Genomic DNA, 72,089 nt, shown 5'->3' with positions numbered 1-72,089 from the left:
CTGTTTGCAATAATTTTTGAGATGATCTTATAAAGCACTGTGCACAAACTGATTGGCCTATAATGCATAACAGATAGGGGTGATTCAATCTTTGGGATTAAAGAGATTATGGTTTCATTCACCACTTTAAGCAAACATCCAGAATGGAAAAAGCTATTTATGGCTAGCACTAGGTCCTCTTTTATGATGTGCCAATAGTGCTAGAAAAAAAGATGGGACATACCGCATCCGTTCCTGGAGCTTTGTTTGGATGCATTGAGAACAAAGCTTGTCTAATGTCTTTTTCTTCCACAGGCTTAATCAGCATCTCATTCATCTGTCTAGAGATAGTGCTAGGGATGTCAGGCAGGATCTCCTCAAACTCATCCGGGCGATGCCCTACCCTAGTTATGTTTTTCCAACGATTCGTTACAGGTATTGATTTTTATTTTAAAAAATTAATAACTAGGTTTATATCATACTCATATGTCCAAAAAAAAAAAATCAAACCAAATACTCAACTATAACATCAAATATTAGAAAAACAATAATTAAAGCACAATCTGAAATTCAAAGTATTACAGATCTTTATATCTATACTATATTAAAAGCACGAGTTTGAATTAGAGGATTAGTTACATTACATTTTCTTCCCATAATACCCTCACCATAAAATTGAATGACTACATTAACTTCGCAAATTTGAATGCCTTTTCAATGATTATCGAGGATATTTATGTAATAACAATGATGAGATTTTATTTTAGTAAAGTAGTTTTCATTCAAATCAATGCCGTGCACGTTAGGGCGTAAGGGTTATCTAGATTTTGATGGATTTGACTGAAAATTACAGCACCCCTTGAGTCCTAACGCGCACGCTATTAATTTGAACCCCCGGTACAGTGCAGGTCATTCTATAACATCTTTGCAGATGACCAAAGACTGTAGACAGCTGTTTAATTAGTTGATTAACTTAGCCTTGTTTGGATAGCAATTTTTCTATGTTTTTCGTGAATACTTTTTTCAATCAATTTTTTATCGCACATATATAAAATCATCACAGTAATTTATTTATAAAAGATTCAAAAAAATGCAATCCAAACGAGGCATCTGTGAACTCCTAAGATTCCTCTACATTTGAAAGGCAATCTTGCCAGGTCCCATCCAATCTTGAAAAAATTTCACCCCACAGCCCTGACTGCTACCAGTTTGTTGTTGCAGTTCTTCCCGGGCGTTGACTTTTCTTTGAACTTTAGGGAAGAATCATAATTCTATGACCAAACAAATTTAATGTGGTTGGTTTCCATTCCATGTCCACATCCTAACCTTGAAAAACATCTCCTCCTACTCGAGCTTCCACCCCTGGCCCTTGTTTTCTTGTCATTTTTTGTGGATCCTAATTTTTAATTATATTTTTAAAATAATAACTATAAAGGAGTTATATATAATTTTTGAAATTATAAGAAATTATATGAAAGATTGCTAAATCACAAGGAGTAAAGTGCATTTGGCCTTTTTTTTAATAAATAATAAGTATAATTATGTCATGCTTGTACAACAAAAAAAGAAAAATCAATGTGGCGGGTCCTGTTTCATGTGCACTGCCCCAATTTTGTAAAAGTCTCCCTTTCCCGTGCCCACAGCCTGAGTCTCTGTTTTTCCAGCAGTTCTTCATATGTGTTGATTTTTATTCGTTTTTTTTTTGTTGGGAAAGTAATACCTAAATTCAAGAGGGAAAAATGAATCCAAATATTCAACTATAATATCAAACACTAAGAAAAAAATAGTTAAAGCTCAATCTAAAGTTCAAAGTATCAAAAAAAATTTTCTGCCAAAATTTTTTTATATTTTTCGTGAACTCATTTTTTATTTATTTTTTTATCTCGTATATATCAAATCGCTATAGTAGATTTTCCTACAGAAAATCCTAAAAATAGCAATCCAAACAAGAGGAGAAAAAAAGAATGAAGTGAAGTTCAACAAGCATATATAGGAATGCGGTAGGGGTGTGCCTCCATCCCCACCCCAATACAATCCTCTCCATTTCTTTAGCCGTCAATCCTTCTCCATGCTCCACCACGGCGTCACCAAACAAATTTCTCCCCTTCCCGTCTATCTACGCCGTCAGCCCTGCTCCATGCTCCACCACGGCATCACCATCCTTCTAGAATCCGTGACGTTCTTCCACCCCAATACCAAGTGTTCCTATCTTCCACCCTGCCATAGTGTTTTGAATTTGTATGCTTTGATGTAGCCGAAAACTATACATGACTTTTGGGTTTTAATGGCTTCGCTGATGGTTTTTTTATATATAAACTAGCTAGTATGCTTGATCTGGAACTCACTGACATTACTATGGCAAAGTGATTTGTCAAATTGGAGCAACTGTTGGATATTCAGGGCTGGACCTTTTTTTTTTAGTTTAGCTACTGGGACGTGTAGATTATGGGAAAGGGTTTGGATTTCAAAACTATTGACATTTGCTGACCGTGTATTGCATTAGAGAAATAAAAAGGTTACATTCATGGGGTCCAGAAATTAAATCCATTTTTTATTGTTATATCTGCATATGGGTAACTTGTCATTTAATTAAAAGTTGCTTTGGCTAGAAAATTATAGCTTTAGCAGTATATTGCCAGACTTAAGTCAGAAGTTTTTAGGCACTCTACATGTACGTTTACTCAACCAAATACTAAATAAATAAATAAATAAAATAAGAATAAATACTAGTGGACTATGAGCAAATGCAACATTGCCTGTGATCCCAAAAAAATGTCAGATTCTTTCTCACTTACTTCCATTGTTCTGTAAAAATCTGCATTCTGTTTTGACGATTGTATTGCGTTCTTTCTTCTTTTGGCTATCTGGACTGAATTCCTGTGACGTCATAGTTGCAAAGCTTCTTGATCTTGTTACGAACAATAACATGATTTTTTTTATTCAAGAAACCAACCATTTTGTGCTTAATTTCTTGCTTCTAATTTTGCCATATGTTTATCTTCTGTGATGTTCTCTGTTCTTCTTTTTTTTGGGGGGGGGGGGGGGGGGTGGGGGGTAAAAGCTCCATTTGGCACATTTTGGAAAGATCTTTTCCCCCTACTTCGTTGAGTCATGAATCATTCCATCTCCTGATATTTCCCCTCACAGTTCTAGATTACAAATCCTTTGGAAGTTCTACAAAATTAACCAAAAGAAAAAAGAAAAAGACATAGACAACCTCAATTGTGATAAGACTCAAGTATTTGTGTTCGCTTGTAGTGTTTTTTTTTTTTTAAACAAAACCAATTTAATACTTTTTGACATTGTAGTAATTATTTCAAAATTAAGTTTATGGTGATTTTGTAGTCTGAATCATTCAATTTTGTCATTCTTTTCGATGTTAACGTCTGTAAAAAGGTCAAGTTTCTTTCTATGTATGGTTTAACATTAGATTTGAAAAGTTTGGTAGTAATATTAGACTGTTAATCATGGTTTACTAGTAGAAAGGGTCAAGTTTCTTTTAAATTATAGTTTGATCTGAGATGACCCTACTTTAATTTAGAAATTTAGCACGATTGTTAGCATATGAATCTATTTGTAGTCGATGAATGTATCATAATATTCTGCCACGTCTCACATTGTTCTGCCATATAACAAAATACCTCGGCCAATCCGAGGCTGGGCGTAGCGCAGGATCCAAAGACTAGTAAAACTTAAAAGAATATTTCCACGTTCCATTAAATTATCATTTTAACTAAAATTAACGAAATGTACTGGGACATAATTGTGAATTTAGAGACCCAAAAAAAACCCCTTAAAATTTTAATACTCCCTCCGTCCCACTTTGATAGTCCTGTTTCCCTTTTTTGTCTTTCCCAAATTGCAGTCCACTTTCCAATTGAAGAATGTAGTTGTATTTTCATTTTCCTAAAATACCCTTATTCAATACAAGTTGTTGTTGCTATAAACCCCATTTAATGAGAGTTGATTCTTTTTTTACCATCAATTCAAGTTCCCATAAAGTTGTACTCTATTTAATGTGAGGGTATTTTAGGAAAATAGCAATCTAAATTTATTTTTCCAACAAAGTTAACTACTTTTTCTTAAACTGTGTGAAAAAAGAAACAGGACTATCAAAGTGGGACGGAGGGAGTATTATTCTTTTCTTGCTTTTCTTCTTCTTTCACTCCTCTATTGCCAGACTGAAGGTACCACATTCCCATCAGCACACACTCAATAGCTTAGGCAAGTCTAAAACTAGAACCAACATTATACATCCGCTGCAAATGCACCCAAAAGGAAATCAAAGACCATCTATGCTCCCAACAATGCTTTGATCCCACATTAAACCTCCCTATAAATCCATCAAAATCCCAACTAAAATAATTAATCTCAATGAAAACTAGAATGATGGTACTAAAGTTGAAGAAATGTCAAGAGTGACGGAAAAAGGCTGTCATATGAATAAAATAAAATTGCTCTTACTGGTCTTGACTTTTAGAATTCATCAATTAATTTTTTTAAAACCGGTTTCATGGGTAATCTTTGAAAATTTCAGCAGCCTCAAAATTGTACCCATGATTGTCATTTTTTTTTTTTTTGGTGGTAAAATGAAGCTGAAGACAGAAGGTTGTAGTTTCATGTATATTCGAGACCCTCAATACCCTCGAACTTTAGTGGCAACAACTTTTCATCTCTACAAGTCGAATGTCAAGACACTCGCCCGAAAATCAAAATGCCTCACCTTAAAATCTCGATCTATACCAGTGAATGAGACACCAATTATGGCTTGGATTCCAAAACACTAGAAATTTTTTGTAATATTTTGAACATTAAAAATTCAGTAAGAAAGATGGGAGAGTTAGATTTTTGAGTGGATTGGTGAGGAGTAGAACCAGGGGAAGGGATCTTTCCTTGTAAGTTGAGATGAAGAAGAATCAAATCCAGAAAGAAGAAGATAAGGAATAAAAAACAAAAAGAAAACAAAAAAGGAATGAAAAAGGGTTTGGAATCTTCTGTTCTCAAATTAGTCTCTATCCCCTCTGTTCCTTCTTTGTATAGCTGTCATGTGTTTCTAAATTGTTGTTAACCCAAACTCAAACAATGATAAGTTGCAATTTTGTCATTTATTTTATAATTAATTTCTCCTATTACCTTACCAAATATGAATTAATTATCTGATTCTACTCACTTTTAAAAATTTGTATTGGTTGTAGGGAGTTGGGATAAAATATGGTAAAAAGGCACAAACAAGGCGCAAACAAGGGAATTTGAGTAGCAGTCAATTTTTGGAGACTAATTCAATTCGGTTTCCTTATCTATTGAAGGATATGTGTCAGACTTGGAGAGAAAGAAGGACACTTTCTTTTTCTGTTCTTTTGGTAGTTTCCAGAGGAAGGAAGTCAACAAAGACTAGGACTTTTTTCCCTTTTTCTTTTCTATTAGCTGTATGGTGGGCAGACAATTAGTAATAGGATTTAAATAGCAGAATAGCAGACATTCTTGACTACTTTGGATTTTGACTTTTGCATCTTATTCTTGTGGCTTATTCCATTGGATTGCTCCTCTCAATTAAGAGACGATGTATGCAACAATTAATTCTAGAATTTTGCATGGATTTTTCTCAACGGAAATGAACTAAATCTATACTTCTAGTCAAGGAACAACGGAGGATTTGGTTCGACTTAAATTGTGAGATCTAACTGATTTTAGTTTTCCTATTATTTTCTGGTATTCGTATATTTCTTGATTTATTTTCCTATGGTTGTTGTATTATTCAATTGTCCCGAACCTGAATGTTAGATTAATTCAATAACCTAGAGCCAATTAGAATAATTGGATCTGTAATTGTTTGATTGTTCTAAATTAGTGGCAACTGGCATAATTGGGATTATGTCAAGAGAATATACGGGTTAATTTATAAACAACCCTCATAGTGTGTTGTTTGGTTAGAACAGAATTTCTCTAAATCTTAAACCAATTGTGAAATTTAATTCTATGGTCGTACCTAAAATTATTTTACAAATAGAGTAATAGCTAACGGTCGTACCTTAACTATCAATAATTACGGAGAAATTGATTGTCATCGCTTGTTTGGCAATTATAACTTTTTTATCAGTTTATATGTGGAATTATTCATGCATCGATGATCAATTAGAAGAACCATTTCCGAAGTTGCTTATTCACCAGAGCTGTCCAATACTATTTGAGTTTTTACCTTCTTGTTATTTAATTTTTATTTAGTTTAACTGCAATATTTGATTAGAATAACTTATTGTTAATTTCTCTAAAATCCCCCATTGTCAATTTGAATTTCAAAAAGACAAATATCCCCAGTCCCTGAGGATACGACCTTGCTTGCCTTGTATACAAATTAACAAGTTTTCGTGAATAAATTCCAGTATATCAAATTAAGCAAACTCTTTAGAGTTAGGGTAAATCTAGTAACCCATTATACATCCAAAATCCCTGCTCCAGTACTAGAATTGACTCGACTGCTTTTGTTGGCAACTAGAACTTTCATTATTATTATTGCACAGGCATTCTACTCACTTTTGAAAATTTGTAATTATTGCAGGGAGTGAAACAAAATACCATAAAAATGTGCCAATTTGATGGTAGTCAGCAGAAGAATTTGAGTAGCAGTCAATTTTTAGAGACTAATTCATTTCGGTTTCCTTATCTATTGGAGGATATGCGTTAGACTTGGAAAGAAAGGGGGACACATCCTTTTTCTATTCTTTTGGTAGTTTCCACAGAGGAAGGAAGTCAACAAAGTCTAAGACTCTTTTCCCTTTTTCTTTCCTATTAGCCGTATGGTGGGCAGACAATTAGTAATAGGATTTAGATAGTAGAATAGTAGACATTCTTGACTACTTTGGATTTTGACTTTTGTATTTTATTCTTGTGGCTTATTTCATCGGATTGCTCCTCTCAATTGAGAGACGATGTATGCAACAATTAATTCTAGAATTTTGCGTGAATTTTTCTCAACGGAGATGAACTAAGTCTATAATTCTAATCAAGGAACAACGGAGAATTTGATTCGACTTAAATTGTGACATCTAACTGATTTTAGTTTTCCTATTATTTTCTAGTATTTGTATATTTCTTGCATTATTTTCTTATGGTTGTTGTATTATTCAATTATCCCGGACCGAAATGTTCGATTAATTTAATAACTTAGAGCCAATTAGAATAATTGGATCCGTAATTGTTTAATTGTTCTAAATTAGTGGCAACTGACATAATTGGGATTATGTTAGGGAAATATACGGGCTAATTTTTAAACAACCCTCGTAGTGTATTGTTTGGTTAAAACAGGGTTTCTCTAAATCTTAAAACAATTGTGAAATTTAATTCTACGGTCGTATCTCGGATTATTTTGCAATTAGGGCAATAGCTAACGGTCATACCTTAACTATCGATAATTACGGAGAAATTGATTGTCATCGCTTGTTTGACAATTATAACTTGTTTATCAGTTTATATGTGAAATTATTCTTGCATCGATGATCAACTAGAAGAACCATTTCCAAAGTTACTTTTTGACTCGAGTTGTCCAATACTATTTGAGTTTTTACCTTATTGTTATTTAATTTTTATTTAGTTTTACTACAATATTTGATTAGTATAGTTTATTGCTAATTTTCTTAAAATCACCCATTGTCATTGTGAATTTCAAAGAGACAAATATCCCCAGTTTCTAAGGATACGACCCTACTTGCCCTGTATACAAATTAACAAGTTTTCGTGAATAAATTCTGGTATATCGGATTAAACAAATTTTTTGAAACCAGGATAAATCTAGTAATCCATTGCACATCCATAGTCCCTGCTCCAATAGTAGAATTGACTCGAGACTGCTTTTGTTGGTAACTAGGAGTTTCATTATTATTATTGCACAGGCATCAACAGCCTGTCAATTTTTGGCACCATTGCCGGGGACTGGCATTAGTTAATTTGTTTATTTTTAAATTTACTTTTGTTTTAATCTTCTGGTGTCCTTTCTAGTTTATGCCTCGCTCCTCTTGTGCAGGCGAATTAATTTTTGACCCTGAGATAGAGAAGACCACGCGGAGAATACGAAAAGAGACTAGACAGCTCAGAGAGGAGCAATCTAGTGCTGCATCTCATAGATTTGATGCAGAAGTTGAAACAATAAATTCGCTTAGCGATACTTCGAGTGATTCGGATCGGGAAGAAGTTACTATAACTAATGCACGAATACTAAGGGAGTTAGCTGCCCCTGATTTAAATCAGCAGCGATTATACATCACTTTTTCAAGTTTAATGGATAACACTCCATTTGAGTTAAAATCTAGTCTAATTCATCTCTTGTTATCTTTTCATGGTTTACCAGGTGAGGAGTCTCATAAGCACTTGCAGGAGTTCGATATTGTTTGTAACAGTATGAAGCCCCCGAAAATTACGGAAAAGCAGATAAAAATGAGGGTATTCCCCTTTCTCTCTCAAGGACTCTGCAAACGATTGATTGTACTACTTACCTCTAGGTAGTATCGCCACTTGGGAACAGCTGAAGAAAAAATTCCTGAAAAAATATTTTCTTGCATCTTAAGCTGCAAGTCTGAGGAAGGAGATATACGGTATCAAATAACACCCAGGAAAGTCGTTCTATGATTATCGGGAGCGATTCAAGAAATTATTCATTAAGTGTTCTCAGCACCAAATAAATGAGCAATTGCTCATCCAGTATTTTTACGAAGGGTTACTTTTCAGAAACAGGAGTACTATTGATGCTGCAAGTGGAAGGATGCTGGTAAATAAGACTCCTTGAGAAGCGTGGGATTTGATTGAAGGGATGGCCGAAAACTAGCAACAGTTCGGTACAAGGAAGGATGTCCCGATACGCAAAGTGAATGAGGTAGAGACATCCTCTATCAAACAGCAGTTGACGGAGTTAACGTCCTTTGTTAGGTAATTGGCTGTTGAAAATGTACCATAGGCCAAGGCGTGTGAAATTTGTACTGCTATGGGTCACTCTACAGAGATATACCCAATGATTTAAGAAGAAAATGCGGAGCAAGTAAACATAGCTAGTCACGTGCCCGCCCTAAGAAAGCCATATAATCTGTACTGGAACACGTACAATCCGGATTGGAGAGATCACCCTAATCTCAATTATGGAGGGAATAGGCAATCAAATTTTGCACCGAACAAATAGCAAGAGTATCATCAGCAATACCAACCTCGGCCAGCACCATCACCACCTCCTCCAAGTTCAAACCCGTCTTTGGAAGAAATGATGAAGCAGCTAATTGCTTGCCAACTAAAGATGGAATCTAACTTGCAAAGTTAAATGGGTCAGATACAAGCAATGCAAAATCAGATGAGTTAGATGGCAGTAGCCATCAGCAGCCTATAATCCCAAGTTCACTGAAAATTGCCGTCTTGACCTGAACAGAACCCGAAGAACGTAAGTGCAATGACCTTAAGGAATGGGAAAGAAATTCAGGGACTCGAATTCGTGACTTCAAAGGGCAAGGATGAAGAGAAGATTGAGAAAGAGTTTGAGGCAAAAAACATAAGCAGCAAAAATCCAATGGTACTTCCTGACCCGATCATTGAAGTTAAAATTAATCAACCTCCCTTTCCTAGTAGGTTGAGAAATCAAAAAAACAGGATAAGGAGAAAGAGATTTTAGAGGTATTCCGCAAGGTAGAGATCAATATTCTCCTGCCAGATGCAATCAAATAAGTGCCAAAGTAAGTGAAGTTTTTGAAGGATTTGTGCGTTAACCGAAAAAAAAACTGAGAGGAGACGAAAAAGTTATTATGGGGGAGAACGTGTTAGCGGTTCTGCAGAGAAAACTCCCACCAAAATGCGGGGATCTAGGTCTGTTTACTATCCCCTGTAGGATAGGTAATACTTTGATTAGAAATGCCATACTAGACTTAGGAGCATCGATCAATGTAATGCCTAAATCTATTTATGATTCTTTGAACCTAGGTCCATTAAAAGAAATTGGGATAATAATCCAATTAGCTAACCGAACTAATGCATATCTTGAAGCGTTGGTCGAAGATGTGTTAGTTAAAATTAATGAATTGGCATTCCTAACTGATTTTTATGTACTTGACATGGATGATGATCATTCTCCCGACCCCTCACCTTTGTTGTTAGGTAGGCCCTTTTTTAGTACAGTTCAGACAAAAATTGATGCTAATAAGGGCACTCTCACAATGAAATTTGATGGAGAAGTAGTTTACTTTAATATTTTTGATACAATAAAATATCCTGTTAACTGTCATTCTGTGTTTGGCATTTATGCTACTAATCCCTCTATGCAAGAATTTTCTGAGTTCGATTGTAAGGGTAAATTCAAAATTGTTGCGAATCAGTATCATGAGATGCAATCACTGTATGAGGTGAAAATGAGTAGAAAATTAAAAAAGATGGTTGCACTCAATGACTATTTGGATCTCGAACGAATGTCACTGCATGCGAGAAAATTTGAATTATGTCCAAATTGAGGAGTGATGCTTAATGTCTAGCTAAAGACGTTAAAGAAAGGTGCTTATTGAGAGGCAACCCAATTTCTTTCAGTTGTTTGTTCAGCTTTATTTGATAGTTTTAATATGTTTTCATAGAGTTTTTCCAGATTTCTGGTTTAATTTTTCATTTTTGATAATTAGTAGGTGTCCCTCTGACATGACGCGCCCGCGTCAATAGGGCGTGTGATAATGTGCAACTCCCAAGTTGTTTGTCAGAAGGGTTTCCACCCTCATGACGCGCCCGTGTCGAGTTGCCTGGAGAGCTCTTCCTTCAATCATGGAGCAGACTTACCGTCTTGACGCACCCACGTCAGTAGGGTGCATGGTAACTTTCAATTCAACGACTCTTCATCAGAAGGGTTCTGGCCGTCATGACGCACCCGCATCACCAGGGCACGTGATAATGAACAAATCTCAACGTTTTCGTCAGAAGGGTTTCCACCTTTATGAGGCGTCCACGTCAACAGGGCATGTGGTAACTTTGAACTCAATGGACATTTATCAGAAAGGTTCTTGCCTTTTTGACGTGCCCACATCATATTCGGGAAAAAGGTATGCAAAAAAAAAATTTTAAATGAAATTTTTTTTCATTTAACCTTAAATTCTGATTTTTGAATTTCAAATTTTAAAATTTAAATTAAAAAAAAAAACCAGAAAACTATTTTTTCTTTTTTGTTTTCTTCTTCTTTTCTTTCTTTTTCTTTCTTCCTTCCTTTCTTTTTCTTTCTTTCTCTTTTCTTCCTTGCCTTCTCTCCTACTTCCCCTGGTTCTCTTCTTCGGTGTTTCGCTGCCACCACACCCATTCACCAAACGCCGTGTGCTGCCTCACACGTTCCCGCCTATCCCTTATGACGAATGACGCCGTCTCCTTCGACCCGTGTGAGAGCCAACCATGACCCGTGACCATCCTCATTGAAGCCGAAGCTGTGCGCCACCGCCATCAACTTCAGCCCACCGTTCCCGTCTATCCCTTAGCCACTCGAGAGGGAAGTTTCGTTGTCCTCTTTACTTTATTTGCTTTATTACCTGCATTGCGGACAATGTTGGACTTAGGTATGGGAGGGAGCTGTGGTACAGTTAGTATTTTTAGTTTTGAGTTTTTTAGATGTTTTTTCCCTTTATTTCTTGTTATTTGTTTTGTTTTTCTTTTGTTTTATTTTATTTTTACTTTTATTAGTGATCAACTCTTCTGTGACTACCAAGGTTTGATGATGGTTGTTGACTCTATTTCTACTATTGTCAAGTTTTAGACTAAAAGTATATCGAGTTAATTTGGTTGAATCCAAAAATATCTCTTTGGTGAATATCGAAGATTTTGTGACCTCTATAATTTCTGGTTAACTTTTCTAAGCATAGAGAATAACTATTTGGCATTTTGATGTGAGTTGGTCCAATTATTGACTTTAGTTTTCCATGTTTGATTAATTGAGACTAACTGCTGTTATTTTATGTGACATTTTGAGTTATTTTGTTGCCTGGTCATGAATAAAAATTGGTTGTACTCCGCTAGTTATTACTACTGAGTAACCGGGGATCTTCACTAAAGTATCGATTCTCGCATCAAAAAGTAGTGATTTCTATGAGTACGTGGTCGTATAGCAATAGGAGCTGAGTAATCGGGTTCCTTCATCTGACAAATATTGGAGTTTGCGTCAAAAAACTCTAGTGGTTAGAGACTAAACCTATTATTACTCCAAAAAGAAAAAAAAATAAAAAAGAGAAGAAAACAGATCATAAAAACAAAAAGAAGTGTGAAGGTTGTGCCAACATGTGATTAAAGTCAGCTTGCCGATTTATAGATTTAGTGTTGAGATTTTGGTTAATAGTTGAATCATTTGTTAATAAATATTGAGCGACCATTCCTTTTTCTTAGAATAGGTTGCCTTAAATTAGAGGAGTCCGCAGTTTAGAAGCTAACCGGGATGATATTTCTTAGATCTAGACCATTGATGCTTGATAGGTGTTTTTCTTGGTATCTTAGCAATAAGGTAGATGGAGTGATAGCCCTTGTCAGAAATTGGTGTTTGTTTGTTGTTCTTATGTTTGAGGACAAGCATGGTCTAGGTGTGGGGAGAATTGATAACTTGCAATTTTATCATTTATTTTATAATTAATTTCTCCTATTACCTTACCAAATGTGGATTAATTGTCTGATTCTACTCACTTTTGGGAATTTGTATTGATTGTAGGGAGTTGGGATAAAATATGTTAAAAAGGCACAAACAATGCGCAAACAAGGGAATTTGAGTAGCAGTCAATTTTTGGAGACTAATTCAATATGGTTTCCTTATTTATTGGAGGATATGCGTCTGACTTGGAGAGAAAGAATGACACTTCCTTTTTCTATTCTTTTGGTAGTTTCCACAAAGGAAGGAAGTCAACAAAGACTAGGACTCTTTTCTTTTTTTCTTTCCTATTAGCCATATGGTGGGCAGACAATTAATAATAGAATTTAGATAGTAGAATAGCAAACATTCTTGACTACTTTGGATTTTGACTTTTGCATCTTATTCTTGTGGCTTATTCCATCGGATTGCTCCTCTCAATTGAGAGACGATGTATGCAACAATTAATTCTAGAATTTTGTGTAGATTTTTCTCAACGGAGATGAGCTAACTCTATACTTCTAGTCAAGGAACAACGGAGGATTTGGTTCAACTTAAATTGTGAGATCTAACTGATTTTAGTTTTCCTATTATTTTCTGGTATTATTTTATTTTCTTATGGTTGTTGTATTATTCAATTGTCTCCGGCCCAAATGTTAAATTAATTCAATAAGCTAGAGCCACTTAGAATAATTGGATCCGTAATTGTTTGATTGTTCTAAATTAATGGCAACTGGTATAATCGGGGTTATGTCAGGAGAATATACGAGCTAATTTATAAACAACCCTCGTAGTGTGTTGTTTGGTTAAAACAGAGTTTCTCTAAATCTCTAAATCTTAAAGTAATTGTGAAATTTAATTCTACGGTCGTACTTAAGATTATTTTGCAATTAGGGTAATATCTAACGGTTGTACCTTAACTATCAATAATTACAAAACAATTGATTGTCATCGCTTGTTTGATAATTATAACTTGTTTATCAATTTATATGTGAAACTATTCTTACATCGATGATCAACTAGAAGAGCCATTTCCGAAGTTACTTCTTGACTAGAGCTGTCCAATACTATTTGAATTTTTACCTTATTGTTATTTTTATTTAGTTTAACTGCAATATTTGATTAGTATAGTTTATTGCTAATTTCCCTAAAATCTCCCATTATCAATTTGAACTTCAAAGAGACAAATATCCCCAGTTCCTGAGGATATGACCTTACTTGCTTTGTATAAAAATTAACAAGTTTTCGTGAATAAATTTTGGTATATCGGATTAAGCAAACTCTTCGGAGTCAGGGTGAATCTAGTAATCCATTGTACATCCAGAGTCCCTACTCCAGTACTAGAATTGACTCGAGACTGCTTTTGTTGGCAACTAGGACTTTTTTTATTATTATTGCACAGGCATCGACAACCTGTCAAACAAACCGATAATAATCAGTTGACAGGTTTACTCAGAACCAATTAAAACAGATAACTCAAAACTTTTTTTTTCTCTTTTCGTAAATTCAAATTTACGACCAAATTCAAACAAACTGAAAGTAATTGGTTGTCAAGTTTATTTAAAATTAATTAAAACAGATATCTCAAAACTTTTTTTTTATTTTCTTTTTTAACAAAAAAGAGTCTCGTTGATCGTAAACGTAGAAATCAACTAAAACGCTTCTTTATTTTTTACCCCAATCATCTTTTTCTTAAACCCTAACAAGTACTTTGATTCATTCATTATATCTTTAATCTTGCAAAAAAAAAAAAAACACTCAAAGGATCAAGCAACAAGATTCAATTTCATCTTTATCCAAGTAAAGCAAAGCAGTAGATCATGTATGCCAATTTTACAATATATTTGATTCATGATCTGTCTGATTATATCAGGAATTACCTGTACTCATTGGAACTTGTATGCAATAGGAAAAATATTGTACAATCCCAATCGACATCATTGTTCATATAAGTATTTATATATATTGTGAAGTTAATTTAGTTAATAAACTAGTATCTAATTGTTCAGGCATGAAGTTTCGGTAATACCGTAAAGCGTGCCTTTAGTAGTCATGTTCCAGTAATACCGTAAAGCCTTTAGTAGTCAATGAGGAGTGATTGAAGTAAACTTTTTCAGTGATAACTTTATAGTTAAAAGCTTTTATTTTTTATCAATGCCATTCCATATCTAAGCGGGTTTATTTGTATATAATTACTTCGTAGATATTGAACAATTGTTTACTTTTGTCTTTTTACAATTTTTTGTGGAAAATTCTTGTAATGAGTTAAAAATTAATTTTGTAAACAACAAAACAAGTGCTGATACGAAATCGTAAAATTAAATACTAAAATTTTTTAAAATTGTAGATCATAGAGTGTGATGATTCCCTTGAAAGCAAGTTCCTACCTTGTCGTAAATTTGAATTTATGTAAAGAGAAAATTAAAAAAAAAGTTTTGAGTTATCTGTTTTAATTGGTTTTTAGTAAACTTGTCAACCGGTTATTATCGGTTTATTTGAGTTTGGCTTATCAAAAAATTAGAAACACGTGACAGTTGTACAAAGAAGGGACAGAGGATATAGAGACTAATTTGGGGACAGAACATTTGAAGCCATGAAAAAGAAGATATCGCAAAAGAATCGGATTAAGAGGCTTTCTTTTGTCTCACGAATTTACATTTTTATCCCCATAAAATTTTGTTTATTTTAGTTACACTTGTAAGTTAATGGAATATGCCAATTACTCTGTTAGTGTTGGGAATGCCATCAAAATTGCATTTAAATGGATAACAATTTATAATTTAAGAAGCAAAGTGCCAATTACTCTATTAGTGTTGGGAGTTCGACGCTTTTAACATATAAATGAAATTTATACGTAAAATGTTCAAGTTACTTAAATTCAATTCAATAAAAACTCGTTTAAATTTAATTCAAAAAGTTAATTGAACAAAATTTCAATCTCTTCAAAACAGTCAAACAAATCTTGAACGCTAGGGCATTCAATTTTTTGGATTTTTTTACGCTCCTGATTGTTTCGCATTAGTTCCCTTTTCTTTCCCTAAAGATTCACCGGGGAAAATAAGAAAAGGCACGTGGGGTCAAAGTGTTGTAGTAAATCTCTGAGCGTTCTACAGCATCTCGTGCATGCACGCTCTTTGAAACATCGCTTCGTGAATGTCATAAACTTTTTCAGAACTCTTTGAAACATGACACTCCCGGTCCCAGACTGGGGCAGAGCCATTTTGCACCACTCAGTTTTATAGAATTTTCAGAATAGCCATTTTGCACCTTTTTCTATTGTTGCCTCATTTTTGCCCTCTTGAAATTTGATAATATTCTCTCTAACCCCACAACTGCCCTCCAAAAGTTTTAAAATTTTGTATATATACCACCATCATTTCTATAATGCAACATTAAAATAAAATATATATAATGCTATTTTTACTAACAAATTTTATTCGTATAACATTAAACTTTTCATAGCCTTATGAATTACAAGTTAGCAACATTCATTTGCTAGTTTGACTATCAATACAGTATTTGTCTATATATGAAAATATACATCTACTACTCAATGCATAATTTAAATATTGTGCACTATTATACAATTTTTTATGTATAGTTTTATTCATTATGTTATTTTACACCATTAGATGACCTTATAATAATTGCAATTAAAAAATTTTGTAGATAATTCTTTTTAAATTATTTAATACTGAATAAAGTGGTGTACTCATTGCAAACATTTAGCTATCCCAAAAATCTATAACACATAGGAAACTTATGCTAATATAAGTATTGAGAGATTGTACAATCCTCTTTTGGTATCATACCTCAAGTTAAATTCATGGTTAGATGGTGAAATAAGTTTTTCAGACCATTAGACTATTATATTAACTTGAAAACTTTGAACCACTGCTATTACTAAGAGACAAAAAAAATAAAGGAAACGGCTCCTTAAAGGAAAATAGAATTTTATTCATAATTGCACCATTTGCACAAAGGCGTATTTGGCACCAAGGGTTCACAAGATAATATATTTTTCATTTAAATTAACTAATAAGAATTTTGAAACAGACCAAAATAGAAAAAGTATGATATTTTTAATGAAACTGTGGAGTATATAGAACCACCGCACAATTAAAAAAGACCACTATCGCAGTCAAAGTCTTAGAAAGGAGTCAAAGTCTGTTTGTGATATCGGAAAGGAGTGTGAAGAAATAGCAACGCTAGATAGTATGATATAAGCTACCAAATTAAGAACAATTTGGCAATTAGCATCCAACTCTTTAATCATGTCGTTGAAACCAGTAACAGCAGTCGTAGCCTATTTTTTTGTTCACATCGCAGTTGGTGCAGCAGCTTCTGATGATGTTGGGTTCATCTATCAAGGATTTCAATCATCAAATCTAAGCCAGGATGGATTAGCCACAGTCACCAAAAATGGCCTCCTACGAGTAACCAACAGCACCATATTACAAACTGGGTACGCCTTCTATCCTAATCCCATCAACTTCAAGGCCACATCTAATAGTTCAGCTTTCTCCTTTTCCACCCAATTTGTGTTTGCTATAGTACCCGATGTCCCAGGCGTGACTGGTACGGGAATGGCATTCGCGATTGCACCAAGAAGAAAACTTGCACAAGTGCCTTCCGATCAGTTCCTTGGCCTCTTCGATACAAACACCAATGGAAATCAAACAAATCACATTTTTGCTGTGGAGCTTGACATTTACCAAGACCAAGAAATTGAAGATATCAATGACAACCATGTTGGTATTGATATTAACTCTATGACCTCCAAGGCATCCGCGCCAGCGAGTTACCAAGCTGATAACAAGAGTTCATTTGACAACTTAACTCTCATCAGCGGTCAACCGATGCAGCTTTGGGTGGAATACGACGGGGTGGATAGGAGAATCAATGTAACATTAGCTCCAATAGAGGCTGCTAAACCACACACTCCTCTTTTGTCTTTGAAATATGATCTTTCGCCAATTTTACAGCAGACCATGTATGTTGGCTTTTCGGCAGTCTCTAGTCCACTCAAAACAGGAATAACTAATTTTATACTTGGATGGAGCTTCAGGATGAATGGCGTTGCACAAGCTCTTAATCTCTCTCGGCTCCCCAAGCTACCTCGGATTGGACATAAGAAAGTGTCTAAAATTTTCACCATGGGATTGCCCCTGATTTGTGTACTTGTGTTGATAATACTAACATCTGGAGTAGCTTATTATCTATGGAGAAAGTGGAAGTTTGCAGAAGTGCTGGAAGAATGGGAGCTTGCTTATGGACCTCACAGGTTCAAGTATAAGGATTTATACATTGCCACCAAGGGGTTCAGAGAAAAAGAGCTGTTGGGAGAAGGCGGATTTGGCAGGGTCTACAAAGGCATTTTGACAGCAAACAAGGTTGAGGTTGCTGTCAAGAAGGTCTCTCATCAAGGAAGACAGGGAATGAGAGAATTTGTTGCAGAAATCATCAGTATTGGTCGCTTACGCAATAGAAATTTAGTACCATTCTTGGGTTATTGTCGGCGTAAAGGAGAGTTACTTTTGGTATACGAGTTCATGCCCAATGGTAGTCTAGATAAGTTTTTGTATAACCAGCCCAAGTATATCCTCAACTGGAGCCAAAGATTGCGAGTCATCAAAGGTGTAGCATCAGGATTATTTTATCTACATGAAGAATGGGAGAAAGTTGTGATCCACAGAGATGTAAAAGCCAGTAATGTATTGTTGGATGCTGAACTGAATGGAAGATTAGGAGATTTTGGCCTGGCAAGGCTATACGATCATGGAACTCTCCCTCAAAGCACCCATGTAGCAGGATCTCTTGGCTACCTTGCCCCTGAGCACAACAGGACAGGGAGGGCCACAACAAGCACTGATGTATATGCTTTTGGGGCCTTTTTGCTAGAGGTTGCCTGTGGAAGAAGGCCAATAGAACCACGAGCAGAACCACCAGAGAATATTGTTTTGGTAGATTGGATATTTTTGTGCTGGAAAGCAGGAAATATTCTCCAAGCTGTTGATCGAAAGTTGGGCGCTGAGTATGTGAAAGAGGAAGCAGAATTGGTGTTGAAACTAGGCTTATTGTGCTCTCATTCAGAACCAAAGATTAGGCCAAGTATGAGGCAAGTTCTGTTGTACTTGGAGGGATCACTTGCCCTGCCAAAATTATCATCACTGGCCATGAGCGTTTCTGCTGTTGGTCTTGGCCCCGCGCATCCTGCTGGCTTTAAAGATATTACATCGTCATTTGCAGCTTCCACAGACAAAAGTTTCTCACATGTGGCAGATTCTGTTCTCTCTGGCGGTCGGTAATTAAGATGCTTATCTTTCCGATTTATTAAATTTAGAGAAGAAAAGAAAAAAAAAAAGAAAAAAAGAGAGCGTCTATTCCTTTACTTATTTGTTGACTGCATTTTCTGTCAAATCTTGTCAATTTTTCTTATCTTTCTACCCACTAGAACCCTTGTACTCTTTATTTCTGTAGCTGAGATCTTGGATATGCAAGGTTTCAATATTGCTAGTTTGTTACTTTTCTCCTTTCTGTATGATCTATGATCTAGTCTCGTTATGCCTTGTAAAAAGATTCACTAATAGCAACTGTGCATTAATCATCCCACCATACTTGCGAAAAAGAGCAAAGATAGCCAATAGCACAGGAGCTTCACCCATAAACTGACCAGAGCTAGAAACTATTTAGTTGTTTATTCCAAAAGGACTCACATTATTGTCACATGTTGAAGAACTCAATTGTTAATTTCATTCAATTCTTCCAGCAAACTTCAAAATTAGCTTGATAGCAATTTCCAGGATGCTCATTATATGTCTAAGGAGCTATCCATTCAATTTGCCTGGAACAGATAGATGTAAAAGAGGCACAGCATGTTAATCGTCTTACACATATTTAGTACCATGAATAACACAACTAGATTTATTGCATTGTACCTAGCTAGTTACCTAAAAGGCTTGGCATTTGGACGTTTCTCCAATTGATTGACTCGTTCACTACGCAAGTCTTTGGACTGGCACAATCTGGATTTGAATGCATCCGTACATGCCTAATCAATTGGTTTACTAAGGCTTTGGACTGCAAAGATTCCTCTCCATATGAAAGGCAATCTGGCGGGGACCATCAAAGTTCAATGCGGTGGGTTCCCATCCTACCCAATCTTGAAATGTCTCCTACTCTACCTTGCAATCTTGATCTTGTTTTCAAGTAGTTATTTGTAGGCGTTGATTATTATTCAACTTTTGTTAAAAAATTTAATACAAAAAAATACAATGTGGCTGGTACTACCCCACGTCCACGTCTAATCTTGAAAAAAATCTCCCCATTACTCAAGTCCTTATCCTAGTTCTGTCTTTCCAACTGTTCTTTTGCAAGTGTTGATTTTCATTCAAATTTTCTAATTATATGACAAAAGAAATCGATCAAACTATTGAGCTACAACTTTTAATATTAAGAAAACAATCATTAAAGCTCGATCTAAAATTCAAAGTATTACAAATCTTTACATAAAAAGTAAATAGAGAAAGAAAGAATCCAGTAAGGTCCAACAAGCACACGGGAATGGCATACGGAGGCTCGGGAATGCCATACAATCCTCTACTTTTCTTTAGCCCGAGAATGGCTCATTTGATAAGACTGAAGTCTACAATCTGAATTTTGAAATATAAAAATTAAGTGCTGAGCGTATGAACTTGCTGAATTGATAAAGATATTTTTGTTTAATAATTACCTCAATTATAGCTTTGAGTTGAAATATCACACAAATATTATATTTTTATCTTTAAAAAATTTTCTTTATTTATGTATTTGGAGAGAAAGGAAAGTGCGTGTGTGTATGTGTGAGAAAGAGAGAGAAAATAAAGAAACAAATTAAACATGGTGTGTGAGTATGTGTATTTATGTGTGTGCGTCAAATAGATAGAGAGAAAATGCAATTTTTTTTTTGGTGTGTAAGAGTATGAATGAGAATGTGTTATATATGTGAGAGGTTAGCATGCGAAGTCAATTCAGAAAATTCTGTAAAAAAAAAATTTTTCACTTAAAATTTTGTAGACAAACTAGGCGATCTTTAATATAATAAGTGATACGACAATTAAGATATCAAACATGCTAAATTCAAAATTTCTAAATGGAATATTTTTCGGCATTAAGTACAGTTATCAAATAGGTCTTAACTGAAAAACTATTCACTCATAAGTGAACGGTCTAGTCGTGGACAAGGTAATATGGTAGATTTGATGTATCAATATTATTAGGCATACCACATAAAGGAGAGAAAATGATTAACTAAATTTAGTGCTTACATGTGTGTGTAAGTGTGTATATGTGTGTGTAAGTATATATGTGTGTGTGTGCATGTTTGTGTATATGTATGTGTGATCAACGAATTCTTGCAAGTACATATGGTCAATCGTAGAAATGAATTACCTGGAGTATTTTAGGGTCGAACCCATAGGGTTGACTTAATTTTCTATTTTAACTATTTAATAAATATGACAAAATTTAAACTAAAAGGGTGTTTTAATCACTACTTGAGAAATTAAATAAATAATCAAATCAAATAAGATACAGGTGAGAAAACAATTAGCAAAAAGCAGGGTTTTAGATTTTGATCTGGAGTTTGAGTTAATTATCTAGTTAATTACTTAACATGCTAAAAACGCATCACATGCAAGTGCCTGAGATTATCTCTCGATATATATAAGTTGTGCCTAGTTAAATCTCATGTCTTGCTTGAGATCATAAGTATTTAATTAAACCTTTTAAAATCTTAGGTAATATAGTTATGTCATACAAATCCTAACCTACTCTCGTGATTAGATTATGAATGCTAATTTATCTAGTGTACTGTTGTGTATTCCTTCTTAGTTCAATACAAATCTTAAGAGCATGTCTATGATAGCCAAGCATAAACATGTAATTAAATCAAGGCGAAAGTTGAGAATTTAACTAAGATGAATGATCAAAACTTTTTCACAAAACCCTAACTCCAGATATAATTTAGTTCATCATAATCATAATTAAAGCCAAGAATTCAAGAAACAACAACAACAATTATGGAAATAAAGAAAAGAAAACTTCTCAATTGTCCGGCTTCAATCCCCGTGTTGGTTGCTCCTTGATTCTTCTATAACTTCTTCTTGATGTCTCAAGAAAAATATGTAAAAAGGATGAACAAAGCTTAACCTAGTGTTTTTCTCCCTTAAAAATGACCAAAAGTACTCCTATTTATAGTCTCTCAAAGTTGTATCCCAAATATGGTAGGAATAGGTTTTGAAAAGTTGCCAAAAATTGAGTATGAGTGGGTTTCCCGATGAAGTTTAACCAAAAATCAGCCCTAAGTCCGGCCCCTGACTTGTTTCAAAGCTTATGAACCATCAGAATATGAGAATGTCAGGTGTGAAGTCCCTTGCAATGTCCAGCGTTGAACATGAGATCCACGGGCGGATCTATAAGGATTTGCGCGTAGATCACATTTGAAGCCAAATTACACAATGATGAAGGTTGAATCACCTCTTGCTCAAGCATAAAAGTTGTAGTCCTTTCAATTAACTTTCAAATACCACAAGAATCATGTTATTTGGAGGTCTGGATGCTAAGATATACCCAAAATATTGAGAACTTGTAGGAAGAGCATCGTAGTGCAAATATACTTCAATAATTTGGATTTTTTACTATGAAAACATGAGAAGTGGATTCTAATGTCTTCCTAAAAATTGTAGATCGTCTCTTATTTCAAAATAAATCAAGATTCATCTCAATCCAATTTTGGTAGTTAAAGTTATCGCCAAAAGATTGAAACATATCAATCTTGCTAAACCACCCCTTTCTCTTGACTTTTTTCTCTTCCATTGTTTCTTTGCACCATGTTTTTGGTCTGTTTTCTCTCCGATTGAACTTTTCATTCACATAAGAGCAAAATTAAGTGGTTTTACTTTAATTATAACTCAAATAACATAGTTAACTAACAACCTATACATATAAATGCACATTAATTTATGCCCTATCAAACTCCTTCACACTTAGTCCATACTTGTCCTCAAGTACAAGAACAAAACTCATTAAACACAAACAATGGCTATATATTCAAGACTATTATTATTAAAACAACTATTCTAAACAAGTGTCAAGTGTCGATAGTGAAAATTAAAGGAACACTTTTCCTGCTAGCTTTTAATACTATCAACCCTTTCGACTTAGGCTAACTAAACCAAGCATATAAAATATTTATCAAGAATTTTCAGCAAATGGTCCAACTATTTAGTAAAATCTCAAACATATAACCACATGATCCAGAGGCTATTATTATAATCCATATTTGTGTTTCCTTGCTTTTCTTTATTTATCTCTTTTCTTTTGCAAATTCCCTCACACTTCAAATTTTTTTATGCATTTTAATAAGGGGAATGTACTTAATTCTCAGCCATTCAGGCCTTTTGACATGAACTTCCACATCTCCCAAATGAAAGAGGTTGGTTATACTTAATTTCACCGCTAAAGAATCACATACTCATAATTATCGCCACTTTTTGATGCGAAAGTCGACATTTATTCAATGAAGACTCCCAATTACTAGATAACGGGAACTAGTGGAGTACAACTTAACAGAATAAACTAAGCATATAAGCACAAACAATAACACAAATAACCTATTTCATATCCCAATAATGTGGAGAGCTAAGGTTAATAATTAGGCCAATTTCACAATAAAAATGCTAAAAAAAATTTACAACACATAGAAAAGTTAGCCAAAAATTGAAAAAGTTTCAAACTATCGAATATTCGCCAAAGAAGTGCTTTAAAGTAACATTGTTCAACACTTAATACATTCATGCATACCAAGCCATAATGATAACAAAACATGAAATATAAGCCATTTCCTTTCAGGGAATAACAAAAATTTTGAAATTTTCAACCAAAATTTCACCTCTCCCCCACACTTAAGGCAACATTGTCCCCGATGTTGAGGATAAAATAGATGAATAATATCAAGAAAAGAGATGAAAGTGGAACTCCCTGATAACAAATAGAGTGCCAAAGACCAAGTGGGGTAAGAGAAGTTGCTAATAACCATCTAATAGTCAAGCTCAGGAAGCCAACCTTTCAAAATATAAAAAGACAAGAAAAAACTACAAATAGAAGTTAAATACACCACCAAATAACTCAAACTAGAAAACAACAAAATTGTAAAGAAATAAACACTACCATTAATCCCGAACAAAAGAAAATAATTAAACAAAATTAGAAAGAAGTTGGATTGCCTCCTAAAAAGCGCTAAGTTTTATGTCTTCAACCGGACAAGGCCGATGTGATTATGGCGAATAAAATGGCTTGAACGATTTCACAGCTTTCTTAGCGTGTGCTTGCAATTCTACATAATTTTCCACATTTGCACAGTGTATTCGGACTGTCGAGGAAGAATATGCGCAATGATTTTGCAAGGGGATGACTCCTACATCCTGCTCATTAGGATCAAACCTAATCGATATTAGAGTTTCAGGTCTGGGTTTTGTGACAGTGATGACAATAATAGACTGCCCATTTTGAGATATAATAGAGTTGATTTAATAGTATAGTGAGCAAAGAAAAATTCTGTTAAGGGTTTTCTTAGAGAAAGTGAAGTAAACATTATTATATTCGTGATTTTGACCATTCGGATCTATGGAAACCTTCATGAGTTTCGGTTCTTTGGGATCTATCAAAATTATTACTATTTTGGTCTATTGGGATCTGTTGAGAATTTGTGAGTTTTGATCCATTTTACGAAGAGATCTCTCCTCTTGGTGGTTATAAATATAGTAGAGTTAAGTGAATCCAAGTGTGCCAAAACACCAGTCCAAGAAAGGTTTTTGGGGAACCTGAAAGAGATTTGGTTAAGAGAGGTTTTTGGGGAACCTAAATAAGAGGTTTGGTTAAGCATTAAATCAGGAGAATTAGTTAGTGGGTTATTATGATCTTTGGGTCATCAAGCCTTTGGATATATTTAGGGTTCATTTGGTTTATAGGATGACACGTGATTAGATTAATCATCTTGTATCATCTGATATTTCGTTGCATTTTATATATGGGATGACACATACTATCTAACTGAATTAATCCCTTATTCATGGGATAAAATAATCCCCTTGGGGGAGTTGGTATTAGTCATCCTAGGATGACAAACACAAAAGATGATAAAATTTCAAACTTATTTATTCTTATAAAAAGTATAAATTTATACTATAATTGTATAACCCTACTCCCACACGATAATGTAATATGAATGGACTAATTTGCCCTTACTAATTAATTTTAAAGTTTTTTTTGACTAATTTGTTCCTACTACCAACATAATAATATTTTAACTAATTTGCCCCTATGAATGATTCAAATTTGTACTGACTATTATATAATCATACTCTCACATAATAATATAATAATAAATGGACTAATTGGCCTCTACTAATTATATTAAAATATTTGACTAATTTGCCCTTATTCATTATTTTATAAATTTTGACTTACCCCTATTAATTAGTTTAAAATGTTTGACTAATTTGCCATATTAACATCATAATAGAAGGACTATATTTCCCTTGGACTAAATTACCCTAACTAAGCTTATTTTCTAAACCAAATTTTATATAAATACATAATCTTATCCATTGAGTTTTGTGAATAAGGACTTCAATAAGTTCAAACTTGGTCCAAAGAAAAAACTTCTATATTAGCTTGAGTTTAACTCATTTAAAACTCTTAAATGAGTTAGGTTTTAATTTATTTAACCTTAATTTAGCCAAAATTTGACCCATTATTTAATTGGATTTCAAATTTAGGTTCAAAAATTTGGTCAAAATCTATTTTTAAGGGCCCGAATGGGCTAAATTTGAGTGAATGCAAATTTTTATATATCAGAAGCTTTGATTTACTTTATAATTCTAAAGTTTCAAACTATTCTATTTTAATAAAAGTTATTCAATATAAAAATTTTTATTAAAAATATTAAATTATTTTACTAATATTTTATAAACATTAAATTATTTTATTAAAAAGAATTTACAAATTTAGGGATGCTTTGGTCATTAAATAGTAATCCTACCTCATCGAATCTCCAAGTAAACACAGGATAGAATTATTTTCCAACATATCCTATCCAATTCAAAACCAAACAAACACTAGATAATTTGAATTATTTATCTGGGGATGACTCAATCCAAGATTAATAATCTGAGGATGAGTCATCCCATTTCATCCAATCAAGATAATTTCATCCAATCCATGAACCAAACGGACCCTTAGGGTTTGCTTGTTTTAGTATTAGGTGCTTTTATGCCTAGGAATCCTTTCTTAAGCTTCTGTACTCTTTGTTTTATACTCTCTTTATTATAGTGATATCATTTTTCCTCTTCGCTCATAAATTTAGGTCAACATGATCAAACCATATAAATTCTAGTTACTCTGTATTTGGTATATTCATTTGTTACCATTTTTGTTGGGTTATAAGAACCCTATTATCTTATCATGTCATTATCTTTGGACCAAACCCAACAATACAAATCAACTAGTATTTTGACCATGGTACGTGTAGATTTACATTTAATTTAATAATAATAATAATGGAATTATTTATATCAATTACATGAAAAAAGGTTAAAAATTAAAAAAGTACTATTTTAGTATCTAATCTATATTGTGTTTATGTACCTTATCTAAAACCTTAAAGTATATTAAAAAATATGAATAAAAATCACAAAAATACCTAAAAGAAATGCTAAAAACACACCAAACACAACATTATTACCGCTCTCTTTAATATTCTATCTCTTTGTGCCATTCCCCTTAACATTACCCTACTTTTCGTTACCCTCTTCCTTACTATTACCTTTCCCTTCCATGGTCTCTCTCATTGTGCCACTTTTTCTTAACACTCTCCTACTTTTCATTATCCTCTTACTCACACTCTTAATCCAAACTTTCCATATTCTTCCAACTCTTCTTCTTCCCACAAACTCTACTTTCCTTTCACCTTGCTCTGCTTCCACCATATTGCGCAATCTCTTACCCAAATTTGCAACCTATTTACCTCTTATTGTACTACTCTTTCCAACCATTTATAGTTGGAAATAGTGATGAAATTTTCACTCATTCTTCAATAAATGAGTTTGGGTACGCAATTTAATTAGGTTCAACTGGGTAACCCAACTAAACCCATTAATTAGTGTTTGTCAAATGGATAGATTGGGACCACCTGAACTAATTAAATTAGATGTAGATTCAAATTCAATCATTAGTAAGTTAAATTTAAATCACTACCAATTCAATAATTATATTGTACTTTTTGCAAAGGCAAATTTAATGTTCTTTTCCTATTGTTTAATTTTCATTCTTTAATTTTGTTAAATTTCATCCTGCTCCCTCCCTCCCTTCCATCAAAGTTTTAATTAACTCATTGAGTGTTAATTGATTTCTTGCATTCACACCTAAATTATTTTTAGATTTTTGTAGAGTGACAGAATTTGAAACTCCTTATGATCACCACTATTGGTTTTGCTGTGAAATTTTTTATATTTTTGGGCAAAATTTTATTTATTAACATAATGTATTTTTATTTTTGTTGCTTACAATGAAATCTTATTTTGTTGCTCAAAAACATGGGAGAAAAAAAAATAAAATTTTGTGATGGATCGTAAATGGGTAATACAACCAAATCCATGTAAAAGTATATCCATTTAACCCATATAAATTACACATTTTGGTAGTTTTATCCCAACCAAAAACTACAGCTCCCCTGACTTTACCCTCCCTAAACCTATACTCCTATCTTTGTACTCTTTTATTATTTAAAATTTGTTACCTTATTTTTACCTTCTCCAGCCTTATACTCCTATCTTCCTATTCTTTTTATTGTTTAGGATTCATTACCTCATTTTTCAAGTGTTTTTTTTCAAATAAAAATTTAGAATTATAGTCGTCGAGAAAAAAAATAAATGGGTATAACTTTGGTGAAATACTACTATTTTCTATATTGACCACCCAAAATAGTTGTTTAACAAATATTTGTTTTAAATTTTTTCATAAACACTCCAAAAAACAAAAATCTAAATGCCCCTTTATTAATTTAAAATTCATATAAAAAATTTATTTTTGTGCACTTTTTGATGTATGTGTTATATGAAAAATTATCCAGATGGAATTTTACACATGTGAAAAATTATCTAGATAACATTGTATGTCAGAATGTTTATTTCATTTGTTGGAATAATTGTCTAATAATATAAGTTTAAGGCTAAAAAAAATTAGATTAGTTGTAATAGGTTAAATGGTCAAAAAATGGTTATAACTGGATATGTCATCAGAATGTTTGACAAATTTATATATATACCCAGAAGGAAGGTGTTAAACATGTTACTATGTAAATGATTAAGAAATGGAACTAGTCACATTATCCAAATTTGTTTTCTTTAATTATGGAAGGCGAAAGGGATTAAAGTTTGAAAACAAAATGTAAATGATTTATTATGCACTCATTTAAAGTAGGAAAGTTTTAAATATTAAATTTGAATTGTCATAGGATTAAGTTCAAATCACTATTTCAAACTTTTTAATTAAATTTATGTATTAAAATAAATGAAAAACCCAAAAAGTATGGGAGATTTGGAAGCAATCCAGGGGTCTCAACTAAAACCTGCCCTGCAATATATATATTCTAGCATTCTGACCCATACTATGCACGAGTTTATATTTCAATTTGAAACAATAGATACTAGTGTGTCTGTATGTGTGTGTGTGTGTGTATATATATATATATATATATATATATTATAGTATAGGATAAAGTATATGAAAAAAGCAAAAAATTCAAAGATGTGTATGCTTAACATGTTAAAAAAAGTTTATTTAGTAAGTATAAAATGGACTTTCTTAATTTTAATATCTTAAATGATTTGAAACCAAAATTTGTTTGCCGATTGTCTACCAATATATGAGAACAATTTAAATAATATAGTTTAATTTATAATGATTTACATGATAGACCAATTGTAAACTTATTTATCAATATATCATGTTATACCCATATATCAAAATTTTTAATATTAAAAATATAAATTATAACTAATTCATTTTTCTCAATTTTAGAAAAACTTTTTCTCCCATCTTGTAATCTTAAAATTGTTGAGTTCTTATAGAATAGTGTTCTTCATAAACTTTAACATAGATTTAAGAAAATATTTGTAAGATGTGTTTTTAAATTTTTCAAAATTATTAAAAACTATCACTCTTATCATCCTCTCTCACCTGGTAGCTAGCTATCTACTGTTGTCTATGATTTTCAGACCTTTTACTACGATGCATCTTTCCTGTCATATCTCCATAATCCCCTTCGTTCTTCTCCCTTCTCTGTTCAATTTTGTATTAGTTCATCCTTTTTCTTTTTTTTTTACTTTCATAACACTCTTTAACTCCTCACTATTCCCTTTCCCTCACCTATAGTTGGCCTCTAGCTTTCTATCCTTACCATCCAATTTCCTATCCTTTTTCTTTCAGCATTCTCCCAAACCCTTGGATAGCCCCTAACCTCTCTTCCTCACACACAACCTCCTCCATTTCCCTTTCCCCTACTCCCCCATTTTTCTTCTACCCTACCAACCAAAATAAAGTGATATATAAAGTAATATCACATTTTCCCATTAGAGATGTATTATGATATAAAAATCTATAGTATTCTCCTATATTCTTTTGAGAAATATACATAGATACATATATATATATATATATATATGTAGATAATATGTCGTGTGTGTGTTGGGATTTTCTTTTTTAAATAGCAGTAATTGCGATCAGTATTTCCTATCTCTATTGGTCTGAGAGTCCTAATTTATCTATTATTTATTCAAAACATAACTTAACATATTGTCAATGTTACAATATTATAAAGTGAATTTGGCTAGTAAAATATATAAATGAAAATTCAATATAGAAGTATAAAAACACCAATTTTAGTTATTTTTCATATTAATTTTGAATTCAATGATTTTAAATTTTCAAAGAATAAATATTGTCATTGAATCTATATTCAATCGCCAAATTGAAGAGTTAAAATTTGAAGCAAAAAAAATGTATAATTTGGAACTTGGTTTAACATTTTTAGAATATATTTAACTTTACCTCTCATAATATGAAAAGCATATAAAATTGAAAATTGATCACAACAGTTGCAAGTATTGGCATTTAAAAATGCAAACAAAAAGCTGATAATATCTTGTGATAGCTCCAACTATTACAACAAATATATATATAATGACATAGCAATTGCATATTTACATATGAAAAAAACAATAAGAATACATAAAATAATGAATAGTACCCAAGACAATATTAGCATTTGGGTTTTGCACTCTAATTCAAATTTAATCAAGGTCAAATTTGGATCAAATATATCTCTTCTTTAAATTGCATTTTTAGTTTTTTAATTTTTGTCAGAATAGGTGTTTCTTTTATTATTATTTTTCATCAAAAATAGAGATTTCAAATAAAAATTTTCATGTTGAAATGTTAGTAGTATTTTGTTTTTTAATTAGTGATTTCATAATTTAGGATTCACAAACGGTACCACTCTTGATTTTTTAAATCCATGACCAATGAATATTATTTTCTCTTTATTTTCTGTATGATTTGACCTTTTATTTAGGATTACTAAATTGAGGGGTAAAATATTGTTATTTACTTTTTTACTTTTAGTAGGTTTGGTGATGTTTTCTCTTTATTTACCCTCACATTAGTAGATTCCAAATCAAATTCCTATATAACTGATGCCACTTTTTACTTTTTTTAAATTCAAAAGATATGAAAAGATGAATAATAATTTAAAAAAAATTCAAAATTCTATTGACACCACCACATGCTATACAACTACACAAGTGGGCCTACAAACTAATCACAATTCTACATATTTGCTACAAAAGAATTTATCCAATCTTTTGCCAAGGGTGGGGCCCTAATTGACATAACTAAAGCAAATGTTATTGTCCTTCACAATCTACAAAATGTACTCTCTGTCTCTCTCTGTCCCTGTCTGTCTGTCTCTCTCTCTCTCTTGTATTTTTGTGGACCAATAGATCTAGTGAGGCACTTCAATTTTTATACCCAAAAATATGGGAGCATCACTTTATGTGGTCCTTCTTGGCAAGGCAGAAAACCAGCTGTCGAGGAAAACTATGTATAAGTGCCAAAAACATGAAGGTGATTTTAATTTGTTTTCCTTAGGTTGTGGGAGTTAAATTAAGCACCCTTGAATTTTGAGGATTTATTTATATTTTGATTTTAAGGACTTTTTTCCCCTTCAAATTTAACCTCTTAAATTTCGAGGTTGCATATGGATTCAAAACTTTTACCATTCAATTTTAAATTAATCTTGAAATAAAATAAGGGATAGTTTCACAATCCTCCCCTAAGATTTATAACAATTTCAGACAATACCTCCAAGTTTGCAAATTACACATTCCTCCCCCCTCATTGTGTAAAGTGACAAAAATAACCTTCATCCAATATTAAATTTAAAGTCTCGAGGAAGAGAACTAACGCATTTTAAGTTAAATTTAATAAATCCACTAAAAAAAGTGAAAAAAAAGAAGAACAAGAGTGATGAAGTTGTATCTTATCACAGATACCCACAACACCTAAACCCAATCTTATTCCATATGATAGTAATTTGGGACTAAATAAAGACTATTTTAGTTTCCTCTATACATATATTCTTACTGAATTAATATCTTTTTTGTAATTGGTCATGTAGGTATCAACATTTTTTGGAGGGGATAAGGTCAAACTTCCTAGAAAACTTTTTAAAAGTATGTGAATAATGTTCTGCATTTAGCATTGCTAAGCAATTTTGTTTTTGTTGAGCATAATCAACTAAGGGCATTTTACAATTATCAATGGGGATTTTTTGCTTACATCAGCAAAGTGAGCCCAAAGTATTTTTTTAAGGGAGGTTTTTATAATTTTTGAAACAAAACGAGTATTGTCTGCAATTTTTATAAGTCTTAGGGGAGGTTTCTGAAATTATCCCATAAAGTAATATAGCACTTCAATTAGTTTTAAATTTGTGCTTTTATATATTTTTGTTTATGGCATTTTCATTTGACTTATCAAATTTATTTTATGACCTTATAACAATGGCAATATGTTTATTTATATTTTTAGCAAGTAGTGGAGATGTTAGGAGTCCAAAATTGATAAGAATAGGAATTATGTCACGTGCATTGCTAGTACTTTACGAAATTGCAAACCATATTATCTATATATATATAAAGTTTTTTTATGAGTGTATAATAGCAAATTGTAAATATTTAATTGTATCATTTGTTTAAAATAAAAAATTAAATTGTATTTTTCTTTGTAACCTTTTATCTCTCTTTTTTGTCTAAAATAAATCAAATTCAATTTGTTGTTGATTGCCAGCTTTTAGAATAAATTTTCTCTTTCTTTTTTTTTTGGATACAAATATGATGAATAAGAAGAACTTTTCTAGGTTGATGGGAGAAATAATAGGCAAATACAACAATCCAGAACAATTAAGCACAATTTATGTTGATGGTATATAGTGGATGTCGCGCCCCACTTTTTGAAAGGTTGTGAAAGCAGTGTGTGGGATATGTATGTGAACGTGTGTGAAAATGAAGATAAAAGGGCGTGGGATTGTGAAATGCGACGGTTCGGCCAAGCAAAGTTCAAAAAGGGATTTGAATGGAAAATGGAGTCGCCACTTGGTATAGAGTTAGGGTGTACCAAGTCACCCAAAAAGTGATTTTTTGGAAAGAAAAGTAAACAAGCCCTTTTTAAAAAAGTTTTAGGTCTACGTAACCAAAGAAAGGGATCGAGGGTCACATTTGATAAGGAAGAAGGCAAAGGCAAAGGCCAAGGCACTCCCTTACCCTAGCCAAAGTTAGTTGCGTGACTTAGCCCTTCTTTTCCTAATTCTTCTACCCAAAGTATGTGTTACATGTTGGATATGACTAATGGATGCGAAAAAATGCAATCCTAAATCTAAGATGTCTCTTATGAGGCTTTTGGTCCCAATCACATGAATTGTGATGGCCAATAAGGAAAACTCTCATAGAGGTCACGGGTAATGCAAATGAAGACCCAAATATGAATGCAAGTGTAAGAGGAATGCAAAATAAAATACAAATGTAAGTGCAAGTGTGCAAATGTAAGAAAAGTGCATGTGTGCAAATGTAAGAAAAGTGCATATGTGCCAATTGAGAAAATAAAGGTGTTTGTGTGCAAGTGGATGAAAATATGGTATAATAGTAGTAAATGCATCTACATACAATTGGGTGCAATTTGTGAGGTAGAAAATAAATAAGTGATAGGGAAAGAAGAGATGTGCAAACATGGCATGTGGATTTTGAAAAACATAAGTAGTGAGAAATTGTGGATAAAGAAAGTGAGGAAGTGATATAATAAAAATGAGAGTGTATGAACCTAAAGGAATGCATCAAGTCGGGTGCGGGAATGACTTCTAACTTCATGATTTTAATTTTCCCTTCGATTAGAAGGAAGAACTAGCGTGCTAAGGCTATTTTGTAGCCACACTCGCTCGTTTCCCTTACCGAAAGGGGACCCTTAAGCAAATGTACCATATAACTAGCATGAGGATGCAAAAACCTAAAATGAAGGGGAAAGGATTGGAGGATCATGCCAAATGCTAGAAAACTAAGAAAAAATGTATGAAATGTAGTGAAACATGCAAGTATGTGCTAACGAGAGGGTACGGCCTATTGGGTCTAGCATTGGACTAGCCATTTTCTAAAATTCTCTCACAAGCATTGGACTAGCGAGAGCTCGAGGGAAAAGACCATGGCCAGCGTTGGACTAGCCACGGTGACGCACATTCAGCTATATAAGCAAATATAAATAAAAGAAAGCAGACATGCAAGACACGTATTTCACATAACACATAGCACATAAGCATGCTTATCTAGATGCAAAAATCTAGGGAAAGCGATTAAACACATAGCACCTAAACATGCAAAACACATAAGGCAATTAAGACCCTAACTATTACATTCAGGGGGGAAAGCCTACTACAATCTAAAAGGGGGAATAGAAGGAACAAAACAATTAAATCCCTAACTATTACAATTTTGGCATTCGAGTGCCTTCCAAATGATAAAATTGAATTAAAATTGAAGCAAAAATTACGCAACTAAAGAAATAAATAAAGTAAAAAATGAAATAAACACTTAAAGTCAATGCAATTGCACACATAAGACACGTATACGCACGTAGAGTCAGATAAAGTCAAAAATAAAGGATAGAGTGTACCTCCCTTGCAATGGTAATCAAATGAAGGAAAAATAGCTTCAAAACAATAAAAGGGTCAAGGTACCAATTTAATGGTGAATAAAGACATAAATGTAAATCATGACACTAATTGAACTCAAATAGTCTCAAATATCAAAATTGCTTAAGGGAAATGCCATTAGAATCGAATGAACCATTATGTACATCGATCAAGCCATTAAAATCCCAAGGATAAATGCCCAGAGTTCATATGGCAATCCACAAAATGGTGGTTAGTGCCCAACTAAAAAAAAAAAGCCCTGAAAAATCAAGTTGTGGGACTCAAATGCAAATGAGGTAGGACCTTATTGCAAGAAATTAACACATAGTTGGGCCTTTGTGAAGCAAGAGGAGACTTGAGGGGTCAAAGTGTAATTTTGGAACATTTTCCATGCAATATACATGCAAAGCTACGAGATATGGTTTGCAACAAGAAATATTTCTGATACAAGCTTTCTGCAACCAAGAAACATCACCGCAACTTGCATTTCCACACACTGATTTCCACCTCAAGCAATCTTTTGATCAAAACTTTTCAACCAAACATCCAAAACCCTATCTAAGCAACATGTAACACAATTTTGACATTCAAACAAACCAAAACATAGAAGGAAAAATCATGCAAATACTGGAGAATTCAATGCAAAATGGTTCGGCAATCCTACTCTGTGCATTTTTCCAGCGATGTTTAGACATGTTTCAAGCTTTTCTTGAACCCAAACACACAAACATTAACACCAAACCTTCCATTTCATTCCTTCAACACCAAATTAAGCTAGCAAAAGAAGACTAAAACCAGTTTTGTGAGCTGTTACGGGAAGAAAAAGAAAGCAGCGAAGTGTGAGGATGAAGTGTAGCTTTTTGGACAGAACCACGTGTAGGAGGAAATGAAATGGGAGCAACGGAAAACAACACCAGTGTGCAACTTACAGAACCTAAAACCAGATGCATTGCTCTTAACCGAAGCAAACAAAACCAGAAAAAACAAGTTGCATGGCTCAAACTTCCCCATGTTCATTTTTCTTCTCGGCCTTTGCAAGCAAAAAGGAAGCTGCATGCCTTCTAAACACAGAAGGCTTATGAGCAATCAACAAAACTCCATCGAAACCCAAGAAAACAGCTACTTGAGCAAATAAACAAACAGGAGCAAGGGGAATGAAGACAGCATAACAAAAGGCAGCAGGGGTAAAATGCAGCAGGCAATGTGAGGATCTGCTGCAGTTTCGTTCAAACACAAAACTTGCTCAATAGCATTGTTAGGAAAACCCAAATGCACATATTTACTCCCAGCAGGTCCAATAATGCTACTAGAAAGCGAAAAAGCAGCATAAATGCAAAATTACAACTTAACCACAATGAAATGGCTGCTGCTGCAATGAGCCGAAAGCTTCAAGCTCACTGCAGCAGACTTGTGCGCACAATATCCCACCCCCAACGTCATCTGATCCCAAGAGACAAGATTATCAAGCAAAAGCTGCGCCCAAAACACAGGTAAACAACGAAAAGGAAGCATCTTTGTCTTGTAAAATGCAAGCAAAACGTAAGGAAACAGCAGAAAGCCAACTGGACTCTTCCCATAAGCAATCATCAGAGAAAATAAGCAAGTTAATAACTCTGATTTTCATCCTTTTGCTAGCAAATGTTAAGGATAAGAGAGAGGAAGAATCCATTACAGTGTTTTTCTTGAAATTTCGATGGCGATGGCGATGGCAGTGGGTCTCGGCAAACGATGGCTACTTCCAGCTCTCCATCCGTTGTTTTGCTACTGGTTCAAGACCTCCCTCCGTTGGCCTCTTTTGATTTCTTTTACTCTTGGCCGCAACTGCAGCTCTCCCTCGCTCTCTTAGTTGCTTTCTCTATCAAAGCCTAGCCTGCTGTTTTCCCTCTTCCCTCCACCTTCCAGCTGTCACTCACTCTTTTCTATCCTCTAGAACCTCTCTCCAAACCCTAGCCTCTTCTCACAGCTGACCCCTCTCAGTTTTCTCCACAGCCGTCAACTCAAAAAACCTCTCCCTCAGCTCTCGGCCGTTTCTTTCCTTTTATATGGGGGAACCACAACCCTAAACCCTCAGCTATCTCTTCTAAAATTGCAGCCAAATGGCTGCCCGAGTCCTTCCTTACAAGCTGTGAAAATACGCAGCTTGAATGCCGCGGGTCTCTCTTTTTCTTTTCTTTTTTTGTGAAAAGTAATTTAAAAAGATAATAAAATTAAGTAAAACAAAAACAACAATTTTAAGTAACATCGGACAAAAATAAACAAACTAGAAACAACAAAGTTACGATTTTTCATTTTTCTTTTCTTTTCTTCATTTTTCATTTTCATCGTTTTTTTTTCTTTTTTTTTCTTTCATTTCCAAATGAGCCAAACAATTAAAAAAACAAATTAAGTAAAATTGACTAAAATAGAAAAATAAAACAAAAATGCTAATCTTAGTAATAATTTTTTTTTGATTGATGATTTTCTCTCTTTTTTTTCTTTTTTTTTTTTAAATTAAATTAGTGGATAAAATAAATGCTCGTAAACTAATTAAAATACAATAAGAGACACGAAACAAGAAACAACCAAAATAAACCTAAAAATTGAAACAAATAAATCTAACATTAAACTAATTAAAATAAATAAAATTCGAAACCAAAAATTTGGTGTCTACAGTTTGCCCCTCTTTGTTTGAGTTTTGAAAAAACTTGAGACAAAAAAGTAGACACCAAATACTTACCTGTGTTATTCGGTTGCCGCTCCTCGAATGACTGCCGTTGACTGACTTTTTTAATGAAAACTTTAAAATGGGATTGACCCATACGAGAAATTTAAAAGGGGACTAACCCAACAAGAAATTTAAAACGGGACTGGCCCGAACAGAAATGTAAATGGGATAGATCCAAGGGATGGACCCGGACAGAAATGTAAATGGGATAGACCCACGGGATAGACCCGGACAGAAATGTAAATGAGATATACCCACGGAATAGACCCGAACGAAAATGTAAATGGGATAGACCCGGACGGAAATGTAAATGTGATAGACCCACGAGATAGACCCGGACAGAAATGTAAATGGGATAGACCCGGACGGAAATGTAAATGGGATAGACCCGAACGGAAATATAAATGGAATAAACCCACGGGATAGACCCAGACGGAAATGGAAATGGGATAGACCCACGGGATAGACCCGGACAGAAATGTAAATGGGTCACGGGATAGACCCGGACAGAAATGTAAATGTAATAGACCCGGACAGAAATGTAAATGGGATAGACCCACGGGATAGAAATTGAAAATCGGGACTGACCCGAGACAGGAATGTAAAAACGGTATTTCACTGGGGAAATTTAAACAATGAATTGAGTTTTTATCTGGGAGTAGTTCAAACTTTTGTACCAAGAGGGAGATTTTGATCTCTGTAGCTGAAGCGATAGCTGATGTTATTTCTTATGATCAAACTTTGCCAAATTATCACTTCGTCTTTACTTACTGGGGAACTTTTTCTGACGTCGATTTAGGTGCGAAAAGAAGTGTGGTTGTTTTTGTTTGTAACTGCAACGTTCCTGCAAGAAAAGAAGAAATAATGGACTTGCCACCATCATTCGATCCCGTTTGCCTTGAGAATCGTGTGAACATGAGTCTTTTGATGCCTTTGCCAACTTTTGTTGCGGCATCTGACTTAGTTGGATTTGTCGCTTCCAAACGTTTTTGCTTTTCCCAGACTGACCGGGTATGCATTTTGCCATGTTGTGAAACTTGTGTAATCAGCTTTGCTGAATCTCAACCATTTCCGAAAGATGACTGAATCCAAGTATACTTTAGATAAACCATGGGGGTTGTTATTTGCCAAAATTCGATGACTAAAAGAAAGTAATTTCACATGTCATGCAGAAATGAATGTGCAAAAGAATGCAAACACAAACAACTGTGCTTAAACCTACAAAATGTCATGAATACAAGCAATTGAGAAAAATGAGTTTCATAAGAATGTATTTTGCAGAAAAGATGTTTTACAAAGTGACGCAGCTTTCGGCCAATAGATGTTATATTCGAATCTCTGGATATCTTTGTTCTGGAATTTCATATTGGCAGAAGTATTACAAAAATGAGGAGAAATCCCAATGAACCAAGTCACCAGTTGTTCCTCCTCGTGTTCGCTTGCTGCAGAACCCTACCTTTACGCCTTTCCGGTTTTCACCAAGGTTGTCCCCACCCCTTTTTCTTTTTCTTTTCTTTTCTTTTTCTTTTTTTTTTTCGAGGCGCCCTTTCGGGTTTTCACATAAAGAACAATGGAATATCTCGACCATGATCGACTCAGAAACATGAGTTAAAGATTTCTGGCATTAGTAAAATGCACTTTCCTTGTGAGATTAGGCGAAGGCATTGTGGACATCACTTGCCAGTTGATTAACAAATTTCCTAATAGAAATACCACAAGTGACGAAAGCTAGGACTTTGGGTTTTGTAATGAGGTCAGGTGGGGTGTTTTTCAAGAAAAGTTGAGGCTTGAAAGCAAATTTTGATGCGAGGTGTGAAATGACTTGAGATTGCATTACTTTGAATTCGTCTTCGATTTTGAACGAAACTGAGGAAAATTTGCCCCAGTTTGATCGAATTTTCTCTCTTTACATTTTCTTCATTGCATTTTCCTCACTTTTGTATTTTCCTTCAAAAACTAAATTTGCCTCAGTGTGGGGTTCTTTTTTTCATCTTCCTTTCAAAATAAATTTGCCCCAGTGTGGGGTTTTCCTTTTCTTTCTGATCATCTCTTTTCAAAATGAATTTGCCCCAGTGTGGGGTTTGCAATTCTCAAGGGCTGCCAAACAAAAATTTGTCAATTCTGATGGCTCAAAGGGGACAAGTAGGGATAAAATGCTTTAAATGTAAAAAAAGATGGCCTGACTTGCATTTCGCCATTTGCATGAATTTTTAAAGAAAATTTACATGATCAAATGAAAATCTTCTTGCACATGTCTGAGTTGATGGGTTGAGGGAATGTTCGCCTATCCATTTCTGTCAAAATAAGTGTTCCGCTAGGTAATACCTTTTGAACAATGAACGGCCCCTTCTGATTTTGAGCAAATTTGCCTCTGCTTTCGTCTTGTATTGGCAAAGTTTGCTTGAGTGCTTTGCCGCCTTCCTCAAAATGTATGCTGATGAAACTTCTTGTTGTAGGCTCAGGCCATACATTTTTGTAACATTTCATGACAAACGGCATTCTTTGGTCAAACACCCATTAGAGTGTATAAAGATAGAATTTCTACTGCTGCAAACGAGACTGCTTCCAACCATCTGTACACCTTGACACATAGTCAAACCCTTAATCATCTCCTTTTCTGCTTTTGTCCAAACGAATGCTGATTTATGTCTTCTTGACCTCATTCTCAGTGCCAATGTGAACAATTGCTGTGGCTTCTAGATTTGGTTCCAATTTTTCCTCATGTTGTTCAAGATTTTTGAAAAAGAATCAAATACTTTCTCATTATCACTCTCGCTTTGAAATTTGGGTTCCACAATTCTCAAGTCGTGAGTGAGATAGAGATTGCCATTATTGAATTCCAGAATAGTGATATCCAAAGGGTCAAATAGTTTTATTTTTGGCCATCTGAAAGAATTAACGAACTTAGGATAATAAGCAAACAAGTATACAACAAACAAATGAACAAGCAATATGACCGAAATATAAACAAATGAATAAACAAAATAACATGACAAGAATGACTTGTGCATTTTCATAAAACCTTTGATTGAAAGCGGAAACAAAAAGAAAGCAAGTGGAAATGAAATGAAAACATGTGCAAACTTTTAGTCGAAGGTAAAGATGCTTTCATTAGCTATTTACAGATACAAAAGCATTTTCATGAGTTCGCATGAATGACAAACCCCTTTAGGTTCACCGAAACTCCTTCTGAATAGGCAGAAACTCGGCTGTTCAATTGGAAATTGATCCTTTAAGGATGTCGGGAAATTCTGCATCATTTCCAAACACCTCAGCCTCACTTGACGAGTTTCTAATAGGCTCCTTAAATTTCGTATTGTCCATAATAACCCCAATGGTGTTATCGTACTCTGGCAGGGGGTTCTTATCCACATTTGGCGCTTGTGCCTCTTTTCTTCTAATTACAATCTCTCCAGCTTCAATCATGTCTTGAATTTTATGCTTGAGTGCTTTACACTCAGCAATCGGATGGCCGGGTGCCCCTGAATGATAAGCACAGACGGCTTGTGGGTTATACCCAACGGGCATGCCATACGGATAGATTGGAAGGGGAATGATACTTATTTTCCCGACAGCCTTCAATTGGTCATATAATTGATCCAAAGGCCTGTCGAGATTGGTGAATGTACGGTTACGTCCCGGGTTGTTGGCTTTAGGGGGTTGAGGATAGTTGTAAACGGGTCTGTTTGGTGGAGGCATTCTTGGATTGAATGGAGACCGATGACGGTTTTGGTGAGGATTTGGTTGAGAAATATGAAAAGGGACTAAAGATGGGTTAGTATAACTTGGACAAGATCGAGGGTGGTGAATATTGGTAGTATATACATGGTGAGGGTTTGAATAGGAAGGGTAAGGTGGTTGGTAGGTTGGATTGTGTTGGTATCGGGGTCTGGGTGAAGGGTTCTGGTTCCAGATAAAAGTTGCATCCCCCTCTTTCTTTTTAAATTGTGGCTTTTTCCCACTACTCCCTTGTCCTTGTAAAGCATCCAACTGGGATTTGAGGGCAGAGACATTAACAATCTTTCCAGCTATCGGGGTCTGGGTGAAGGGTTCTGGTTCCAGATAAAAGTTGCATCCCCCTCTTTCTTTTTAAATTGTGGCTTTTTCCCACTACTCCCTTGTCCTTGTAAAGCATCCAACTGGGATTTGAGGGCAGAGACATTAACAATCTTTCCAACTCTTACAAAGTCATCGAACTCTTCAAGCTTATTGACAATAGCGGCAAACGAGCATCCAGTCATGCGGAAAATTTCTTTAAAGTACGGCGGATCATGTGCTTTAATGAAAGTGCGGATAATTTCGTCCTCGGTCATTGGTGGCTCGACTTTTGTAGCTATTTTTCTCCACCTCTTGGCATATGTCTTGTGATCCTCAGAGGGTTTTCTCTTCGTTCCTTCCAACGTGGTTCGTGTCGGAGCCAACTCGCAGTTATACTCATACTGTCTCACAAAAGCATTGGACAAATCAAAACAGGTTTTTACTTCTTCGGGCTTCAGGTTGGAGTACCAGTCGAGTGCATCCCCCTCCAGACTTTCGGGGAATAACCTTAAAGGCAAATTCTGGTCGTCTACAGGCTTTCCCAACTTGTTAGCAAACAGCCGGAGATGTGTTTTGGGATTGCCTGTTCCATCATACTTGTTAAATTTAGGGGTTTTGAACCCCTCAGACAACTGTAAATTCGGAAAAAGGCAAAGCTCGTCGTAATCCAGAACTCCTTGCTTGTTTAACCCTTGACTTTTCCTCATAAATTCATCAAAACGGCCAAGGCGCTTAAGCAGCTTCATATCAACGGGAGCGAAAGATTCCCCCATTTCTGGCTTGATTTGAATAGTATGGTCTGGCAGGAATGGCTCAGCAGCAGGGTGATAAAAGGTATGTGGATCAGGTGGTATATTTGATGTGACGTGGGGTTGTGGACTTCGCATATGAGTAGGAAAAAATGGAGGATTAGGGGGGGTAAGTGTATGGCCAATTTGTGGTGGGATAGGTGAAAATTTCTTCTGGTGGAACAGGGAAGGATGGAGTAACGGTGGCTTGAGTCGAAAGTATGACAAATGGTTCTTGCTCAAGCTGCCTGACGGGTACAGGTTCGGGTTGAATTCCGCTGCTGATTAGCTCGTCAATCAACTTTCTTTGGGTTGCCATCTCGGTAGCCATCTCTCCAAATTTAGTAAGCATTTCGGTCAGCTGAACCCCCAAACTCATGGTCTCGGGCTGGGCGGTAGTAGCAGACCTATCCGATTGTTCCGGTTGTGAACTCATGTTTACACGATTCCTCTGGGCTCTACTGCGGGATCGCGTTATGATGGGGCTCTGACGAGAAGTTATGTTTAAATATTACCTGAAAATACGAAATGACTTGCCTTTAGATCTTAGCTCTCGTTTAGCTTTTTCACCAAAATAAAATAAAGAAAAAGAAAAAGACGAGAGTTAGTAAATATTCAAAAAATTCGGATGCATGTCCTATTGGGGAGCCCTTTTTATGCCAAGGGAAGGCCTAACATGATGCGATACCTTCGGGGTAAAATCCCAGTTTCAAACCTGTAAGTGAATATAAAAGCAGGAATTCTCATTAAAATATGGATAAACTCAATCATTCTTTACAATTTCATTGATGGTTCGACTAACCATTCTTACAAAATTTTCATGTCTAGCTAGTTTAGTATGTTGGGATTCCCTAGAACTCCCGATACTAAGTTTCCGAATTTCATCTTGGATTTTATCAAATGCACTCAATGCCTTTTCCATTTTCTCGGTCTTCCTTGCCTCTTTCCTCAATTGTGAGCGGGCGTCTTCCAATGCTTGATCGTCCACTATGATCTGCAACTGATGATCCTCCAATTCTTTCCTTAGTTTCTCATTCTGCTCTTCGAGACTAACGGCGACCAACGGTATCCTTTCTCTTACTTGTTCCATCATTGATTTGATCTATTCGTTGTACTCCAAGACAACCTTAGGCTCTACTTTATTCACTTGGTCCAAATGCAGGTTGTCCAAACTACACAGATTCCCCCAGCCTTCCAGCACCATAGTCCGGCACTCAATGACTGTATTGAGTTCGATGCTTCCCACTTCTTGTATGGTTGGCACTCTCTGCAGGTACCCAAACTGTCTCATAACTCGTTGTGAAATGTACATAATCAACCCACTGGTGCTTGCTAACGGAATGAAGTCAAATTGCGTAGTCTTGAAAGCTGGATCCCTTACTTTCGTCCAATCGAGAACCCACTGCATCTTATCCGAAGTTAAAGGATTGAATTCTTGAATAAACAAACTCGGAGACGCTATTCAATAGTATCTTCTAACCCTTTCTCGGTGCGACTCGACCCAATTTGCTGTTGGAAGATATGACCCCAATGGATTTAGTGCTCTTTTTGACAGATGTTCCATGGCCCACATTTGAAGCACCAGGTTGAATGCATAGAAAAACCCCCTTTTCTTTTGACATTCAGTAACAGCGGTGAAGATATCAGCGATGATGATAGGCACCAAAGTAGGGGTCTTTTCCTTAATTCCTAGAAACACACTTTGCATCATGTTGACTGTTGAAAAGGTAACCTTCCCATGCTTTTGCGGGAATAATAGTAGACTGGTCAAGACTAGTCCAAAGATTTGGACTCGCTTTCCTTCCCACTCCTCTTTGCTAATGAAAAAGTCATCATGGTGTCGATCATAAGAGTCCCTTCCCCCAAATCGTTCGTACAAGAACTCCAGTGGACATGATTTTGCGTCTGGGTGCTGGTTCATACTAGCTCGTCCCAACCCTAGAAATTTGCAAAACTACTCTCTAGTTCCACTAGTTGGGTACACCATAGGGCTACCTTTCCCAAGCATTTGCAACAATCCTTCTATTTCTTCTAGAGTGAGTGTTAACTCGCATTCCCCAAATCGAAAAACGGAGCCTTTAGGATCCCAATACTCAAGTAGTGCTTGAATGATTGCTATGTTTGGGGTTATGTTCAAAAGACTCGGTAGATGCCCTATGTACGGGAACAATCAGTTCACTTCATGTGCCATGTTGTTCTTCCAATCTATCAGCTCACGAGGTATATGGTTTAACATTCGGCATGGAGCCATCTGAGGAAGAATTCACTTTTTAGTACCTTACTTTGGAATTTTACCCCTTAGGCCAAACGAAATTGTAAACATGCAAGTCTCATTGGATTAAATACCCGAGACACAGGGCGGTTTATTCCTAGCACGGGATCCCCTAAATGGCATTCCCTTCTAAGGTGGATACATGATGCCAGTTTATTAAAGCAATAAAACATGACCTTTATATGCCATGGTAGGCCTAAAATGACATGCCATTATTAATTTACGAATGAAAGATACCGAAATTTCTAAACGTGCAATAGCCTATCTATAAGGGTAGGTCCTAGAAGAGGATCATGCAAGACCTCTTATTTTCCTAACGTTTGAGAATGCAAAAGACAAGAGACAAGGAAACGTTAGTTCAACACATAATCACATAACAAGTTGGACAATGATATAAAAAGCAACAAAGATAAGTAAGGAGAAAGGGTAGGACCCCTCCCCTCATGCATAGTGTCCTTAATAGGGTAAAGTCGACTCTACCCTAAGTTATTCTAATATGGATGCATGAGGTTTGGCTCACTAATGCATCTAGACTCAATAAGGTTTTGGCTCCCAAGCCTTCAGACCTAAAGGCGAAGGGTCATCACTCCCAGGGCCTTCGATCGGTGGCTCGAGTGATCCCTTAGATAGCGCTATGGGCGCAGAGCACACCATCCGCCTACCCAAGGCAATCAATCCTAATCCTACAAGGAGGTATGGGATGACGCCCACGAAAAAGGAAAAAAAATAGGGTAAATAAAACTATACATGCACGTATGAAGTGCTTCGTTTGGAGGGGAGGGATCGAGACCCAACGCGAAGCTCTAAAGGTGACACACCCCCCCAAATGCAATGCAATGCGCGAGATAAAACAAGTAAAACATACATCCAAACAACCAATCATACATACATGAGTGAGGGAGTAGTTTGATACGCACGCGAGGCAAAAGGTCCTAAAACGGAAAATGCAACCCTAATATCCAAATGCTATGCATAACAAGGGTAGAAAACGGAAAAGAATAGCTAAATCAAATGTTTGGACCCACTTAGGAGGTCCCCAGTGGAGTCGCCAAGCTGTCGCGCCCCACTTTTTGAAAGGTTGTGAAAGTAGTGTGTGAGATATGTATGTGAACGTGTGTGAAAATGAAAATAAAAGGCCGTGGGATTGTGAAATGCGACGGTTTGGCCAAGCAAAGTTCAAAAAGGGTTTTGAATGGAAAATGGAGTCGCCACTTGGTATAGAGTTAGGGTGTACCAAATCACCCAAAAAGTGATTTTTTGGAAAGAAAAGTAAACAAACCCTTTTTAAAAAATTTTTAGGTCTACGTAATCAAAGAAAGGGATCGGGGGTCACATTTGATAAGGAAGAAGGCAAAGGCAAAGCCTAAGGCACTCCCTTACCCTAACCAAAGTTAGTTGCGTGACTTAGCCCTTCTTTTCCTAATTCTTCTACCCAAAGTATGTGTTGCATGTTGGATATGACTAATGGATGCGAAAAAATGCAATCCTAAATCTAAGATGTCTCTTATGAGGCTTTTGGTCCCAATCACATGAGTTGTGATGACCAATAAGGAAAACTCTCATAGAGGTCACGGGTAATGCAAATGAAGACCCAAATATGAATGCAAGTGTAAGAGGAATGCAAAATAAAATACAAATGTAAGTGCAAGTGCGCAAATGTAAGAAAAGTGCATGTGTGCAAATGTAAGAAAAGTGAATATGTGCCAATTGAGAAAATAAAGGTGTTTGTGTGCAAGTTAATGAAAATATGGTATAATAGTAGTAAATGCATCTACATACAATTGGGTGCAATTTGTGAGGTAGAAAATAAATAAGTGATAGGGAAAGAAGAGATGTGCAAACATGGCATGTGGATTTTGAAAAACATAAGTAGTGAGAAATTGTGGATAAAGAAAGTGAGGAAGTGATATAATAAAAATGAGAGTGTATGAACCTAGAGGAATGCATCAAATCGGGTGCGGGAATGACTTCTAACTTCATGATTTTAATTTTTCCTTCGATTAGAAGGAAGAACTAGCGTGCTAAGGCTATTTTGTAGCCACACTCCCTCGTTTCCCTTACCGAAAGGGGACCCTTAAGCAAATGTACCCTATAACTAGCATGAGGATGCAAAAACCTAAAATGAAGGGGAAAGGATTGGAGGAACATGCCAAATGCTAGAAAACTAAGAAAAAATGTATGAAATGTAGTGAAACATGCAAGTATGTGCTAACGAGAGGGGACGGCCTATTGGGTCTAGCATTGAACTAGCCATTTTCTAAAATTCTCTCACAAGCATTGGACTAGCGAGAGCTCGAGGGAAAAGACCATGGCCAGCGTTGGACTAGCCACGGTGACGCACATTCATCTATATAAGCAAATATAAATAAAAGAAAGCAGACATGCAAGACACGTATTTCACATAACACATAGCACATAAGCATGCTTATCTAGATGCAAAAACCTAGGGAAAGCGATTAAACACATAGCACCTAAACATGCAAAACACATAAGGCAATTAAGACCCTAACTATTACATTCGGGGGGGAAAGCCTACTACAATCTAAAAGGGGGAATAGAAGGAACAAAACAATTAAATCCCTAACTATTACAATATTGGCATTCGAGTGCCTTCCAAATGATAAAATTGAATTAAAATTGAAGCAAAAATTACGCAACTAAAGAAATAAATAAAGTAAAAAATGAAATAAACACTTAAAGTCAATGCAATTGCACACATAAGACACGTATACGCACGTAGAGTCAGATAAAGTCAAAAATAAAGGATAGAGTGTACCTCCCTTGCAATGGTAATCAAATGAAGGAAAAATAGCTTCAAAACAATAAAAGGGTCAAGGTACCAATTTAATGGTGAATAAAGACATAAATGTAAATCATGACACTAATTGAACTCAAATAGTCTCAAATATCAAAATTGCTTAAGGGAAATGCTATTAGAATCGAATGAACCATTATGTACATCGATCAAGCCATTAAAATCCCAAGGATAAATGCCCAGAGTTCATATGGCAATCCACAAAATGGTGGTTAGTGCCCAACTAAAAAAACAAAAGCCCTGAAAAATCAAGTTGTGGGACTCAAATGCAAATGAGGTAGGACCTTATTGCAAGAAATTAACACATAGTTGGGCCTTTGTGAAGCAAGAGGAGACTTGAGGGGTCAAAGTGTAATTTTGGAACATTTTCCATGCAATATACATGCAAAGCTACGAGATATGGTTTGCAACAAGAAATATTTCTGATACAAGCTTTCTGCAACCAAGAAACATCACTGCAACTTGCATTTCCACACACTGATTTCCACCTCAAGCAATCTTTTGATCAAAAACTTTTCAACCAAACATCCAAAACCCTATCTAAGCAACATGTAACACAATTTTGACATTCAAACAAACCAAAACATAGAAGGAAAAATCATGCAAATACTGGAGAATTCAATGCAAAATGGTTCGGCAATCCTACTCTGTGCATTTTTCCAGCGATGTTTAGACATGTTTCAAGCTTTTCTTGAACCCAAACACACAAACATTAACACCAAACCTTCCATTTCATTCCTTCAACACCAAATTAAGCTAGCAAAAGAAGACTAAAACCAGTTTTGTGAGCTGTTACGGGAAGAAAAAGAAAGCAGCGAAGTGTGAGGATGAAGTGTAGCTTTTTGGACAGAACCACGTGTAGGAGGAAATGAAATGGGAGCAACGGAAAACAACACCAGTGTGCAACTTACAGAACCTAAAACCAGATGCATTGCTCTTAACCGAAGCAAACAAAACCAGAAAAAACAAGTTGCATGGCTCAAACTTCCCCTTGTTCATTTTTCTTCTCGGCCTTTACAAGCAAAAAGGAAGCTGCGTGCCTTCTAAACACAGCAGGCTTATGAGCAATCAACAAAACTCCATCGAAACCCAAGAAAACAGCTACTTGAGCAAATAAACAAACAGGAGCAAGGGGAATGAAGACAGCATAACAAAAGGCAGCAGGGGTAAAATGCAGCAGGCAATGTGAGGATCTGCTGCAGTTTCGTTCAAACACAAAACTTGCTCAATAGCATTGTTAGGAAAACCCAAATGCACATATTTACTCCCAGCAGGTCCAATAATGCTACTAGAAAGCGAAAAAGCAGCATAAATGCAAAATTACAACTTAACCACAATGAAATGGCTGCTGCTGCAATGAGCCGAAAGCTTCAAGCTCACTGCAGCAGACTTGTGCGCACAATATCCCACCCCCAACGTCATCTGATCCCAAGAGACAAGATTATCAAGCAAAAGCTGCACCCAAAACACAGGTAAACAACGAAAAGGAAGCATCTTTGTCTTGTAAAATGCAAGCAAAACGTAAGGAAACAGCAGAAAGCCAACTGGACTCTTCCCATAAGCAATCATCAGAGAAAATAAGCAAGTTAATAACTCTGATTTTCATCCTTTTGCTAGCAAATGTTAAGGATAAGAGAGAGGAAGAATCCATTACAGTGTTTTTCTTGAAATTTCGATGGCGATGGCGATGGCAGTGGGTCTCGGCAAACGATGGCTACTTCCAGCTCTCCATCCGTTGTTTTGCTACTGGTTCAAGGCCTCCCTCCGTTGGCCTCTTTTGATTTCTTTTACTCTCGGCCGCAACTGCAGCTCTCCCTCGCTCTCTTAGTTGCTTTCTCTATCAAAGCCTAGCCTGCTGTTTTCCCTCTTCCCTCCACTTTCCAGCTGTCACTCACTCTTTTCTATCCTCTAGAACCTCTCTCCAAACCCTAGCCTCTTCTCACAGCCGACCCCTCTCAGTTTTCTCCACAGCCGTCAACTCAAAAAACCTCTCCCTCAGCTCTCGGCCGTTTCTTTCCTTTTATATGGGGGAACCACAACCCTAAACCCTCAGTCATCTCTTCTAAAATTGCAGCCAAAGGGCTGCCCGAGTCCTTCCTTGCAAGCTGCGAAAATACGCAGCTTGAATGGCGCGGGTCTCTCTTTTTTTTTTTGTGAAAAGTAATTTAAAAAGATAATAAAATTAAGTAAAACAAAAACAACAATTTTAAGTAACATCGGACAAAAATAAGCAAACTAGAAACAACAAAGTTGCGACTTTTCATTTTTCTTTTCTTTTCTTTATTTTTCATTTTCATCGTTTTTTTTTCTTTCATTTCCAAATGAGCCAAACAATTAAAAAAAACAAATTAAGTAAAATTGACTAAAATAGAAAAATAAAACAAAAATACTAATCTTAGTAATAATTCTTTTTTGATTGATGATTTTCTCTCTTTTTTTTCTTTTTTTTTGATTAAATTAGTGGATAAAATAAATGCTCGTAAACTAATTAAAATACAATAAGAGACACGAAACAGGAAACAACCAAAATAAACCTAAAAATTGAAACAAATAAATCTAACATTAAACTAATAAAAATAAATAAAATTTGAAACCAAAAATTTGGTGTCTACAGTGGACAGGTGCAACTCAATGCCTAATTTGTCCATCAAATCTTACCAAATAAAACTTGTAGAAATCTTGTCCCTATCTGACGTAACACTCAGTGGAAGGGCACACAACTTATGCACATTTTTAAAGAATAATGTGGCCACTAAGGAAGCAGTATATTTAGGGCTCACTCAGAGCCGTGAAAATGCCCATACTTGGTGAACCTATCAATAACAACAAATGTTCCATCATACCCAGTAGATTTAGGAAGTCCCTCCACAATATCCATTGAGATGTGCTGCCATGCTTCTTTTGGAACTAGCATGGGCTGTAACAAACCAAGATATTTACAATTTTTGGATTTGTTCCTTTTGCAGCAATCACATGCTGCACCTATTCCTCAACTTCTTTCTTCATTCCTGGCAAAACAAAAGTGCTCCTTTAACCTCTAATGGAGATTAACTTTTTCCAAATTGCTAGAATGTCCCCAAACAAAGTCCCCAAATTGCCAGAATGTCCACCAAATGGAGATTCCTGAAAGCAAGCAATCAACTTTTTCCTCAACTTTTTAGCAACACCAATTAGACTCTACCCTTGTATCTCAATATTCCACCCTTGAAGGTATAGTTAGGGCAAAGTTAGGATGTACAGCTAAGGATCTCAAGAGTTTAATGGCTCTACCATCTTTCTTATAGCAATCTAAAGTCTTAATTATCCATGAGGGCATAACCATAGAGATGTTATGAACATCTCCCACATCGTCCTCATATCCCTTCCTTGATAAGGCATTTGCCACCTAGTTTTCCTTTTCCTTTTTGCACTGTATCTCATACTTTAACCCCAGCAGTTTGGTGAGCCATTTTTGCTAGAGATGTGTTGAGATTTTATATTCAAGAAAGTACTTTAGACTCTGATGATCAGTTCTAATGACAAAATGAGAACCAAGCAGGTAATGCTTCCACTTTGTAACTACTATGATCAATGACAAGAGTTCTTTCTCATATAGGGACAACCCTTGATTTGTAGGTCCAAGAGCTTGACTGAGAAAAGCAAGACATCTCCCTTACTGTATCAAAATAACACCTAAACTTTTGTGGCTAGCATCTATTTCCAATACAAGAGGCATTGAGAAATTTGGTGATACCAATACTTGAGTACTACTGATCACCTCCTTTAGTTTTTGAAAAGCCATTTTAGGATTCTGATTCTATGAAAACCTATCCTTCTTTAATAGTTCTATCAAAGGTTTGGCTATTATTCCATAACTCTTCACAAAACTCCTATAATAACTAGTAACTCCAAGATATCCCCATAATGGTTTAACCGAAGTAGGAACTAGCCATTCAACCATATATTGTACCTTAGTAGGATCTGCCATATCCTTCACCAATAATAATATGCCCTAGATACTCTACTTGGGACTAGCCAAAAGTGTATTTGAGAGTTTGGCATATAAAGAGTGTTTTCTAAGAGTTTCCAGTACTATTTGGAGATGAATGAGGTAAAAATCAAGGTCAAGGCTATATACTAAGATGTCATCAAAAAATACAAGAACAAGCTTTCTCAGGTAAGGTTCAAAAACAACATTATAAGACTTTGGGATGCAACTGGGAAATTTGTGAGCCCAAAAGGCATGGTAGTAAATTCATAGAGACCAAGATGTGTTTTCAAGGCTGTTTTGAGTTTGTCATCAGGCTACATTCTTACTTGGTTTTGGTAGCATAAGGACTGTGATTAGTTTAGATAATTCCACTATTCAGTATTTCACTAACTTGTTTTTCAACTTGATTTATTTGAACATATGGGTATATATATGGAGACAATTTGAAACGTTTAGTATTAGGAACTAATGGAATTTGGTGATCATAATTTCTAGAAGGAGGTAGGTTCTTAGATTCTCCAAACACATCTTTGTAATCCTTAAGCAAAGCATCAAAGGAGTGCTGAAAAATGTCGTAGACCTAAGTTTTTGACAGTCCAATGCCACAGGAGTTCTTCCATATCTTGGTGCTTAACTTACCCTTCTCATAATTGCTTTCTAGAAACTTGAGTATGGTTTCTATGGTGTCACTTTGCAAAAGCAACTTATCCCCTTCTTGATCAAATACCATGATCAAGTGTCTACTATAATCATGTCATAGGGTTCCAAGTTCAATACAAATATATTATGAATGAAACATTTCCCTTGCATCTTCCACTTCATCTCAAGATTGACCTTATTGCACCACAGATATTCACCATTAACTTATTCAGCTTTTAAGGTCTCACCTTCTAAACTAATTTTGGACACAATTGAGCCACGGAGTTTTTAACAAAACTATGTGTGCTTCCCTCATTCACCAAAATTGACAATTCAACTCCTTTAATTTGATGGTGTTATGCAATATCTTCCTAAACAAGGCATGAATGGCAAATTCCATATCTTTCTTCTACTGAGCCCCTTGATATTCAATATTCTCATCCTCTTCATTACTTTTTGCAACCTCAGAATCGTCATCAATAGTCAAGAGAAGATGAATTTCTTTCTATTTAGATTTATGCCCTAGCCCAAATTTCTCATCGCATTTGAAGCATAAATGGTGGCATTTCCTATCCTAAATCTCTGTTGGAATGATTTTCTTGAAAGTTTGTAGGACAGGTTTCTTGACAGCATTGTTGATAGTAGGCTTAGTGTTAGAAGTAGGGCAACTAGCTTGACTATGGAAACAACTAACAACATACTCTGCCTTTTGAACTATTTTTCCTGAAAATAGCATCAAAGCCATTTTCTTACAGCTTTGCTAACTCAAATGCATTTGACAAGGTCGTGGGCATATGAGTCTTAACCATGGATCTTAATTCCTCAGGCAAACCACTCAAGAAGCAAGAAATATAGTAGGATTCTAACAAATGGGCTCTGATCATTATCTCAGAACTCAACTCTTCAAATTTCTCCCGATAGGCCAACATTGTTGAAGAGAGTTGGAACTTATTGAATTCCTCTATAGATACATATGCCCCATGATAGGGTGCTAATTGTCAGTAATTTTGTTGTTAATTTTTCCTTTTGTCCTTACCAAATATTGTTTTAAATTGTTAATATATACTTATATTTGGTATTTGGACCTATCTGCAGAAAATGAAACTAAAAAGGGCTGAAAAGGGGGACCTGTTGGAGAAAATTGCTCCACACGTGGGAGACTCCAAAAGAGCTTCACAAAACAGACGGATGGCATTTCCTTTTTGCTGATTAGGAGTTGAAGTCTTTGATGGGCAATAGGAAACGAAAAGTAGAGAAAAATTCGGCAGAGCTTACTTTTGGGACTTGGACTCTCAATTCGTGGGGGACCATGGAGAAAAGCATTAGTCATTGTTTAGAAGAAACGTACAGAGGCTAGTGAAATTGTTTTTTTAGCAATAATTTAGTTTTTCTTTTTTTTCCTTGTCATGCGCACGCCTACTGTTCAACAAAATTTCCCAACGGGAGAATCATCTTTTACTTCTTGATTAATTAGTTAAAAACGGTTTGACGTTCATGAATTCAATCACTTTGCGTGGAGATTTACTTATGCGGCGTGGCTAAGCTGTTCGTCTAGCCAAGGATCAACGTGACAACGCAGTCCCGAATACCTGTGAGATTGAATTAATTATCATGCGTTCCTTAATTTATGAATATTTACACATTGTCTGTTTGAATTTCTATGGGATTATGTAGTTAATTGAATGTCAAGGGCCCGATGTTCAATGCGATTTATTAATCTCCTGTCAAATTAGTCAATTAAATCCATAATTGTTTAAATTGATTAATATTAGTGGCAACTAACGTTTTTATACACTAGGGGAACGTGCAATCCGATTTAAATAACCCTCGTAGCGTGTTATTGATTAGGGTTAGGCTTTTCTAGTTTTTAATGCAATTAGGGAATTAATTCCTACGGTCGTACCTAAGAGTGTTTCCTAGTTAGGGTGATCAACGGTCGTACCTTGGTTATTAATAAGTTAAGGAAAAGCTGGTCGTCAGAGCGTGTCGGCGACTATAACTAACCTGTTAATAAAATTAAGTGAACCTTTTTTGCATCAATGATCGGATGAATGAACTGTGTCTGAGTAGTTGTATCCTTGGCAAGAATTTATCTATTCTTGATTTAATTCCTGCCTGTATTCGTGCTAGTTAATTTTCATTTTTAGTTTAATTGCTTAATTATTTTTTTTAGCTTTACTCCGATAAAACCCTCCATTGACAATTGGAATTTCAAGGAAACAAATATCCCAATCCCTGAGGAGACGACCCTGCTTGCCACTGTCTACTTGTTAGTGTAGTTTGTCAGCTAATTAATTATGGTATATCGGATTAAACAAACTCTTCGGGAACAAGATGAATCAAGTAACCCATTACACATCTAGAGTCCCTGTTCCAGTACCTATAATTGATTATTAACTGCTTTAGTGATAGTTAGGTATTATTATTACTATTGCACAGGCTCGACATCTGTCAATTTTTGGCGCCGTTGCTGGGGACTGGCGTTAGTTTATTTGTTTCTTTTTAAGTTCAATTTTGTTCTAATTTTCTAGTATTTTTCTAGTTTATATTTCGTTCTTCTAGTACAGGCGAATTAATTTTCGACCCTAAAGTAGAGAAGGCTGCATGTAGAACAAGGAAAGAAACCAGATAGCTCAAAGAGGAGCAGTTCAGTTTTGTACCTCAAGGACCTAATCCAGAGGTGGAGTCGACAAATTTGCGTGGTGATAATTCAAGTGATTAAGACCAAGAGGAATTCACCATGACGAATGCACAAACAATAAGAGAGTTGGCTGCTCCTAATTTAAATCAGCAACCTTTATGCATTACTTTCTCAAGTTTGAATGATAACACTCCCTTTGAACTTAAATCTGATCTAATTCACCTCTTGCCATCTTTTCATAGTCTACTAGGTGAGGAGCCCTACAAGCACTTGCAAGAGTTCGACGTCGTTTGCAACAGTATGAAGCTCCCGGAAATCACAGAAGAGCAGATAAAAATGAGGGTCTTTCCCTTCTCTTTGAAGGACTCCGCGAAAGATTGGCTGTATTATCTACCATCAGGTAGTATCACCACGTGGGACCAGTTGAAGAAAAAATTTGTAGACAAATATTTTCCGACATCTCGAGCGGCCAACTTAAGGAAAGAGATATGCGTCATCAAACAATACCCAAGCGAGTCTCTCTATGAATACTCGGAAATATTCAAAAGTTGTGCATAAAATGCCCTCAGCATCAGATAAGTGAGCAGCTGCTCATCCAATATTTTTATAAAGGGTTACTCTTTAGGGATAGAAGCATAATCGATGCTGCAAGTGGAGGAGCGTTGGTGAACAAGACTCCTCGAGATGCTTAGGAGTTGATTGAAGGGATGACTACGAATTCACAGCAGTTCAGTTCAAGAGAGGATATTCCAACGTGTTGGGTGAATGAGGTAGAAACATCCTCTATCCAACAACAACTCTCTGAACTGACGTCTTTCGTGCGACAACTAGCTATGAGAAATGTCCCACAAGTCAAAGCATATGAGGTATGCACTGCTTTGGGACATTCTACGGAGATGTGTCTACTAGTTCAAGAAGAAAGTGTGGAGCAAGTGAACATGGCTGGTCAAGCGCCCACGCCAAGAAATCTCTATGACTCGTACTCGAATACGTACAATCCAGGCTGTAGAGATCATCCTAACTTCAGTTATGAAGAAAATAGACAGTCAAATTTTGCACCAAATAGACAGCAAGGGTATCAACAGCAGTATCATCGCCCACCACCATCCCATTCAAACTCAAGTTCGTCTATAGAAAAGATGATGAAACAATTGATTGCTAATCAACAAAAGACGGATTTTGACCTACAAAGTATGAGGAATCAATTGGGACAGGTGCAAGCAATGCAGAGTCAGATGGCAATAGCAATCAACCACCTGGAAACCCAAGTTTATGGAAAACTGCTGTCTCAACTTAAACTGAACCTGAAGAATGTAAGCGCAATGACCTTGAGGAGTAGAAAGGAAATCTAAGAACCCGAGCTCGCGATTCCTAAGGACAAGGACGAAGAACGAATTGAGAAAGAGCTTGAAAAGGAGGGCAGAGGCAACAAGGATCCAAAGGTACTCCCGGACCCAATCATTACAGTTAAGACTAACCTATCGTCTTTTCCTAGCAGGTTAGAGAAACCGAAGAAGCAAAATAAGGAGAAGGAGATTCTAGAGATGTTTCGAAAGGTGGCAATCAATATCCCTTTGTTGGACGCGATCAAGCAAGTGTTAAAATACGTTAAATTCTTGAAAAACTTATGCGTTAACAAGAAGAAGTTGAGGCAGGATGAGCATATTGTGGTAGGTGAGAACGTTTCAGCGATTTTACAAAGAAAACTACCACCTAAATGCGGAGATCCAGGTATGTTTAATATCCCATGTAAGATTGAACATTCTAATATCAAAAATGCCATGCTAGATTTAAGGGGTTCTATTAATGTGATGTCTAAATCAATTTATAATTCTCTAAATTTAGGACTTTTGAAAGAAATAGAGATAATAATTCAATTAACTAATCGTACATTTGCTTATCCGGATGGGGTAGTTGAGGATGTTTTAGTGCAAGTAGATTGATTAATTTTTCCTGCTGATTTTTATGTGCTTTATATGAATGATGAAAGTGCCCTAAATCCATCACCTATTATATTAGGAAGGCCATTTTTTGAGTACTACCCAAACTAAGATTGATGTTAGTAAGAGTACTCTCACAATGAAATTTGATGGAGAAATAGTTCACTTTAATATTTTTGATACAATGAAATATCGTGTTAACTTTCACTCTGTGTTTGCTATTCATGCTATTAATCTCTTTGTGCAAGAATTTTCTGAGTTTGCTTGTAGGGATAAATTCAAAGTTGCTGCGAACAAGTATCATGGGATGAAGCAATTCATGAGGTGAAAATGAGTAGAAACTTAAGGAAAAAGGTTGCACTCAATGACTATTTGGATCCCGGAATAAGGCCACCGATTACAAGGAAAATTGAATTACATCTAGATTGAAGAGTGGTGTTTAATGTCTAGCCAAAGATGTTAAAGAAAGACGCTTTTTGGGAGGCAACCCAAATATTGGTTTTATTGTTTTTTGTTGTTCAATTCTTTCGTTTTGTTGTTTCTCATTTGCGTGGTAGTCGGTCTTAATATTTTCCTCTACTATGACCAGGACAAGAATCTTGACGTACCCACACGAGAAGGGCACGCAAAAGTGACTCCCAAGGTCAGTGGACGTTTACTAATCTTGCCATGCCCACGCCATGTTGATAAAACCTCAACATCTAGCGACGATTAGCAGGAAGTGGAATTTTGGCGTGCGCACATGAGAAAGGCACGCAAAAGTAACTCCCAAGGTCAGTGGACGTTTACTAATTTTAGCGTGCCCATGCCGTGTTTGACGACCCAAAAACAAAAGGGAATTTTTTTAAATTTTTATTTGTCTAAAAAAACGACAAAAGGGAGTTTTGTCTTTCAAAAATTCAAATTTTGAAATTTTAAATTCGAAAACAATGAAAAATTTTGGAAAAAAAGAACCAAAAAACTATTTTATTTTTTTCTTTTCTTTTTCTTTCTTTCTTTTCTTTCTTTCTTCTTCCTTTCTTTCCCTCTTCTTCCCCCTTTCCCCTGCTTCTTCTTCGGCCGACACTACCTCGCGCCTGCCACTCCTCCATCCTCCCTCCTCGCTGCTCCAACCTCTCTCTCATCGCACCTCTCGCATGTGCCACCAACTTCCTCCGACTCACGCCGCCACCATCTCCTCCGCTCTTCGCAGCCCACGGGCAGCGCCGCCAGCCTTCTCTTCCTATTGCACCCACACACAGCGCCACTCCTCATCTCGCGCACCACTAGCTCGCGGTCACGCGCGCTAGCCCGCTCCCCTGCACTCTCTCCTTGCCGCGACGTCACCACCTATCTAATTTTGACAAGTAGAGGTATTGAAATTTCTCCCTTATTTAATATTTCTCTGAATCCTCAATTGAATTGTTTCTTACCTGTGCGTGCGCCAGTGGTACTGGCTATGGTTGTTTGCATACTATTGATTCATCATATGTACGTGGCTACCCACTTGACTGTTGGCATTTGTGACTGAGTTGTTCTTGTCAAAGTTTTGATCCGCTGTTGCTAGAATTGTCGATTTCTTGGGAAATTTGCTACTTTCAGTTGGTTGAGTTGTGTAATTGACTGCTCTATTGGAGACATTTGTTGAGATTTTGAGGTGGGCAAGTTTTGTCAGCGTTTATGCATCACACGGGTCTTACACCTCAATTAACGCCTCACCCACTGCTGTGACCCCGCCACTGTCCCCATGATTTCAAGGAAGTTCTGTTGCCCCTCTTCTTGCTTTTGCTGCTTAATTGTTACATTGAGGACAATGTGTCATTTAGGTGTGGGGGGAAGATCAGTTGTGGTGCTAGTTTTTATTTTTAGTTTGTTTTTCTCCATCTTTTGTTTATTTTCTTTTCTTTTTTTTTTCTAGTGGTCAGTTCTTATATGAATACCAAGTTTTGATGTTGGGTTGTTGTCTCTAATTCTGCTATTGTTGAGTTTTAGTAACAAAAGTGTATCTAGTTAATGTGATTGAGTTCAGGAATATCTCTTTGGTAAATATCAGTAATTGCTTAACTTTTCTAATTTTTGGTTAATTTTTCTAGGCATAGAGAATGATTGTTGACATTTTCATGTGATTTGGTCCGATTATTAATTTTAGTTCTCCATGTTTGAAAATTTAAGGCTGGCTGCTGTTACTTTTGTGTTATTTTTAGTTATTGTGCTATATGGTTATAAATAAGAGTTGACTGTACTCCGCTAGTTACTACTATCGAGTAACTGGAGATTTTCACCTAAAGTGTCGATTCTCACGTCAAAAGATAGTGATTTTTATGAGTACGTGGTTATATAGCGATAGGAACTAAGTAACTGGACTCCTTTATCTGACAAATATTGGAGTTCGCGTCAAAAGGCTCCAATGGCTAGAGACTCAGTCTTTAGTTACTATTGAAAAAAAAGAGAAGAAAAAAAATAGAAAATGTGATAAAAGTCAGCTTGCCGATTTATGGGTTTAATGTGAGATTTTAATTAATAGTTGGACCATTTGCTGATAAATGTGAGCAACCATTCCTTTTTCTTTGATTAGTTTGCTTTAAATTGGAGGAGTTGGTGGTTTAGAAGCTAACTGGGGGGATTTTTCTTGGATCTTGATCATTGATGCTTGATATATGTTTTTCTTGATATTTTTGGCAATACGATAGCTAGAGAAATAACCATTATCAAATTTTGGTGTTTGATTGCTGTTTTTATACTTGAGGGCAAGCATGATTCAGGTGTGGAGGGAATTGATAAGGTGCTAATTGTCAGCAATTTTATTGTTAATTTTCCCTTTTGTCCTTATCAAATATTGTTTTAAATTATTAATATATACTTATATTTGGTATTTGGACCTATCTGCAGGAAATGAAACTAAAAATGGCTGAAAAGGGGGACCTGTTGGAGAAAATTGCTCCACACGTGGGAGACTCCAAAAGAGCTTCACAAAACAGACGGATGACATTTCCTTTTTGTTGATTAGGAGTTGAAGTCTTTGATGGGCAACAGGAAACGAAAAGTAGAGAAAATTTCGGCAGAGCTTACTTTTGGGACTTGGACTCTCAATTCGTGGGGAACCACGGAGAAAAGCATTAGTCATTGTTTAAAAAAAACGTACAGAGGCTGGTGAAATTGTTCTTTTAGCAATAGTTTATTTTTTCTTTTTTTTCCTTGCCATGCGCATGCCTACTGTTCGATAAAATTTCCCAATGGGAGAATCATCTTTTACTCCTTGATTAATTAGTTAAAGACGATTTGACGTTCATGAATTCAATCACTTTGCGTGAAGATTTATTTATGCGGCGTGGCTAAGCTTTTCGTCTAGCCAAGGATCAACGCAACGACGCTGTCCCGAATACCTGTGAGATTGAATTAATTATCATGCGTTTCTTAATTTATTAATATTTGCACGTAGTCTGTTTGAATTTCTATGGGATTATTTAGTTAATTGAATGTCAAAGGCCTAATGTTCAATGCGATTTATTAATCTCCTGCTAAATTAGTCAATTAAATCCGTAATTGTTTAAATTGATTAATATTAGTGGCAACTAACGTTTTTATGTAAGTCCCACAGACAACCAAGAGGGGGGGTGAATTGGTTTGATTAAAATCTTAACCAAGTTTATGCACTTTTTCTTTAATGAAAATTTACCTTCCTTTTTAGTAATGATCAACCAAGTAGATTAGAAGACAATAGCAATATTGATCAGAGAAGCAAGTATAGATAAGCAATGAAGATTTTATTAAACAGAAATGTAAAATAGAGAAACAAACCAAGTGTCTACCAAGCTTTACCCAAACTTGAAGACCAAACACTAGGAAGAGCAACTTCTCTTTGATGAGCGAAGATCAACTAGATGTACAATGGAGGGAGCACTTCCTCCTTGCCCTAAGCCTCACTTAGTCAAGTTAGGAAGTTTTACAATCACTCAGAAAACCCTCAACAAAGCTACACTAAAGATCCTTTCAACCACAAAAGAAATGCTCAACAGAAATTCACACCACTTTAAAACAAATCTGCTTTGGAGACTATTTTCTAGCTAAAATATCTCTTGAGAACTTGTAAACAAAGTGTGCAAAAGTCCTTCCTTCGTTCAGACCAGTTTGATTTTAAAGGGAGCCAGAAATGGGCTTCATCAATGCTTCCAACGGATAGAAGGCAGCTGAAGAGTCAACTAGCCGTTGAGGCTGTCGGACGTCCGACGATCGAATCATCGTCCGAACCAATCGTCCGATGATAGCCAAGTTGAAGTTCGGACGTCCGATGCGTCTTGATCGTCCGACACCACAGCGTCCGATCGCAGGCAGAGAGTTGGCAAGTCAGCTTGGAATTTTTCGGACGTCCGATCTGGTTAATATGCGTCCGAGGTGTGCGTCCGATCCTTCCGGACGTCCGATACTCCCATATGAGCGTCCGACAGAGCTTCCTTCCTGATGTTCTTCATCCTTTCGGACGTCCGACAGATTCCTTTCGGCCGTCCGACCTGTTTGTCCTGTTTTTGCTTCACATTTTGGTTGATTTGCTTTTGATGACATATTCGAACCTGATTCTTGGATAGACAAAAACACTTGTTTTCGAAGAAGGTTAGATAAACATTTCAAAGTGCCAAGAATGACACACAAGACACACTTAAAAGACAGTATCTTTGATCGGAACAAAACAATTACTAAATTCATTTATATTATTTCAATCTTGTTTGCCACATCCAAAGCATCGTAGACTGGAGTCAATCAGACATATGCTTTCCTTGTTCCATCAGGCCTGATCAAAGTGTTCACTTTCTTGGTCTGTATAAACGAACTTTTGTGATCATCAAAACCAAGAATAACATTCTCCCCCTTTTTGATGATGACAAAACAAAAGTTTGAAATGAAATTTGATGATTGCAATGAAAACTCCCCCTTTCAAAATAGACAAGAACTCCCCCTGCCTTAGTGAATCATAAAAATTTTGAAAACCTCCCCCTCACTAGACTGCCCAACCGAGTTTAGACAATTATCCAAAAACATGACAATTAAGCAACTCACAACCAACATATCACCACAACCACCATATCAATCAATTAGTATATCATTTCCATTCTCCCCCTTTTTGTCATCACAAAGGGCAACCAATTACATCAACACATCCACAAATACAATCATCAATGAAAAAAAAATCATTATATTCACACAATTAATATAGACAAACAAACATCCATCAAGACAGTACTTAAACATCCATCAAAACAGAATTTAAACATTCATCAAAAACATACCAAAAGAAACTTAAAATATCCATTACATTACATATTCATTGTTGAATACCACAAACACATAAACGTGACAGACAACATGCAAATGTCCTAAATGATGAACTAAGTGGATCCAGGTGTCCTCCGAGAGAGCTGATATTGGTCAAGATCCTCCTCTTCAGTCTCTTCATCATCTTCAGCAGCCTCTTCAACTGGTGCCTTGCCTTTATCTAATGTAGAGGTGCCATGAGGAGTCACGGGGGTTGAAGAACCAGGATCCGGAATTGATGAACTTGGATCAGTGGGGTGTGACTCATTGTCATGGGAAACTTCCTCAACCACAGGTGGAGGAAAAAGAAGATTCTTTTTGTCAAGAAAAGCAGTTTGTTGCTCAGAAGACATGGTGAGCATTAGGCCATGTTCTAAAAGAAGAACATGCTGTTTGAGTTCATGAAGCAGCTCGATTACTTCATTACTGGAAGAGGAAGATGCTTTAGTGATAGACTTCCTAGGATGAATGGGAGTGAGTGAAATGGGTGAAGGATCATGTACAGTCTTAGACCTTTGTTCACTAGATGATGCCCCCTTATATGCCCACAGATTATCTTTAAAAATAAGATTTTTCCTTTCAAAATATGCTCTGGTAAAAGCATAAGAAGATGCTTCTTTGGGACAAACACCTAGAATTGGAACTTTGTAAAATTCAAAAATCTTTTGAAGAAACTTTCCATAGGATAGTTTCCTTCGAGAGTCAGTAGCATAGCGAAGCAAAAACTTGCACATGACAAACCCAAAATCAATCCGAATTTTTTCTCGAAAACAATAAAAAAGATACAACTCCATTTTGTTTGCATCAGTTCTATGACCATCAGTGGGCACAAGCAAGTTTGAAATGATAGAAAAGGCAATCAAATTCACAGGAGCCAGATCATTCAACTTAGCATCAGCAGGTGAGGAAAAACTTCTTTTGAAATAAGTTAACATTTTTGTCCCATCAAAATGATTTGCAGCAGTAGGAAGCTCTTCATAGGAAAAGAAATTAGCAACCTTATCTTTGCACAAACGTTCAATGGTAGTCTTTAAAATGGAATTCACAGTATCAGAATCAAAGATTAGGTCTACCCCATTTACCCTAGACATGATCTCAGTTTGGTCAGTTCCTTTCCTAAGGTTGGCAAAAAATTGATGCAGCATATCAGGGTAGTAGACATTTGGCATGGAAATGAGATGTGACCATTTCTGGAAAGCAAATAGATTCAGAATGGATTCTAAACCTATGGAGTGAAATTCAGAGGGGTTTACGGTTCTTTGAGGGATGACACCCTTCTGTGATATCCAGGCGTATTTGTCTTTTGCAGCATCATCAAAGAATGGAGGGAGAGGGACTGATTTTGGAGGCGGTTGAGAGGAGGTCCCCTGTCCAGATTCAGGCTGAGATGTGGGTTGTGGAGTAGGCCGTGACATTTGACCCTTGATATCTCCCCTTTTGAAGCGTTTGGATGTCCGTTTGACAGTAGGAAGATCCTCATCCTCATCCCTGAGTGGATGCTTGCGTCCGGCAGTAACTTTTCCTCCCCTTAGATTCACCATTGTTCTAAATGTGTGGAATGGAGGATGCAAATGATGCACACAGCAGTAGGGAAGTGAATCGCACAGAAATTTTGGGACAAAAACACCTTGAACGAGATTTGACAGAGCGGTTATGCAAGAGTAGGGTTGTGAGAAAAATTTGGGGATTTGCGAAATGTTACTCAGTTTGGTGAAATGATCAGGAGAAATGAAACGCAAACGATGGGGAAATGTTTTGGTTGAGTCAATTTGGGAATGGTAGCTACAGAATGGTACGAATTTGAGAGTGAGGGAAGAGAGAGTTTTCGTCCGAGAGGAAATAGGATATGAAGAGACTGAAGCAAATAAGGAAGAAAGTTGATTTAAAAAATGAGCCGTTGCACTGTCGGACGGCCGACCGAAGTTGTGCGTCCGACAGCTGCGTCCGAACAGGCGCAATCTGGAAAATGACTGAAGAACATTATCGGACGTCCGTTCATCCTCTTTCGGACGTCCGAAGGCAATGAAAAATTTATGATGATTTTTCGAACATTCCTAATTTTGATCTTAGATGAGTGAATTGATCTAATGGCAAAGCTTTTGTAAAAATATCAGCAAATTGATCTTTAGAACAAACATAATTTACACAAATTTCACCTTTTTGAACAAGATCACGAATAAAGTGGTGCTTTATTTCAATATGCTTTGTCCTAGAATGCTGAATAGGATTTTTGGTCAAATTTATAGCACTAGTATTATCACAGAATACAGGCATGCAGTCATACAACAATCCATAGTCATTCAGGGTATGCTTCATCCATAAAAGTTGAGCACAACATGCACTAGCGGCAATATATTCCGCTTCGGTTGTAGACAATGAGATTGCATTTTGTTTCTTGCTAAACCAAGAGACTAAACAATTTCCAAGAAAGTGACAAGATCCACTAGTACTCTTTCTATCTACACGACACCCTCCAAAATCAGCATCCGAATAACCATATAGTGCAAATTCACTGGATTTAGCATACCAAAGACCATAGTCTAATGTACCTTTCAAATACCTAAAAATTCTTTTTACAGCATTCAAATGTGATTCTTTTGGACACGATTGAAATCTAGCACATAAGCAAACAGCAAACATGATATCCGGTCTACTTGCAGTTAAATAGAGTAAGCTTCCGATCATACCTCTATAATGCTTTTCATCCACATGATTACCTTCTTCATCTTTGTCAAGCTTTGTAGAAGTGCACATTGGAGTTCCAACTTGCTTTGAGTCCTCCATGCCAAACCTTTTCAGTAATTCCTTGGTATACTTTGCTTGATTTATAAAGATTCCCTCAAGAGCTTGATGTATTTGAAGTCCAAGGAAGAAATTTAATTCTCCCATCATACTCATTTCAAATTCATTTTGCATAGTGGTGGAAAAATCCTTGCATAGATACTCATTAGTAGCACCAAAAATAATATCATCTACATATATTTGCACAATGAGAAGGTCATTCACCACTTGCTTAGTAAAGAGCGTGGTGTCCACAATACCTCTTTTGAAACCTTTTTCAATCAAGAACCCACTTAATCTTTCATACCAAGCTCTTGGAGCCTGCTTTAAACCATATAAAGCTTTAGAAAGTTTAAACACATGACTTGGAAATTTTGTATTTTCAAAACCGGGGGGTTGATCCACATACACTTCTTGATCAATAAAACCATTTAAAAAGGCACTTTTAACATCCATTTGAAACAATTTGAAACCTTTGAAGCAAGCAAAAGCAAGAAACATTCTAATAGATTCTAATCTTGCTACGGGAGCAAATGTTTCATCAAAATCAATGCCTTCTTCTTGTGCATATCCTTTAGCAACTAATCTGGCTTTATTTCTTACAACAACACCTTTATCATCCAACTTATTTCTAAAAATTCACTTTGTGCCAATGATAGGTTGATTTTGAGGTCTATCAACAAGTGTCCAAACTTCATTTCTCTCAAATTGATTAAGTTCCTCTTGCATTGCCAAAATCCAGTTTTCATCCTTTAAAGCATCATTGACATTTTTAGGCTCAAAAAGAGAAACTAAAGCAAAATTGTCAATCAATTTTCTAGATGAGGAACGAGTGTTTACCTTCTCGGATGGATCACCAATTATAAGCTCTTTTGGATGATTTTGGCTGAATTTCCAAGCCTTGGGAAGATCTTTGAGTGGATCATCATTTTTGTCTTCATTTTCCTCATCTTGATCATCATGAACTTCATATTCCGTTTCAGTTGCTGCTGGTTTAGAGCTTCCTTCATTTCCAATTGATAGCTTTTCCATTCCTGCTCGAACACCTACATCATCATCCTCACACGAACTTTTGGAATTATCATCATTTGTTTCGTCAAATGTTATATGTATAGCCTCTTCAATTACAAGAGTCCTTCTATTAAAAACTCTATATCCTCTTTTATTCTCACAATATCCCAAAAATATTCCTTCATCAGATTTTTTATCAAACTTACCAAGATGTTCCTTTAGATTCAAAATAAAACATTTACAACCAAATACTTTGAAATAACCAACTGTAGGTTTCTTATCAAAAATCAGTTCATAAGGAGTTTTCTTCAAAATAGGTCTCAAGAGGATTCTATTCATCACATAACATGCGGTGTTTACCGCCTCAGCCCAAAGATATTTAGGCAACCGACATTCATTCAACATAGTTCTAGCAGCCTCTTGGAGAGTCCTGTTTTTCCTTTCTACAACACCATTTTGCTGTGGAGTCCTTGCAATAGAAAACTCATGAGTTATACCATTATAATCACAAAAATCTGGAAAACCACAATACTTGAATTCTGTTCCATTATCACTTCTAATTCTAACAATTTTTAAACCAAGCAGATTTTGCACTTTAGCAAACAATGAAGTGAAGTTCTTGAAAGCATCATCCTTATGAGCAAGAAATATTACCCAAGTATATCTAAAATAATCATCCACAATCACAAAACAGTATTTCTTACCTCCCAAACTAGTGATTTGAGTAGGACCAAATAAGTCAAGATGCAAGAGTTCTAAAGGTTTGGAAGTAGATACACACTTCTTTGGTTTAAAAGAAACTTTTGTTTGCTTTCCAAATTGACATGCATCACAAATTTTATCCTTTTCAAAACTGATTTTTGGCAAGCCTCTAACAAGCTCCTTTTTCGAAATTTCCTTTAGTAAATCCATGTTAAAATGACAAAGTCTCCTATGCCACAACCAAGGATCCTCATTTGAAGCTTTAAGACATTTTAAGCTAGAAGAATCAATTTTATCAAGAATCACAATATATATGTCATTAAACCTCTTACCTTTGAACACAACATTATATTTGGAATCAAGTACAATGCATTCATGCTTTTTAAACAACACATACAAGTCTTTATCACACAATTGACTAACACTAAGCAAGTTATAACCTAAATTATCAACCAAGAGCACATTATGAACAAAAGTTTCACCATCCTTACCAACATCACCTATTCCAATTGTCTTAGCTTTCACATCATCACCAAATGTTACCTTTCCACTTGATTTTGATTTCAGCTTTATGAACAAGGAAGGATCACCGGTCATGTGCCTTGAGCAGCCGCTATCAATGAACCATTTGGACTTGTTTGAGCATTTTTCCTGAAAAGAAAAGGTGTTTGGTACCCTTTTTAATTTTTGGGTCCATAATAGTTAGTATTGTATCTAACTAACCACATGTACTTCATCCCTTTGTTCAGATTTCTTTTCACATAACAATTACCTTTCAAATGCCCTCTTTGACAACAAAAACCACACATAATGGAAGAGTCCTTAACATGTACTGGTTTGATATATCTCAATCCACCTCTTCTATATGTTGTGAAATCATGTGCAATTTTGTTGTGTGCAAATGTTCTTTGAAAAGTAGTAGGATGGGTAAATAACATATTCCTTTTGCTAAACTCCTGCTTTCTTGCTTTCAAAGTTTCATCCAAGTTGTCCATTCCTTTTTTCAAATCACCCTGTCTTTCCTTCAGCATTTCACAAATATTTGTCTTTCTATCAAATTCATCTTGAATATTACATCCGGCTCTCACTAGACTTTCATTGTCGGTCTTTAGTTGTTTATTTTGTTGAAAAAGACTTGCATTTTCTTGAATGAGAAAAGCCATTTTTTGTTTTAACTGCTTGTTTTTATCATAGGATTCCTTCAAGGCATTATGCAGTTTTTCAACAAAAGATTCAAGATCATCATCTTCATCATTATCACTTTCAGATTGAGAGTGTGTGGAAGTTACCTCATTATTTCCAATAGCCATGAAGGCCATTTGAGCTGATTCTTCCTCTTCTTCAACTTCCCCTTCGGAGTTGCATTCATTCCAAGTAATCTGAAAGTTGTTGAATCTTGGCTTCCGATCAGCTTTTCCATCTTTCATCTTCTTCATGGGGCATTCGTTTGCATAGTGTCCAGGCTGTCCACATTCGAAGCATTTGTCCAACTGTTTCTTGTTGAAATCTTGTTTTCCTTTGTACTTTGCAATAGATGGCTGATTCTGGAATTGATTGCTAGGACCTCCCCTTCTAAACTTTCTTTTATTCAAGATTCTCTTGAAGCCTCTGGTTATGAGAGCAAGATCATTATCATCACCCTCTGAGTCTTCATCATCCAAGTGAGCTGTATCATCTTCACCTTGAGTAGTCTTTAGAGCAATGTTTCTCTTTGCTCTAGCATCCTCTTCCTCCTGCACTTTAGATTTCAGTTTCAACTCATAAGAGGTTAGTGAGTTTATGATAGATTCAATAGGCACAGAACTTAAATCCTTAGCCTCCTCTATTGCAGTCACTTTATTTTTCCATTCTTTGCCCAATGCATTGAGAATTTTCCTGTTCTTCTCTCCCAAGGTGTACTCTTTGCCCAACGCTTCAAGATCTTTGATCAAGTCAGTGAACCTGCAATACATTTTGTCAATATCCTCAAGAGGTTCAATTTTAAATGATTCATATTTTGTGACCAAGATAGCCTTTTTCTGTTCTTTCACGTTGTCACCACCCTCATGGATTTCCCTTAGTTTATCCCACATTTCTTTAGCCGATTTGCAGCCTTTTACTCTGATTGATTCATTTGAATCTAGGGCACTATAAATAACATTCATGGCCTTGGCATTCAATGTGAGGTTAGTTCTATCTTGAGCATTCATTTCAGCTCTCATTTTTGGCCGAAGCAACCCTGTATCTGCATCAAGAAAGTTAGCTTCATGCGGTCCTTCACTCACAATAAACCATAGTTCAATATCAATAGATTGTAAAAAGATAATCATCCGTTCTTTCCAGCTAACATAGTTAGAGCCACTGAACATGGGAGGCCTAGTAACAGATTGCCCCTCAACAAACATAGCATGACTGGTTGTCATCTTTACTCCAAGCCGTTAGAGCTTAATCTCAAGGAGACCAAGCTCTGATACCAATTGTAAGTCCCACAGACAACCAAGAGGGGGGGTGAATTGGTTTGATTAAAATCTTAACCAAGTTTATGCACTTTTTCTTTAATGAAAATTTACCTTCCTTTTTAGTAATGATCAACCAAGTAGATTAGAAGACAATAGCAATATTGATCAGAGAAGCAAGTATAGATAAGCAATGAAGATTTTATTAAACAGAAATGTAAAATAGAGAAACAAACCAAGTGTCTACCAAGCTTTACCCAAACTTGAAGACCAAACACTAGGAAGAGCAACTTCTCTTTGATGAGCGAAGATCAACTAGATGTACAATGGAGGGAGCACTTCCTCCTTGCCCTAAGCCTCACTTAGTCAAGCTAGGAAGTTTTACAATCACTCAGAAAACCCTCAACAAAGCTACACTAAAGATCCTTTCAACCACAAAAGAAATGCTCAACAGAAATTCACACCACTTTAAAACAAATCTGCTTTGGAGACTATTTTCTAGCTAAAATATCTCTTGAGAACTTGTAAACAAAGTGTGCAAAAGTCCTTCCTTCGTTCAGACCAGTTTGATTTTAAAGGGAGCCAGAAATGGGCTTCATCAATGCTTCCAACGGATAGAAGGCAGCTGAAAAGTCAACTAGCCGTTGAGGCTGTCGGACGTCCGACGATCGAATCATCGTCCGAACCAATCGTCCGATGATAGCCAAGTTGAAGTTCGGACGTCCGATGCGTCTTGATCGTCCGACACCACAGCGTCCGATCGCAGGCAGAGAGTTGGCAAGTCAGCTTGGAATTTTTCGGACGTCCGATCTGGTTAATATGCGTCCGAGGTGTGCGTCCGATCCTTCCGGACGTCCGATACTCCCATATGAGCGTCCGACAGAGCTTCCTTCCTGATGTTCTTCATCCTTTCGGACGTCCGACAGATTCCTTTCGGCCGTCCGACCTGTTTGTCCTGTTTTTGCTTCACATTTTGGTTGATTTGCTTTTGATGACATATTCGAACCTGATTCTTGGATAGACAAAAACACTTGTTTTCGAAGAAGGTTAGATAAACATTTCAAAGTGCCAAGAATGACACACAAGACACACTTAAAAGACAGTATCTTTGATCGGAACAAAACAATTACTAAATTCATTTATATTATTTCAATCTTGTTTGCCACATCCAAAGCATCGTAGACTGGAGTCAATCAGACATATGCTTTCCTTGTTCCATCAGGCCTGATCAAAGTGTTCACTTTCTTGGTCTGTATAAACGAACTTTTGTGATCATCAAAACCAAGAATAACATTTTATATACTAGGGAAACGTGCAATTTGATTTAAATAACCCTCGTAGCGTGTTATTGATTATGGTTAGGCTTTTCTAGTTTTTAATGCAATTAGAAAATTAATTCCTACGGTCGTACTTAGGAGTGTTTCCTAGTTAGGGGTGATTAACGTCGTACCTTGGTTATCAATAAGTTAAGGAAAAGCTGGTCGTCAGAGCGTGTCGGCAACTATAACTAACCTGTTAATAAAATTAAGTGAACCTTTTTTGCATCAATGATCGGATAAATGGACTGTGTCTGAGTAGTTGTATCTTTGGATAGAATTTATCTATTCTTGATTTAATTCCTGCTTGTATTCGTGCTAGTTAATTTTTCATTTTTAGTTTAATTGTTTAATTATTTATTTTAGCTTTACTCCGATAAAACCCCCCATTGACAATTAGAACTTCAATAAAACAAATATCCCTAATCCCTAAGGAGACGACCCTACTTGCTACTGTCTACTTGTTAATATAGTTTGTCAGCTAATTAATTATGATATATCGGATTAAGCAAACTCTTCGAGAACAGAGTGAATCAAGTAACCCATTGCACACCTAAAGTCCATGCTTCAGTACCTAGAATTGATTATTGACTGCTTTAGTGGTAGTTAGGTATTATTATTATTATTGCACAAGCTCGGCACCTATCACCCCAATTTACCAAATCTCCTGTTGAACTCATCGGAAAATTCTACCTAATCAATACTATTCTTTCCCATCTTGAAGCCTTAATACCAAATATCTACTTTGTTCTCCAAGTGAAATTCTGCAATCTTATCCATCGATCCATGGGAATGTGATGCAATTGGAAGTATTTTTGTGCCTTCTTGGTCCACTCATGAGATTGTTCTCCCTTGAAAACAAGATATTCTATCTTAGGATTACCAATAGAGAATAAATTCTTGAAGGATCTCTCATACTACTTTTGATTCCTCATACCCAAATCCCTAGATGCTCTTGCCTTAGGCGTTCTCAAGATTTCTCTATCCCTATTACCATTGGCCACATTGGCAAATTGGGCTGAGATAGCCACCATGAATGTGTCCATCTTGCTGCTCAACTCAGAGTTCATAGCATCAATCCTATCTTCAAAACTTTTATTGTCTGCTACTATGGTATCCAAGATCCCTTGGATCCTAATTTCCTGTCTATGAATCTAATCCTTCGTTGTTATCATTCTTGTGCCTCTGGCTATGAATTATTACTACTTCAAGCCTCCTAGTCCAAGAATCAGGGACTCTGATACCAAATTGCAATGAACAGAATTGTGAAAAATGAGGAAAAGAAGAAACTTTAGCAAATTACTGAAGTTCTATGTAGGAAATTAACAAAAGAGAAATAAAAGACCAAAAAGAGAAAGAGAGAAAAAAAAAGGATAGGAGAGAATTCAAAGAAACAAGAAGGTAGAGAAATTTCATTCATCAATATTCATGTCTTCACAATGGAATTATCAGTTACATTTATTCTACTGCCCTGAGATTCCTTCTTGCTCAAGATTATAGTTAACAAAAATATAACCAATTAGACATGCTGAAAATGGACTTCTAACTAACTAACTAACATATAAACACGTTAGCAAGAATGATCAATCATCAGTCCCTCCCAATGATGATCATGATACAATGAGATCAGATGGTCATGACATTCTTTCACCGTACCTCCCCATCCAAAAGCACCCAACTCACCATGAGCTCTTCACCCACCTCATCCAAAGCCTCATTCTCTTTCAAGTCTAGTCTCTTGAAAAATCTGTTGTTTTATTTGATGCTTTAATATGATGAATCAAGTTTGATTTTACAAATTTGATGCGGTAGCTTTGGAAATGTTGTTTCTAACATGAATTGTTTTTTTTTGACAAATAATTCAAAATTTCATGGATTTCATCATAATAGCTTTTGATGAAATTTTTTTTATGTGAAGTGGTGGCAATGAGCGAAGAGGTTGCAAGGTAGGTAGAGGGAGGTGTTAGGGAATATGGAAACTTAGGAGGGGGGAATTATATTAATGTTTCTTTCTATTTCCATGTCACCGGACAAACATGTGACTTTCTCATAGAAATAATCCAACGGTTGGAAAGCGCCCGTAACTTGATTTCAAGTTACGGACAATCCTAATGCTATTTCCTTAAGGACATAATAGTACAACCCAGTCTGACCACCTACCGAACATAATAGTACAACCAGTTTTCTTCCACTCGTTTTTGTATGTATTGAGTAAATTTAATGTCTCTTGCACCTCTTTTTTCAAAAAAGTCACTCTCATTTCATGGTATGAAGGTGGTTTAAGCCCTTTCCCATATTCTCCCAATTGCTTGATCGTTAAAGGAAATAATGAGTTATTTACGGCATTAAACGGAATGCAACTTTATAGAATCACCTAGCAATAATTTAACAAACTTCATCTCTATCTTATTTCTTCCATTTCTCATTTATGGTTGTTTGCCTTACATTTGACCCCCTAGTTTTTCTCACAACAAAGTTGTCCATAGAATATTATTTTAGCCCACTGCTTAACTTCTTCTTTTTCTTCTTCTAAATCATACATAGTACTAATCCTTTGTTTTTTTTCTTTGATTCCTCAGAGCTTGCTCTCAGTAAGTCAAACGTTTGTATTCTAGCATCTTTAGGAACTCTAGAACATTGTTCAACATTTACATGCGTACAAGCTAAATGATGTTTAGACCTATAGACACTACCTACTTGAGTAATCCCATAATATTTACATTGAACTTGTTTCTTATTAGCATCAATTTCAGTTTCATGATCCCACCCGGGATCCAATCGAGCACCTGGTGCATTTTTTCTACTTTGTTTCTTTGAAGTGAAGTGAACGAAGACATTTAAGT

The 72,089-nt window shown here is 35.8% G+C and overlaps 2 protein-coding genes across 2 annotated transcripts; both read left to right on the top strand.

Annotated features, from left to right (window-relative positions):
• Nucleotides 1-16,736: 16,736 nt before the first annotated feature.
• Nucleotides 16,737-19,101, top strand: LOC113735006 (L-type lectin-domain containing receptor kinase IV.1-like). Its single transcript, XM_027261880.2, has one exon. The coding sequence runs from the start codon at nucleotides 16,852-16,854 to the stop codon at nucleotides 18,883-18,885; it is 2,034 nt and encodes a 677-aa protein (XP_027117681.1). The 5' UTR covers nucleotides 16,737-16,851; the 3' UTR covers nucleotides 18,886-19,101.
• Nucleotides 19,102-53,874: 34,773 nt separating this feature from the next.
• On the top strand, nucleotides 53,875-56,430 carry LOC140037938 (uncharacterized). Its single transcript, XM_072083121.1, has 4 exons — nucleotides 53,875-54,175; nucleotides 54,607-55,088; nucleotides 55,152-55,506; nucleotides 56,273-56,430. Exons 1-4 carry the CDS (start codon nucleotides 53,875-53,877, stop codon nucleotides 56,428-56,430), a joined length of 1,296 nt encoding a protein of 431 aa, XP_071939222.1.
• The last annotated feature ends 15,659 nt before the right edge of the window (nucleotides 56,431-72,089 follow it).

This window comes from Coffea arabica, chromosome 3c (genome assembly GCF_036785885.1).
Source record: "Coffea arabica cultivar ET-39 chromosome 3c, Coffea Arabica ET-39 HiFi, whole genome shotgun sequence".
Taxonomy (NCBI): domain Eukaryota; kingdom Viridiplantae; phylum Streptophyta; class Magnoliopsida; order Gentianales; family Rubiaceae; genus Coffea; species Coffea arabica.
Note: the sequence above shows the minus strand (reverse complement) of the source record. Positions and strands in the feature narration are given on the sequence as shown.

Bases quoted from the DNA above. Each gene is read 5' to 3' on its own strand.
- LOC113735006 (XM_027261880.2), top strand. From the start codon at position 16,852: ATGTCGTTGAAACCAGTAACAGCAGTCGTAGCCTATTTTTTTGTTCAC.
- LOC140037938 (XM_072083121.1), top strand. From the start codon at position 53,875: ATGACGAATGCACAAACAATAAGAGAGTTGGCTGCTCCTAATTTAAAT. The intron at 54,176-54,606 runs GTAGTATCACCA...TGCGACAACTAG, and splicing joins GCTGTATTATCTACCATCAG to CTATGAGAAATGTCCCACAA. The intron at 55,507-56,272 runs GTATGTTTAATA...TTTGCGTGGTAG, and splicing joins ACCTAAATGCGGAGATCCAG to TCGGTCTTAATATTTTCCTC.